At 42.9% G+C, this 60,948-nt stretch overlaps 1 protein-coding gene, 1 long non-coding RNA gene and 1 pseudogene across 7 annotated transcripts; 2 read left to right on the forward strand and 1 right to left on the reverse strand.

Moving 5' to 3' along the window:
- Window positions 1–6,314: 6,314 nt before the first annotated feature.
- On the forward strand, window positions 6,315–50,506 carry AMER3 (APC membrane recruitment protein 3). 6 transcript variants are annotated; one of them, XR_008451265.1, is made up of 4 exons: window positions 6,387–6,443; window positions 13,394–16,510; window positions 41,651–41,834; window positions 46,329–50,506. XR_008451265.1 is itself a non-coding variant. In XM_054074562.1 (3 exons), exon 2 carries the CDS (start codon window positions 13,484–13,486, stop codon window positions 16,490–16,492), a length of 3,009 nt encoding a protein of 1,002 aa, XP_053930537.1. In that variant the 5' UTR covers window positions 6,315–6,443; window positions 13,463–13,483; the 3' UTR covers window positions 16,493–16,510; window positions 46,329–50,506. The 6 variants fall into 6 exon arrangements, 5 of the variants coding, with proteins under 5 accessions (XP_053930537.1, XP_053930541.1, XP_053930539.1 ...); XM_054074562.1 differs by lacking the exon at window positions 41,651–41,834 and having other exon boundaries at window positions 6,315–6,443; window positions 13,463–16,510; XM_054074566.1 differs by lacking the exons at window positions 41,651–41,834; window positions 46,329–50,506 and adding an exon at window positions 30,697–35,749.
- Window positions 11,709–51,579, reverse strand: LOC128853045 (uncharacterized). Its single transcript, XR_008451266.1, has 4 exons — window positions 51,438–51,579; window positions 50,946–51,041; window positions 13,428–13,559; window positions 11,709–12,320 (listed from the first exon to the last, which is right to left on the reverse strand). It is a non-coding gene; the product is annotated as an uncharacterized LOC128853045 (long non-coding RNA).
- Window positions 51,580–57,795: 6,216 nt separating this feature from the next.
- On the forward strand, window positions 57,796–58,374 carry LOC128853029 (sugar phosphate exchanger 3-like; annotated as a pseudogene).
- Window positions 58,375–60,948: the final 2,574 nt, after the last annotated feature.

A 60,948-nucleotide genomic window follows, 5' to 3' on the forward strand; every position in this document is an offset into this window, starting at 1 on the left:
ACTCAGCCAAGACGTTTCTTCCCTCAGAACAGGATTTGTGATTCAGTTTATGGACCCATGAGGACTAGATGATCTTTAAGGTCCCTTCCAACCCTAACTATTCTATGATTCTATGATCACTCCAGTGACCAAACTGGAGTGTCTGTGCAACACACCATTTATTTTTTTCACAGATACACAAAATAGAAGCACAGAAACAGTGAAAGGCAGAATTTGGAGCAGCAGTCTGTCCTGCCCACAGCGCAGTATCCCCCTCTCTATGCACGTAGAGCTGAGCCTGCTATGCTAGTGTGCTCACCTTGACTAACTTTATATAATTACTCACTTCTTTCTTAATCTGGGTCTTTTTAATTTTAGCCCTCCTTTGATCCCAGCTTTAGCATTTGAAAGACTATCCCACTAGAGCTACTGAAATAGTTTCTCCCTCACTGATGGTCTGTTTCTTATTTGCAGATACATATCTATGGCTACTTACACCTATATCTCTTTTTTGGTTTCCTGACTGAGCCTTTAACAAAGCCTTTAAAGCACTTAATTGCATACATTCAGTTAGAGAGCAACATAAAATTAAGCAGGGGAACGAACTTATACAAAACAGTAATAAAAAATTTCCTAGAATCTTCCCTCAAGTCGTCACAATAGTATCTTCCCCAGCAGAAGCTGAGAAAACTTTACTTACCAGTTACACTGGGATGTCTGTGGAACAGTGCATTTTGCCAACTCCCATGTTTTATGCTGAATGATTATTTTGCATTTAAGACACGGAGCATCTGTTAATGATGGTAGCAGTTCAATAAGCTGGAGATATTCTTGCCCCATCTGGATAGTTGTCTGCGACACACAGGCCTATCCAGAATGGAAAAACTACTGAAAATGTGCATTTAAACATTTCTGTAGACAGGTCCCTGGGGTGTTATGTCCCCTCCCCTATGTGTAGTCTCTGGTCTCTAGAGACTTGGAGTTCTTCATGATTTGGTGAAGCAGTTCTTCTGGAGTAGTTCTTCATCAGATTTAATGCAACTCATTTTTCCCTTGTTGATTTTATAGGAAAGCATTTATTACCCGACAGCTTTTTGTTTAAAGCAGAAAATTTAAAGGCTGCCACTATTCTAACCTGAGCAGCTGTGGAAATCATAGAATAATAGAATAGTTTGGGTTGGAAAGGACTTTAAAGGTCATCATGGGAAGCAGTTGGATAAGTAGCAAAGATTGTTCCCTTCAACCTAGGGCAGTCTTCTGGTAGCAATCTGGAAGGAAAAAAGCTCCATATCCCATTACCAATTCTCTACGACACACAAAACCAAGAAATACTGATAAGGAGCCATGAATAATTAAGTTGAAGCTGATGTTAGCAGAAAGCTCAACTGGATTGGGGATGTTAGGCTCTTCATTAGTTCACTGGCAGGAAATAGCCTGGATCAAATTAATTCTCTAAGTAATTCCTCGGAAACAAATAGAGTGATCTCAGCAAATGGTTTTGTTCTGAGTGTTGGGGTTAAAGAATTTGCTACATTATTCCATGACAGAAAATTATAAAATACTATAATTTGCTTTTTGTGAGTTGCTCCTGCTAACAGTGGTCTTCAATCACTTGATGTAAACATTTGCTACTCACTGTGGGGAGACACAGGCTTCTAAGTTCTGACAGGCTGGGGCTGCTTAATCAAAAAACTCCCTCTCTGTGCTTCTGTATTGCCCCTTATGTGGGTTTTCCTCCTCCTTTCCCCAATCCTCTTCATTGGATATCAAGGCTCCCTGCTGCCCTATGCTTGCCACACCAAGGACTGTATCTTCCTTAGTCCCTCTTCTCATAGAATCATTATCGTAGAATCATTAGGTTGGAAAAAACCTTAGAGGTCATCAACTCCAACCGTATCTGTCTGCTACTAAGTCATGTCCCCAAGCACCTCATCTACTCATCTTTTAAACACCTCCAGGGATGGGGAATCCACCACCATCCTGGGCAGCCTGGTCCAGTGCTTGATAACCCTTTCTGGGAAGAAATTTTTCCTGATGTCCAATCTAAACTTCCCCTGATGCAGCTTGAGGCCATTCCCTCTTGTCCTGTCCTCAGTCACTTGGGAGAAGTGACTCCTTTCAGGTAGTTGTAGAGAGCAATAAGGTCTCCCCTCAGCCTCCTCTTCTCAAGACTAAACAACCCCAGGTCCCTCAGCCGCTCCTCGTAAGACTTGTTCTTCAGACCCTTCACCAGTTTTGTTGCTCTTCTCTGGACACAGTCCAGAGCCTCAATGTCTTTCTTACAGCGAGAGATCCAGAACTGAACCAATATTCAAGATGCAGCCTCGCCAGTGCAGAGTACAGGGGAAGAATCACTTTCCTTGTCCTGCTGGCCACACCATTTTTGATAAAAGCCAAGATGTTGTTGGCCTTCTTGGCCACCTGAGCACACTGTTGACTCATGTTCAGTAAGCTGTCAACTAACACCCCCAGATTTTTCGCTGCCAGGCAGCTTTCAAGCCACTCTTCCCCAAGCCTATAGCTCCACGGGGTTTTTGTGTCCCAGGTTCTGGTCTCTGCACTTGGCCTTGTTAAACCTCATCACATTGTCCTCACGGGTTCTCTTCTTATTCCTCATGCCTAGGACCGTGTGTTCCTAAACAGATGGCAGCTGTGCCATTTGCCCCTCGTTTAGAGCTTCCTGATTTCGCTTCACTTTTATGCCCACTGATGCCCAAACTAATTCTGGACAACTGAATTAATCAGAATTAACCCGAGAGGATGACTAGATTCTCCAGGAACCAGCGTTTTGAACCAAGCCAGTCAGCAGCAACAGTGAAATAGTCTGAAATGAAGTGACAGCAGAAAATGATAGAATCATAGAATCACTAGGTTGGAAAAGACCTTTGAGATCATCAAGTACAACTGTACCTGTACACTACTAAATCATATTCCTAAGCTCTTCATCCACCTGCCTTTTAAACGCCTCCAGGGATGGTGACTCCACCACCTCCCCAGGCAGCCTCTGCTGGTGCCCGAGAACCTTTTCTGTGAAGAAATTTTTCCTAATGTCCAATCTGAACCTCCCCTGGTGCAACTTGAGGCCATTCCCTCTTGTCCTATCACCTATCACTTGGGAAAAGAACTGATAGTGCAGTGAACTACAGGCTGAGAACTATTTAGGAAGAAAAACCCCTCTTATTGCAATGCATAAAGGCTATTGTGGTTTAGCTGCTATTGAACATACTGTGCATTTTCCAGTGTATGATGAGATTGTGATTTAGGCCAATGTAGGCTATGGCTTTGAATGGCTATGGCCACGAGAGTTACGAGAGCCACATATGGCTTTGAGTAGCCAATGGATTTAGACCCTTGATGAAGGGAAGTCCTAAAGAGGGAAGGGTTTTTTACTCCATCTGGTCATCCCGAAGTAAACATCCTAAAACCTGGAGTTTCATCACGGGTGCTGCTTCATCTGAGTCATCCAGGTCTAGAGTGATCTCCTCCAGCAAAGGGACAACACGTGTCATTCAACAATATCAAAAGAGGCATGACCAGCAGGTGGAGGAAGGGGATTCTCTGCCTCTGCTCTCATGAGACTCCACCTGGAGTAGCGTGTCCAGTTCTGGAATCCTCAACATAAGAAGGAGATGGAGCTGTTGGAACGGGTCCATGAAGATGATCAGAGGGACAGAGCCCCTCTGCTATGAAGACAGGCTGAGAGAGATGGAGTTGTTCAGCTTGGAGAAGAGGAGACTCCGGGGAGACCTTCCGGTACAGAAAGGGGCTCCAGGAAAGTTCTGGAGGACTCTTTACAAGGGCATGGAGTGATAGGATGAGGGGGAATGGCTTTAAATTTGAGGGGCGAAGATTTAGATTGGACATTCGGAAGAAATTCTTCACAATGAGGGTGGTGAGGCCCTGGCCCAGGTTGCCCAGGGAAGCTGTGGCTGCCCCATCCCTGGAGGTGTTCAAGGCCAGGTTGGATGGGCCTTGGGCAGCCTGATCCAGTGGGAGGTGTCCCTGCCCATGGGAGGGGTTGGAACTGGATGAGCTTCAAGACTCCTTCTAGCACAAACGATACTATGATTCTATGATTCTATGGTTTGTTAGAAACAGGGACATCTACACGAGAGCTTTCACAGTTCCTGAGGAGCAGCAACAGACTCCTGGAAACAGCAGTTGTGCGCACTACTTGAAACACTACTGGAGCTACGAGTTCCTCCCTGGCCAGATTGCCTTCTCTAAATATTTGAGAATAGCTTGTCTCATTGAGCTTAAGTTGAATAGGAAGAAAGCTTCAAATTCAGTTTTAAGGGCTCTCTGTTGTCTTTTCCTTCTCCACAGGGCATACCTGGGAACATCTTTTCTGTATCACCTTTACCTTTAATGCCAACACTTCAGAGTTCAGATACTCAGCTCAGAAATTTTGTGCATGAATACTTTTCAAATAAAAAATCCAAACCCTAGTTTTGCTCGATTTGCTTAGGTGGTACGAACGCCAGCCATCAGCCTTGAATCAGAGCCAGAAGTAACCTCTGACTGACTCTCAAATCTATCAGAATTTCTATCAGGCCTTGGTGTTACTTTGAGTGAAAAAAGACTTCAAAGTTTCAAAGATTCCCGCTTTCCAAAACAGAGTGCACAAAGCAGAGTCTCTCAAAGGCAACATTACTGCAGAGCAAGGATGAACTACCGGAACACCTGCTAGCTCCATATACCCATAATGAAGAAAGACTTCCTCCAATATTAAAACAAATGTGTCATGCAGAATTAAAAACATCAAATCTCTTCCTAATTAAAGCATTTTTTGTCATGATAGGTTTTAATCTGCTTGCCAGAGCTACTAGGATTCACCCACAGCTTGTTCTTTCCTCCCACCAGTCTTCTGGTGAAGTCACACACAGGCTTTCTACTTGTTGCAGGTTGGACAGAAACCATGGAGTTTTCCAAGATATAACTTTCCCATCTCTACCAGCGGGGACATCTGAGTGACTCATTGGCTGGCACTGCGAGCAGGAGTGCTCTGTTCTGCCTCATTTAAGGTTAACTGGCTGGTTTTTTAGCTTTAGCGGCTTAGAACAAAAGTTTAAGCTCCTTCCCTCTGCTGTCTCCAACTTTCATCTTAAAGCACTCTGTGAAAAGGAAGATGAGAGAGGCAGCAGGTTAAGGCTTTTGTTCCCTTTCTGCTGTCATGTGGGGACAGAATAGATCAACTCTCTGACTGATGCTCCAGCTGTGAGGGAACCCTCCTCTTCAGTTCATACAGAGCTGGAGTATTTTCTAAACACCTGCCCAGACTGGACCTCTCCGGACTTGCTGTCTCACCCAATCGTCTGAGATGTTCCTGTTCGCTACCTTAGATGGGATGTCTGCCTCTCGGTCAGGAGGCTGAGCTGGTCTCTACACAAACCTCTGCGGTATCCCAGAGCACAGCTGGAAACTGCAGCTCACAGGAGAGCTACTGAAGTGGGTTAAGCCTCTGCTTCATGGCATACACTTCTGCTTCGAAGAGGCTCTTATCAAGTCCCCAACAGAGCTGTTTCAGCAAGCAGGGAGGAGAGGCAGCGGGGTTTGAGACACTGATGTAAAGGGCTTGGAGGAGTGTTAATAGAGAGGAATGATCAAGAGAGATCAGATCGGAAGGCTTCGTGGGGAGGGGGCTGGGGCAAGGATACCAGATTTATGCTTTTGTGAAATTAAAGCTCTGGTCTTTGTAACAAACTCATATCTATGTAACAAAGAATGATGTAACATCAGATGTTGACTTCACTGCATGTTGAAGCAGAAGTTAGGCTGACTGTAAGGAGGATTCGATAAATTGTGTTTCCCAAAGGCGATATGAGGCTAACAGCAGGCACTTTAGCTTTAGGCATCAAAAATATTCACTCTCCCCCCTTATGCCACTTTGCTCCCACGTGAAATCCCTCCCCTCTAACCTCTGCATTAACAAAAGCCCTACAATGGGTGGCACAGTCCAATAATCTGCATACATTGCACAGTGAAGCATCTCACTAACCTAAGAACGTGTTAAAGCTGCTTTTCCTAGTCAGAAATGAAAAACATGTGAGAAATGGTATTAATTTGGATATGTTCCTCCCTATTTAATAAGCAGTCATGTAGAGAGGAACCAAAATGCTGGCTCAGGACTCCTGAGCTTACCTTCTGGACTTTTATTCCTTAGCAATGGAGGCATTTCTATGGCATCAAGCAGATGGCCCAAAATAAGCGTCTTTCCTAAATCAAGCTACATGTGGAAGCTTAGAATCTCTGTAAGGTACGAAAGAGCTACAAGCAGAAGGAATGAGGGGGTGGGGATGAAGGAAGAAGGAGGAGGAAAAGACAGGGGGTGGAGAGTAACACTGGAGAGCAGCAGTGGTCCAGCCCCTCAGAATCTGAAAAGCATCACAGGAGCCTGGGGATAAAGACCAGCCTCAGTAGCAAGGCTTAGGAGACAGAGGATTTCTGCTCAGTGATAAAACATGGTGAGTAGGATTTTTGTGATCTGCCTTATTGTTTGCTCTGCTGCCACAGCATTTCCTTTGCTCTGATGTTCGCTGCAACTCCAAGAGACTATTATTTTGGGATGCCTGCCTGTCTTTTAAGCATCATTTTTTACTTATTTTTCCACGCATCTTAGAAACGTGTGCTTGTATTTATATAAATGCACATCCTATCTCCTTTTAATTAGTGAAAACGGCCAAAGCTTACAGCATTAACACTTTGCTGTAACAGGCTGCTGGTCAGTGCAAGGAAAAAACCACCCTGTTTCCTTCTCAGGTAACAGTGGAAATTTCTTCTCAGCTGCGTTCTCCTAGCAATAGAGCGATGATTCAATAGCTCCCTGTGCAGGAGTTTATGTCTGCCCTTCTACCCGAAATGGAACATTTCAAGCAGTTACACATCTTTCAGTCTCAGGTATAGAAGAAAACTGAGTGAGGTTTTGTCAGCGCTGGAGCCTCCCTTTGTCATGGTCTCAGCCTTCTGCCGGGCAGGGCTGGGGGAAGCAGTGGGTGCTGCTGTTCCCCCTGGATCCCTCCTGGCAGCACACAGCAGGACAGGATGCTGGGAGTAGAAACGTGGCTAATTTTACTATGAAAAATCCTAAGCTCCACGGAACAGTTGTCACGGCTCGCAGGAAGGTTCAGGCTTCCCTATAGCATGTTGCTAATAAGATTAAGCATTTAACTACACATCCTTCTAGTATTCTGCTGGGGACTATAAGATTTTACTTTGTGTGCTCAGTGGAATTAAGGTGGAAGAAAAACACACCTATGTGCTTTTTGCTGCTTCTTCATGAGGAAGCCTTTGCCTGACCTAAAAATTTATCCAAATAATTAGGTATCCTGGATTACCCCAGAGAGACAAATGATTAAGGGGAATGATAAGATACAGCCAGTAATGATGATGAGAGGAGTACTCTAAACAAGAGGCGTGATCTCAATGCAGGTTTGTGTGTCACACAGGCATCTTTAAAAATAAACACTCTTCTGTTGCCTGAATCATGACTGTCCCCGATTACATCCTCCACCCTTCCCATCCTTTTTGTCTCTGTTTGCTAAAGGAGATGAAATACCAGCAGGGTAATCAGTTTAAGTAAGAAGATGAGCCCTGCTTTAAAAACCTCTTTGATTTTCACCGTAATAACTGCTATATTTATTTGCTTAACTAGAAACAGCGTTAGAACTGCAGACAGGATATCACTACCCTCTGGCAAAGAAGCATTTTATTCCTTCGTAATTAACAATCAAATTAACAGAATGGAATATGTGCTCATGAGTATTAGTAAGTTTTCCTATTATTAACTTTTATCTTCTGAGATAGAGAGGGAAGGTTTTTGACTGTAAATAAACAGTCTTATTCCAAAAATAACCTCTTCTACTTTACTGGGAGCATCAGCTGTTCTTTATTCATTGCCAATTGATTATGTCCAAAGCATTAAAAATTAGTATTGTTCACTGTCTTTAAAAGTATCCGTGGCTCTCACCACCCTGTGCTTGCTTGTTTTTTGCATTTTAGGACTTCTGACTGGTGCCCAGCAAAAATCCTCCCGAGGCTACGTAGGCATAGGAAGAGAGAGCTCCCTTCTTTTTCCCTCTCCCATGATACCAATTGTCAAGAAATATTTTAAAAAACATTTCATCTTAAAGTGCATCCATTTTAAGCACAATGCATCTCCAAATCAAATAAAAGTTTTCAGGAAATTTAATTATGCTACCATTTTTCTTTGGGAAGTGGGAGTAACATTTCAAAGGTAACTCTGATACGCAGGATCTTCAGTCTGATTGATACGAAGCCACTTGTGGATAAGGGATTTTGGACTCACTCCAAACTTATACCTTAAAATAGAAAAGCAGTCCGAATAAGTGTTTTTTTCCTTCTTTGTAAATTAAAAACCTAAAAGAGCATGCGATGTTTGTTGGCTCTTTCACTTAATAAAAAGAAAATGCTTGGCGGGAGGTGAAATTGAGACTCCAAGTGGCATGGCATGCAGAATTCTGCTTAGCAAGGGACAGCACGGTACCATCTCCAAAACCTGCCAGTTTTAAGAATGATCCAAATGTAAAGAAGGAGAAAGGGCACAACTATCTCCCATGAAAAACAAGGACTGTATTCTGAATTTTGCTTATTTCTATTTCCAAGTGAGACAACTGTATATTGTAATCATCAAATTACAGATGAAACAAGAAAGTAAGAGTGTCCAAGCCAGACAACTGATAAGATTTTGGAATAAATGTACCTTAATTATATTTTTCCTACTTTTGCAAAAGTAATTTTGAGCCACACTTGCCATAGTCAGAGAGTTCATCTAAATTTCATCTAAATTTTTGCTTTGCAATGCTATTATTTCTACCCATGAAACTTCACTGAAGCAAATTCTTCTACTTTCCTGGTAGGATTATCTGCCTAGAGTTAAATCCAAGAGGATTGCTATTTCAGCTAGTAGCACATTAAAGCACAGTCGATGTTACCTGTTCATAGTATCATAGGATAGTTAGGGTTGGAAGGGACCTTAAAGATCATCTTAAAGATCATTTTAAAGTTCATCAAAGTTCTTTCAAGATAACCTAAACAAACCTTTCCATTGTGAGATAAGCAAGTAAAATGTAAGATAACAACTTTGACACCAGCCCAAACCCCGAAGCAAGTGTTCTGCCATGCCTCCAGAGAGGAAAATCATTGACAGATGGCAGAAAGCTCTGGGGACCGCAGGCAGAGGCAAGTATGTCCCCTCTCTTCACTGACCCACATGACAGAGGCAATATTTGGACACTTTGAATCCTGCCTCCACCCATCTTCCTCCTGTTTCCTAATGAATAACCAGTCCAGGTCCACTGCCTTGGACTTTGGTGGAATTTAGGCCATTGGAATGTGGCTGTTATTAAGCAGAACAGTTACCTAAGTCAGTCTTTTTCAGGTCCTCATAACCCAGAACTATAAGCAGTGTGCTAAAGCCAAGCTTCCTCAACCCACAGGAATGTGTTCACTTTCCCATTCTAAAACTTTAATTTACTTTTAGATGAGTCACAGACATGGTAAAACCTTCTGTTTTTATGAAAAGTCTGTCAGACGCCCTGTACAGGAGGTATGTGTTTAAGCATGAAGTACCTGCATTTTATGAGGAGTATTACCCAAATTTGAACCAAACCTTTAATTCCAGTACAGTATAAGCCCCAAATCCAGATCTAATTGCCTGCTTAGACCCTTAGGAAATCTTAAAAGTGAGCAGCTGGTATGATCAAGACAGATAAAAGCACTGTTGACTGTAGATGGGAAGTCTCAATGCTGCTGGATCTAAGATTATTGTAATTGGCAACTAAAGATTCAGTAATGTCCTCTATTTTAAAAGTGTTCCATAAGTAATTTCACAGATATTAAAAAAAGAGGTCAAGTTCGATTAACGAAGAAAACACCAGAGCCTGCTGAAAACAAAGCGACTTAGCCTTAGTAGACAGACTGCTTGTTTCCACAGGTTTCTGTACTTTATTGTCATTTTTTAAATGCAAATTTCCTTTGCAACAGTAGAAATCAGTCCATCAGCTCTTTATCCCCATGGAAGAAGATATATACTGCAAGTTAAGTCGAAGAGGCTAATAGGAAAGGAGCAGAGACAGGCAGTATTTGTAGCTGAGTCAAGAAATCCCACAGAAGTTAAACCATTTTTAAAATGCCTGGAGTAAGTTTTCATAGAAATGCATTAGCTTTACATACCCACTGGAGGATAACTTGCCCTTACAGCACTTTCATCTGTTCCTAACTTCACTGGTACAGCTTTTGGGGTTAAAGATGTAACTTGTGTCCCTACAGAGAGAAAAATGATATCATGAAATAGTCCATTACAACCAAAATTATTAGTAGTATTTTATGGTTTAGTGGCAGATAGGAATGGTTGGACTCGAAGACCTAAGAGGTCTTTTGCAACCTAGCGATTATATGATTTTATGATTCTATGATTCTATTTATAGATAAAGAAAGTAAGTGGCATGGCTAAATATTTCCATTCTATATTTGGAAAGAAACTCATTAATAATTTATATGATACAAAGATGAAGAGGAACTCATAGCGTGGGAAGCTACAAAACAGCATCTGAGACAAGTACTTAAAAATATCCACAGACTTTGGTAGCCTGCCCTCAGGAGCCCTCAAATTGTTGACTGAGTAGATCTTCCCCTTCTTGGTGTTCATTTTTAATAACATTTTTAATGGGGAAGATTTCTGAAGCTGTGCCAGTGTTAAAACAGGATAAGCAGGATGATACAATGAACTAGATACTAATGAGCCTGGCACGAATCCTGGGGGAAAATGAGAAAAAGTATGTATGAGATTAGAGACGTGACACAGTTAGAGTACAAAGTTGGTGATTATATGTAATGCAGATCTTTTTTTTTAAAAAAAAACCCACAAACCAACACCCCAAGTATTTTTTTCCTCATCAAAGGAAACTGAAAAGGTAGCCATCGGTGTATCTTAAGTTATTATAGCGCGTATGTTCTCAGTACAGATGTTGTTCAGGGCATTTGGGCTTTCATGTTAAAATTGTTCATCTAATCTATAAACAGAAGCAGCCTTAAGGTTTCTAGACCCAGTTATCAAACTGGCAGTCCATTGTGTTTCTTATCAAGGAGATACAATTCCAATCAAAGATGTATTTATTCAAAGGATTATCTAATGCTTTCCTGAATTATTAGCTTTCATAACTTTCATACTTGACGATGAAACAAATCCACCTCTATAAGCCTTTTAAATGCATCTACAGAAAAACTTCCAAATATGCGATTTCCTACAGAAATGACCCTTGCTTAACACTCAGAACGCACAGAAACAGCTGTAAGACTTCAGAGGCCTACAGAACGCTTTTATAGCACTAGCTATAAAAATTATTTGTCTTGTTCTAGGCCTCTAAGGAGCTTCTCAGCAGCAGGAATTCCCACAGGGGCACAGGACCTACTTCTACAATTGCAAAGGTCCGAGATGTCAGATTCTTTGCTTTTGGCATATTAGCTATTGGTCTTGCATCAGCTGCTTCTGATCATTTTCACAACTCTGCTGGAGTTCTGCGCATTGAATTTATTCTCAATCACACCTTTCTTTTCAGAATAGGAGTGTAATCATGTCCCAGTGACCTATTTCTAACTATGCAAAGTGAGTTTCCTACGGCATCAGTGAACTCCAGGTACATAACAGCATAGTAAAATGTTTACTGGTGTTCATTAAGAATGCTCTGCAACACTCAACACGCAACCCCAAATGCAAACAAATGTGCCAACATCTCAAGCACCCTGACAGACATCCATCTACCACCACCCACCACGTTTTCCATAGCATCCATACTCTTGAAGTCAAATACTCGCACTATATTTGATTTACATGTTCTACCGTTTGTTGCTGACCTACATTTAGTTGTAAATATTGCTGATGACCTGCCAGTGTGTAGACTCTGTGAGGAACAGGCTGGCATTGATCTGCCTGCAGGAGAAGCGCCGCGGGTGACAACTCCCAGGTACACAGACACATATCTTGTGAGGTGTGGGTCAGAGCATTGCTGTTGGCAGCAAACCCTGGCAGCTGGAAAGGTTCTGAAGGCTACACAAGACCATTACAATTCATGCTAGACTAAAGACTGCTTTAAATTGCATTTCAAGACCGTTCAAAGTCCAGGCTTGGTGCTCAGTTTGCAATCTCTATGTCTGTATTTGGAGCAGGTGCAGGTCTGGATCCAAGGATCTGATCGGTGATTGTTCTCCAGGCAGGATTGGTAATTCCTCCTCTCATCAGAGCTGTTGTCAAGGGGTGCTGCGGGTTGCCCGGTGTTGGTTGTGTGTACTCAGAGCGCGATGGCTCCAAGTGGTTTTCATTAAGTCTAAACAATTCAAAATGAGATAAATCACTAACTGAGGTTTCATTAAGGAAAGATTCAAGCACGTTCATTCAAGAACAACACTTGGAGGTTTTGTCTTGCTCACCATCCAGTAAAGGCTGGGTTTCTCTGACAGCATTTAGGAAGCGCTTGCTTCTTCCCTGATCTACCTTTGTTTAACTCCATAGGCTTAAGATTAAAGTTGATACAAGGCAGGAAAAGATGTATCTATGAAGCAACTGCTGGAAAACTTAGAGTGTGGTCACTAAAATAATTAATTACTAATTAGATTTATGGAAACATAAACCAGATTCAATACTAAACCATACAGGCAGAGACCAAAATTGGCATTGATACAGATAACAGAGTATTTTTAGAAACAAGTAATCAATGCATAATCAGATCTGATGTGGCAATTCCTCGGTGTACTGCACTGGTCTGTGTAAATCAGAAATGACCTTTCTGTCATAATTCATAGTGATTCTCAATATGGCATTTTTGACTTTTTACAGTAAAAGTAGCACTGTAGAAAATGGTACATTTTGCTCAGGGGGGAATAAAAAGAGTAATTTGCTTTCAGTATGGTTCCCAGGGTAGTACCAAGGTTTATGGATTTTCTATTCACAGGTAAAGATTATTTTAATATCAAGTGAGCATCATGCGTCAAATGTTTCATCCATTTTTCTCAGGAGATTTCCCACATTAAGCTTTTTGTCCTCCTCAAAGGTACAGATCTTTGAACTGCTACTTTTCTGACACACACACTTGCATGTTGAGGTTCCTCAAGCACCGCTTTTCACTGATGCCTCTTCTGCTTTCAGAACAGGACCTGTATCTTGTAAAAGTCATAATCCTTAATCCAAACCCCTCATTTGTAATAGACAAAATGTTCCCTGTGCCTCAGCTACCAACCCATAATGTGTGCTGTCTTCTACTTGCTGAGTTTTCCAGCCATTGCCAACACACCTTCAGCTTCACTTGATCTGTTTCTCATGCAACACCACGACTCAGTGATGGAAATTTCTGGTGATAAAACCAATTCTATAATGCACAATATCCATCATTTTGTTTTCCAGTTGCTTTCCAAGTTTACAAGCGCTAGCTACCAACCTCACAGTATTTGCGTTCTGCTGTTTTCTTCTCAGAAACAGATGTGAGGAAGCAGCATGGAGCTCAGGAGAGGAAAGACCTTCATAAAATCCAGTGCGCAACATGAGAAAGTGCCACCAGTGCACGCAGCTCCTACAAACAAAGACCATACAGGGAAAGTCAAAAAGGCATCTGTGGAAGGCAACCAAAGTGTAGCTGAAGTCCAGCTGGCATGTTTGGCCACGCACAAGAACTACAGGTTTTCTACCAGAGCAGCAAAGAATGGGGCTGGTGACAACAGCCTGGAAAAATCATCTGGGTCCTCCTACAAACTTGTAAGGAAGAGTAAAACCCACGAGTGTGTTACTGAGGCAGACAAAACAGAGCAGTGCAGCCCCAGCAGCAGGGCTTGGGAAGAGGGCTTTCCCGGAAAGGGTAAGGGGCGACTCGTCAACAGCGTCAGCTTTTCGGGGATGTCCAGCTCCAGCAGTAAGAAAGAGTGTGTGGTCAGCCCCAGCCAGTCTGCGTGCAGCAGCCAGATGATCGACTACAGGAACTTCGTACCACAGATGCCTTTTGTACCAGCTGTCGCAAAAACCATTCCCAGGAAGAGGATTTCTCTCAAGAGATCAAAGAAAGGGCTCAGAGATATATTTCATATAAAAAAAAATAAACCAGAGAGCCTCACGTTCCTGGTTGAGAAGGACAAGAATCTGTCCTCTCCAGGCTGCAAGAGCGAGTTGTCTGGGCATCTTGCAAAGTATCTTTTCAAAACTGGAGAAACGTTTGCTACTGATTGCTTGTCACAAGATTGTTCAGACACTGAACTGCAGTCCGACTCTTCCTATGACTGCTGCAACACCCTGTGTGAAGATGTGGCCTCGCTGAAGAGCTTTGACTCCCTCACTGGCTGTGGGGAAATCTTTGCAGATGAGAGCTCTGCTCACGTGGAGCTGGAGAACAGCAAAGAAATTCTGCTGAGACGAAGCAAGCACAAAGACAACCCCGTCATGGGCTCCTTCCAAGGGGGTGTGGAGCAGCTGGCTTCTCCTGGCCAGAACGAGACTGTTGAATTTGCAAAGTTTTGGGACAACATCAACAAATCGGTGAGGCTACATCAGAGTGCTCTGTTTGATAAGAATTTACTGAAGATGCCTGGTGCTGGCGTGGAAGAGGCTAGAAGCCAGGCTGCTGCATCTGTAACAGACCAACAAGTGTCATCTGAAAAAGATGGTGATGATTCTAAAGAGAGCTCCACAGAAACAGGAACGCCGAAAAGTGACAACCAGGAATCCACATCCACAAGTGATGAAGGCTACTATGATTCATTCTCTCCTGGACAAGATGATGAAACGAAGCAAGCTCAGACCCCTGAGGTCCCAGGTAAATTTCCAAGAGATAGCTACAGTGGAGATGCCCTTTATGAGCTCTTTTATGACCCAAATGAAGTAAAAATAAACCCAGTCCTAGATGATGACTTGTGCACATCTGAAAGCATTTCAGAACAAGCCATTGAAATTCCATTGTCCATTTACAGCTTTCACGTTGGAGCTGAGGAGAACATGGCTTCCCAACCAGCTCTAGACATTATCAGCCAGGGCTTTTTCCACAGCACATGGAAAGGCAAAGAATGTTTGCTAAAGCTCTGCGATACTGAGCTTTCACTGACTATGGGGATAATAAACTGGCTGAGAAAACACTCGGGTCTCGTTTCCTCTCCCGATTCCCTTCAGAATCCTCAGCCACAGCCAGAAAAGTCTAGTGATTCATTGATTCCACCCAGCCCCAGTCCAGAGCAGAAAGCAAGCACAGAAGCTCGGCAGGAGAAACAAAGTAAGGAAGAATTTAATACATTGAACCAACGTATATTATTGGATGAAAGCAAACATGCAACCCAGATCTCTTCAGCAAACATTGCTGAAAGAGAACACAGCCTGGATGCTTCCTCTAACACATCGAATTTGGATGTCCAAGGAAGGGAAGGGAGTCCCCACAAAGATTCATCTACAGTGCCTGGGACTGTAGAAACCACCAGAACATCAAGTTATGCACCACAACCACACGCTAATGGAGTCAAACTGCAGGTACCTTCAACCGAGAATGAGAGGGAAACAATTTCAGAAGGATGTGACACATGTGGAGATAAAAAAACACTGCCAGAAAAGCTGAACAGAGAGAGTGCCTCCCAGAGCTCTGAAAACCCTTCATTAGATGATAATCACGAAGTAGAATCATGTTACTCCTTCAAGACTGCTGCGACCTCACTCCTGGATCCCCTTGAGAGGGAGGACAGAAATAAACCAACGTATCACTCTCTCTCTGTTTCCTGTGACAAACCACTGCAGCCTTTTGCTCTCACACACTTCCAGAGCTACATCAGCCCCACACCACCGGAAAGCAGCACTGACATCGTGCAGCTCTTGGAACGCTGCGTAACACAAGTGGCATCATTAAAAATCAGCTATGAAAACAGGTACCTGGAAGACAAATGCATTGGGAATGAAATGAACAATATAATTCATAAGATGTCTCAGTACAAAACCAAATTATTGTTGCAAAATGAATGCAACTGTGGTGCCCCAAATCTGGAATACTCCAGCATTCCCAGCACAAACCAATACAACTATGAAACAAGTTTCCGGTCCAGCTGTCTGTATCATTTGAAGCAAAATGGGGAGCAAATTGGCTCTGAAAATCAGAAAAGCAGAGCAAAAATCCTAGATGAGGTCACTAGAAGCAAGATAAATTTTGAATACGCCCAGCTAAATAATCAAGCGCTCTCCTATTTAAAAGACTTTACATTTGATCTCAGTCCAAGCAACACTGTCCCTGCTCTTAGCAGACCAACATTTTTACCTCTCTTTAACTCTGCCTGCTCAGACATACCTGCTGCTTTTCTCCAGGCATCACATAGCCCCGCTGCCTCTCTAGGTGAGGAACTGCAGCTGGAGGAGGACGAGGACGGCTCGGGGCGGTGGAGGTCTGCAGAGAGCCCCTGTGGGGGCATGGCTGCGGTGAGCGCTCTGTCCCCTCACCCAGAGGCAGTGACCCCGGACACAGCGGTGACAGGGACAAACCACCAGTAACAGACACATGCAGAGAAGGTGAGTGCATATGGGGAGCCTGAAATTAAATGTGAAACGAGTGATATCTGTTCCCTTTTGCCAGGGACACATATGGCAGCACAGCCTGGTATACACTCAGGGTTCTTTGTTCCTTATTCCACTTTCCTTGTTCACTTTAGGGTCGTAGGTAAGGGTAATCAGAATTTAAATGACACGATTCATGGAAAAATTTTTCATGGAAAGGGTCATTGGGCACTGGAATAGGCTGCCCACGGAGGTGGTTGAGTCACCTTCCCTGGAGGTGTTTAAGGGATGGATGGACGAGGTGCTGAGGGACATGGTTTAGGGAGTGTTAGGAATGGTTGGACTCGATGACCCACTGGGTCCCTTCCAACCTGGTGATTCTATGATTCTATGATTCCCCAAACCAGGGGCGACGCATGGCAGGTATCGCATTCAATGAGTCTTGTAAGTGCCAAGCAAAGGTTGAAGGTTGTACCTTCCACCCAGGCACAGCAGTTTTCATACCAGTTGAAGCAGGGAAATTTTTTCCTTCTCCCACTCTAGGACCTGCGGTGTTTAGAACAACACTGCAGATACGGCCACATGGCCACAGACTGCAGGCAGCATTCAGGTCCGATTCCTGCCACCGGCTTATCTTGCTACACAATGACAGCATGAATAGTAACGCCTTGCTTCCCCTCCGTAGTGTTAACTGGATATCAGACAGAGCTCTCTGCTGGCAACCTGGTGTGTGAGCTGCTTCACAGGGGTCACACAAAAGAAAGCCAGAGATCTGCAAGGTTAAGTCACGGGGCAGACAGACATACCCTGTGCTGCGGTTGCAGACATGCAGTGTGCCCTCAAGCACGAGGGAAAGCTCACAAAGCTGTGCTGCTGCTGCTAAGTCTACCAGGAGGATGTTCTTTCTTGCAAGCCTGAAGTCTCTCTCCAGCAGGTGCCTTGGTCTCTGGCCAAAGCGCACTGTGGCAGAGCAGGAGCTGAAGCCAAGGCATGCTCCATGCTCAAGGATTGAGAGGCAAGAGAGGGATAATAGGGTCTGTGCTGCACCTCAAGCTTCTGAAAGTCCTTGAGCACCACTTACATGGTATAGGGAGGTGCAGAATTTGGTGTCTGACATAGGGCAAGAACCACCTCTGCTGTAAGACAGAAAGAACTGATCAATTCCACAGTTGTTTTGCTGGTTAAGATATGCCTGCCGCACAAATCTTGAGGCCAGAGCAAATGCTCTCTGTGCAGACCGCTCTGACCCTACGCCAGCCGAGAAATCCTCTGTCCTCCAGTCGCTGAGAGGAATCTGTTGAGGAGTTCAAAACTTGTGTAAATTCTCTATCTGACAGATGGGCTGGACTCTGCCAAGCCCTGGCACTCTGAGAAGGAGCCTTTGGAGTTGTGGAAAATGGAGAGGAGACTGCAGTAAGGGCCAGGATGGAAAATTAAGAAAGAGCTCATTTTGAATAGGGAACACAACATTTCTCCAACTCTTGTTTTTTACAGCAGTGTGACTGTTTTTTTTGGCGTTTCTAAAGGCTTACCAAACAGCACAAACTAAACATCTTCTCTCTGCAAGAGGCAAACTCATCCTTACATTTTCAGGTCCCAGGAGAGTCAGGTACCTGTGCAAGTGCGTTTCCCCACTGACAAGTTTCTCAGCACAGGGAAGGATAGATTTCAGGGGGTTGTCTGAAGTTAACTGCCAGAGACTGTCAGTCTTAAATACCCTTTACTAACACATCCCCTAGTTATAACCTGTTCAACAGGGAACTATGTGCTCCTCTAGTGAAAGAAGCAATTCTGGATTTTCTTCACTTTCCTTGCAAACAATGCTGACTGGCAAGCCACATTCTCACATCATAAGATTTTTGGCTGAACTTGCCATTCAAGCACACACCATAGCCCTTAGAACTGCTCGCCTGTGATTATTTATAGCTTATTTCTGGAATTAAAAATGCAGTACAAGCAAGGGAAGGTTTGTGATCACAGGCAGTATATGCAAGAAGACAGTGCTAGGCACAGCTTTTTGTGGTTAGAACAACAGATCGATATCTGCGTTGGCCTGATATTTTTAGTTTGTTGTGACTATTGATCCACAGGGTACTGCTAAGAATACTGCTGCCCTTACAGGCTAGGGGTGCACAAAGAGATTCTGATTTTGAGGAGTCACTTGACTCCGTAGAGACGGAGAAGGGAGTCAGAGCTGCTGTGGCTGTCACAAGTTGTAAGGGACTGTATCTTTACCCTGTTCAAGACATACTGCATGTAGACATTCCTGAGCTTGGGGCACTTTATACTGCATTGTATCAAATAGCAGCTACTATATCCCACCATGCGTCAGCACCGATACCTGCAGCGTCAGGAATGTGACACATTCACACGCTACCACCCGAGTTCCAGGGAGAAAAGAATAATGCCATTTTCTCTAAAGGTAAAATGAATGGCATTTTAGAATATAGAAGGGATTTCCATATTCATAAAGTGCTGTTTGTTACAAATTTCTTACAAAAAACCAATTTAGGCAACAATTAAAATGGCATTTAACGTGTTTAAGAGATATAAACACTGCCATGTGACTGACTTTTCCTACCCAGTATCTTTTTGCCTGCCCACATTACCAGATGGCCTACAGATTTGCCGGAAATTTTAAATCCTTTTGGAAGGTGACTCAGGATCTTTGCCTTAATCACGGGGGTGGTAGTGTGAGAGAGGCAGCATACAAACATGGTGTCACCTCTGAATCCACAGAGACAGACATCGTCGAGAAACACTCCTACGCTGAACATGACAGTGCAAATCCCAAGAGCTCATACATGAAGAATGTTCCAAGGTTCACTGTTTTAAAGCACACAAGAGCTGTGAGAGAAGTGACAGAGACAGAGGTGGCGCTTCCTTTGTCCCTCAGAACAAATGCTGTGTAAGCAGCTCCAGCGCAGCCCGTCCTCCGTCCTCCCAGGGCTGGCCTGGAGGAGAAGGGGAAGAGAAGGTCAGCTTTCTTGCCATTTATCGTGGGACAAAGGAAAACTTGTATCAACAGCCATTAAAATCTCCAGCTTTTGTCACCCCATCTCCAGTACCCACAGTAACAAATGAGCTGATCCTCTCTGCTCCAACTGGTCTGCAGGGTTCCCCTGAACCATGCCTGGTGTCCAGGGCTTCTCGCTGCTGAACAGACACACAACTGTGATGAAGAATGGTACAGAAATGCCATTCTCAGCTCTTCTTCCATTCTCCCTTCCCTGGCATTTCAGAGAGAACTTTGCAAATGCCGCATATCCGAGCTCACCAGGGGTTTGATCCTCGATGGTGAAGCAATCCCAGTGGCAAATGGTATCCTTACATGGGGATGTAGAAGGTGGAAATTACCAGTAGGAAGTGCAATGAAAGGAATGATTTTCGTTGTTCAGTACCAAAAAGCTAGAACTTAGGAAGTTACTGCAGCCCATCCTGTGAATATGAGGAGGATTCCCAGATTTGTATATTCGTGAACTATGGAAACCAAGCTGAAGAAGTCTGTGCTTTTTGACCAGATGTTTTCCAGCAGGAAACTCTTTGTCCTCAACAAGGGAGCACTGTCCTAGAGTGGAGCATTGGGAAGTCTTTTCCGGACTGTAGAAATCTCTGAGCTGATCGAATAGGCAGACAACACTGCAGGTCACAGCAACTGGACACAGGAAGAACAAAGCGCTCTCTTCAAACAACTGCATTTCAGGCCCCTGAGATACATTTCTACCACTTAATGTGGCTTAAACTGCATCTTCCGTTAGCTGGTAGATGTGGCAGAGCAACAAATCCCACGTGTGCTCCCAACAATATATGCTCACTTCATTCAAATGCTGAAAGGCCACGTTATGCACCAGTTGAAGCTTTTGGATGTGTTTCAGTGACAGCACTGAAAGGAACGCATTGCAATAAGCTTGCCCTCAGGTCAGAAAAAAGTAGATAACTGTCAGTCAAAGAGGGATTGCCATAATAGCAGATAAAATAAGACAGTATGGCAAACGTGATTGTTGTTATCAAGGAGCTGGGATGCAGAAGCTGATAAAACACAGCCTGGACTCTGCAAAGTGACAGAGGAACGTATATCTGATCCTCACCAACAGAAGGGCTACTTACAGTCTAGGCAATTTCTGTAATGCTTTTTATTCCCTCCTGGTTCAACTCTTTTCCTTCTGTCTTAAATAAGGTCACATTTCTCCCAGGCAGATATTTCTCTATCTGCCAGGCAGAGGGAAGGCAGACCGCAGTATTTTGGAGTCAACAAAAAAGGAAAGCAGAATGGAGCATCATCTGCTTATAGGCAATTATTTGATAAACTATGGTATTTCTCAAAGTGGCCAGAGAGAGATGCCTTAATAGGTGGAAAAATAAAGGTAGAATCCCTGTGACCAGAGCAGGGGAAGAGTGTGGTACTGCATTCAAAGCCTGGGGTAAGGAGTCCATATATTTCCATGCTCCCTCCATGGTGCAGGAAAGAAGTCCTCTCTCAAATCTCACATGATAATATGTAAGAATAATAAAATGTAGAGACAGCCAGCACATTTTCTGCATTGGAAATGCCTCTGGCTCTGAAATGTACACCTTTATAATGTGAATTGCCCAGATCATCTTGCACTGAGCCACATACTGAAATCTCATCTGACAGTCCTCCAGCCACACATGGAAACGCGGGCACACACACACACACACACTTCTGTTCAGACAAATGCATCACAAAGTACCAGTGTACTCTTTGTCACATATGGTACCACAGAAGCAAAGAGCAGGGAGACAGAGGTGACAGGCCACTGCCCCTGCTAATATGTTTGCGTGTTAGTCACCATGTGCCCAGATACTTGGGCTAAATGCTAAATTAAACAATTTTCTCCTTCATTAAACACTGTTGCTTCCGGACTTGGCTCTGTCTCACTATACTGTCTTCACGGAACTTTGTCATCAGTGCTTACTCCACCCCAAATCAGAATTCTGTCAGGAGCAAGGAATGTTCTTGCCAGCTTATTTCCTAGAAAAGGATTTTTCAATACAGCTATCAGCACAGATGATATCGGAGATGGCACATGCACTATAATGTTGTTAAATGTGTTTCATTTTAAAACTGAAGAAACTGATTTGCTGCATTACCGGCTGTTGCAGTAGGACGGTTTCCATGGATACAGTCTTATAGGAACTCTATTTTTCCCCTGTTGACAACAGTACAGAGAGCTAAATTCTCATCTTCATTGCACCAGCAATGAAACTATAAGCAATGTTTTGGCTATAGAAGTTTGGCTATAGAAGACCTTATAATTATGTGCATGGGACTGGGCCAAATATCACCCATTTGTTTAAATGAAGGAGTGAACCACTTGTTAAGATTCTGAAGAACACCTGCTTCACTTCTCTTTTGTAGTGATGTCCAGGAAAGTGTAAGAGTCATAGAATCATAGAATCACCAGGTTGGAAAAGACCTCTTGGATCATTAAGTCCAACCACTCCTATCTGCCACTAAACCATGTCCCTGAGCACCTCATCCTACCCATCTTTTAACACCCCTCAGGGATGGGGACTCCACCCCACCCCCCCGGGCAGCCTCTGCCAGGGCTCCACGACCCTTTCTGTGAAAAATTTCTTTCTGATGTCCAGTCTGACCCTCCCCTGGCGGAGCTTCAGGCCATTCCCCCTTGTCCTGTCCTCTGTCACTTGGGAGAAGAGCCCAGCTCCCTCCTCTCCACAACCTCCTTTTAGGCAGTTGTAGAGAGCAATAAGGTCTCCCCTCAGCCTTCTCTTCTCCAGGCTAAACAACCCCTGGTCCCTCAGCTGCTCCTCGTAAGATCTGTTCTCCAGCCCCCTCACCAGCTTCGTTGCTCTTCTTTGGACACGCTTCAGAGCCTCAACATCCTTCTTGTGGGAAGGGGCCCAGAACTGAGCACAGTACTCAAGGTATGGTCTCACCAGTTCCGAGTACAGAGGGAGAATAACCTCCCTGGACCTGCTGGTGACCCCATTTCTGATACAAGCCAAGATGCCGTTGGCCTTCTTGGCCACCTGGGCACACTGCTGGCTCATGTTCAGCTGCTGTCAACCAGCACCCCCAGATCCTTCTCTTCCGTGCAGCTCTCCAGCCACTCTTCCCCCAGTCTGTAGCGCTGCATAGGGTTGTTGTGCCCCAAGTGCAGGACTTGGCATTTGGCCTTGTTGAACCTCATCCCATTGGTCTCAGCCCAGCAGTCCAGCCTGTTCAGATCCCTTTGGAGCCTTCCACCCTCCAGCAGATCGACATGTCCTCCCAGCTCAGTGCCCTCTGCAAACTTGCTGAGGGTGCACTCAATGCACTCAGTGTAAGGGTGGGAAGAAAGGGGAAGCAAGACGCTTGTATCCAGTTACAGAACAGGCTTCTTCAGTCAAACACGAGAGAATCTTTCCCGATGGAGTACAAGTCAGGAGACACGGAATGCAAAGCAGATCCCTAGCTCCAGCATGCTCTGTACCAATCGGATGACATTTATACTCACCATCCAGCAAGTGAAAAAAGAGTAGGAGGAAGAGCCTGGTAACCTCAGCTTTTTGGACCTCAAATGTAGAATCTCCAGTTCTGTTCCCCCCATCAGAACATGCAGAGAGGGCAAAGCCAGAATCCTTCAAACACCACCTTTGCTGGTGGGCTGCAGTAGGTGCTTGGGAAAGGAGTGTAAGAAACAGGGCAAATGGAGAATTTTGAAACCTGGAAAAACCAACCTCCCATCTTCTGGAAACCAGTCAGACAGTGTCTCCTCCTTGATGTCTGGGTTTAGTGCTTTTTCCACTCAAGCATATGAGCTTCAAAGCCTTCTGATTTGTGTTAGGAACCTTTAGTCTCTTTACTCTGTGTTTTTCAAGCACCTCTTAAAATCTGATGTCTATTGTGCTATATGTATCAATTTTGCTTTGTAAAACTTCCAAAGTATTCCTTTTGAATTTCCTTATTTTCTGATATCTATTTACCCCCAAACCAGGCACTGTCCCTTGTGTGCCTTTGTCTCTCTTGGGAGGCTACAAATACTCTTGTGATTGTTCGGGGCAGAGGCCGTGATTCCGTATGTGGGTCTGGGGTTTCTGTGTAAAGAAAGACTGATAGTCCATAGAGACAGTAAGCACAGAAATCCTCAGTGCCGGTGGATTTTCTGTATTTTTCTCAAAAATAAACTAAACCAAACCCAAACCAAAACAATTTAAATCCGACTAAAGTAAGAACAAAAAATTTGACCATTACAGTGAAAGGCATAAAGCCTTGGCATGAGCCTATGCTCATGAATGGTATCACAGGGAGCCTAAGGAAATGTCCAAAATGAACATAGTTCTCCATGGGGTCTTGTAGAAGGTTGTTCTGTTTTGAGCGAACTTTTCCTGCCAGTTCTTCAGGTGAGGCTAGACTGTAAACATCTGGTGTGGCAAGTTTTTTATGCCATTCAAATCATGGGCACATTTGCAACATTTGAAAGTGAGAAGAGAATGACGTTTACAGTTCTTGGACAGCAATGCAAGTCAGGATAGAGAGAAGCAAAAAAAGATATTTCTTATGGATTAAGGCATTGAATCTAAGTGTCTCGCTACATGCACTTTGGGCAGGCCTGTTCTGGTAAAGCTTAAAAGATCTTGTGACACTTCATAACAGTGTCAGCCAGTGATGACAACTACACAAATGATACCACGATATTGCAGCCATCAAGCTTCTCTCTTCCCACCATCAGCTGTTCTCTCCTTTGAGATGACTATATCATCCAAGGGGAAGCTCTCAGTCTGCAGGTCAAGATACAGAGAAGAGTCATCGGGCACTGGAACAGGCTGCCCAGAGAGGTGGTCGAGTCGCCTTCCCTGGAGGTGTTTAATGAATGGGTTGATGAAGTAGTTAGGGACAAGGTTTAAGGGAGTGTTAGGAATAGTTGGACTCGATGATCCAGTGGGTCCTTTCCAACCTGGTGATTCTATGATTCTATGATTCTAAGATTACTGGAGATACTAGAGAAAGGAAAGTCCTCTTTGTTCTTATTTCTGAGTGAATAGTTGTCCTTGCACAAGAGGGCAAGGTAGGAAGATGCAGATTGTATTGCCTCATCACCTCTTTACTAGTCTTCTCCAACTATTTTTCCAAATCTACCTCTTTCCCCTTCATGACGACTTTCCCTCTAACTTGCCCCAAACAAGGTCCACTCTTTCCTCTCACATGCTGTACATTCCTTCTGCTCTTGGCAATCTAACCTACTCCAAAAGCCCTCGCCCTTTTCCGCATGCCTGCCAAGCTGACACCTCTCGCAGCTCAGTACCTCTTGCAGGCTGTTCTCCCCACCTTCTAGAGCCTGGAAATCCCTCTGCAGGCAGGCAGCCTCCTCCCCAGACTCATAAGATTCCTGCATCCCCACCTCGCTGAGCCTGGAGCTCTGGGGAACAGCTGGGAAAGGAATTTTGCACAAAGGAAGCAAAGCCATAATTTAGAACGGGCTCTGCTCTCATGGGCTCCTCTCCCCGTTTCATTGAGCAAAGGAAATGTGCTGACTCTACAGAATCCCAGCCTGCAGCGTGTTGGAAATGATTATGCACAAAATGAAAACGGAGTGCTCAGCACACCCTGGGAAGAGGCAGACTCGCACAGCACCCACAGAGCCGTGTCGCAAAAGCCAGTCAAGCTCTGTTTAACTCCAACAGCAGCCACGGAACTGAGCCTTGTGTTCTGTGCTTTGGTCACACGAATAGACATACCAACAGCGACTGAAGGATACAGAGAGAGGAGAATCGCAACTTAAGATTAAGCAGGATTGAAGATTTTTGTGTGTCCCCCATGCTCCCCAACCTGTTTTTACGTTTTTCCATCTCGCAGTCAACAGAGGGGGGAAAAAGTCAAGCCAAGGTGGCTTCTGGGCTGTGATACCCAATCAGGGAGGTGTTTGCAGAGCAATCATAGGCAAAGCAAATCCTGTCTGACTTCAGTAAGGGTGGAGAATGAGCCTTACTTACAGCAGGAGACGCCAAACAAAACACTGCATCACAAATTTTCACAGCTCCACCTTTTCAAGAGAGATTGTGCCTTCTGTTTTCAGCTGCGCTTTAAGGAAATATTTGATTGGGTGTTAGCCTTGATTAACCCTGGTGCAGTTGCATTTCTGAAACAACGGAGGGTTGTATTTTGCACAAACATCAAATGGAATTTGTCAGCGGCAGGAAAATCATTGAGGAAAAGAAGCAGCTCTTCCATCTGCATACTTTAAATAGAGGATGCTGCAATTTGTGGCTCTCGGAGAAATACAAGCTTTATCTCCCTTCTATATCCATTCTGTCTTCCCTCGAACATACAGACAAGTTGGGTTTTGCTCTGAAAAAAAGCACTATGTAGACTGTTGCTATAGCGACCAACTCCCTGCAAACCCGTTTATAATTAAATACAAAATGCATCTTGCAAAATGCCCAAGTTTACACCTTCGTAAGTAACATCTGAATGTCTTTATAGTGAGCCTGTCTGATCAGGGCAATGTTGGTTAGGTTTGTTTGCAAGAATGATTACATATTTGGAATTAGTTTGCTACTGAGATAGTGAAAAATGCCAGCAGGTTTTCAATTTTCGGCTTTTATTTTTCTAGATTTCTTAAAGCTTTAATCATTAACAAGACAATGCTTGAATGCTTTGAGAGCAGCCCTGCGGAGAAGGACTTGGGGGTGCTCGCTGATGAGAAGATCAATATGAGCCAGCAATGTGAGCTCGCAGCCCAAAAGGCCAACTGTGTCCTGGGCTGCATCCAAAGCAGCGTGGCCAGCAGGGCGAGGGAGGGGATTCTGTCCCTCTGTTCCTCTCTTGGGAGACCTCATCTGGAGCATTGCATCCAGTTCTGGAATCCTCAATACAAGAAGGAGATGGAGCTGTTGGAAGGGGTCCAGAGGAGGCTACAAAGATGATCCAAGGGCTGAAGCACCTCCCATACGAGGCTGAGAGTTGGGGTTGTTCAGCCTGGAGAAGAGAAGGCTCAGAGGAGACCTTAGAGTGACCTTCCAGTACCTGAAGGGGCTACAAGAAAGCTGGAGAGGGGCTTTTTACAAAGGCTTTTGGGGATAGGATGAGGGGGAATGGGTACAAATTGGAGAGAGGCAGATTTAGACTAGACGTAAGGAGGAAATTCTTCACAATGAGAGTGGTGAGGCCCTGGCCCAGGTTGCCCAGGGAAGCTGTGGCTGCCCCATCCCTGGAGGTGTTCCAGGCCAGGTTGGATGGGCCTTGGGCAGCCTGATCCAGTGGGAGGTGTCCCTGACCGTGGCAGGGGGTGGAACCTGGATGATCTTTAAGGTCCCTTCCAACCCAAACTATTCTCTGATTCTATGATTCTCTGAATCATCTCAGCTCCCCAAAGTATTCTCCAACTATAATCTGTAACATTTCAGAACACCTAATGAGTCGTACTTACAAATTTAAAAATTCCCCTTAGCTTTTTTTCACAATTCAAAAGCGGTTTTTCTTATAAATCATGTAATAAATCTAATAAATATTTTTTCTCTTAGAGAAAGATATGTTAGTTCTCCCTTCAATGTTTATTAAAGGAGATGACAGCTAGACCATATGACTGAGTGTGGTCCTTGAAACACAAATTCAGAATGGATGAGGTTCATTTAAAAATTACATTTATTGCCAATAGAGGGTTGTATGATGTGAATGATAGAAATATGAAGGCTTAATGTTATGAGATTTTATAGAGATAAACATATGTACAGACAGTTAGAAGGAAGGATTCTCTCTGTTGCTCACTTGACTTCTGAACCTTACACATTTTATATTATTAAAGAACCTGTATCCACCAGTGTAGATAGCAATTGCAATGCCCTTGGCCCACAGTGCCTCAATCAAATAGCCATAAAACTACACAAACATAAAATGCTGGGACAGCTTCTTTTGCCCAAGTAACACTGGTCTCTATTGCATCTTATTTCAAATATTCTTAATTAAAGAGTCATTTAGTCTTTGAAATAAAAAACAATCCAAAGATGCAGCAAGCTCTTAAAAGAAGTCCAGAGAACAGACAACTTTCTGTTAACTGAAGAAAATTTAGTCTAAATGATGATTGTTCATACTTCACTTCTGTTTTCCCACTTTCTGTTTGTTTTCTTGGAAAATTGTATATTTTTCTCTTTATTTTCTCTACTATTTTACTAGCCAACTTCTAACATTTTATAAACTCGCAGTAGATGCAAACTGCAAAAGCTGCTCTGTAGCATACATCTGAGTCCTCCAAAAATTGTAGATGCCACTGTCAGAAAAGGAAAGCTCCACTTTTCTAGTCACCTTCCAATAAAAGCTTATTTCTAGTTTCGTTCTACGTCATTCTACCTTCGTCACCATTGTCTACTGTAAGATCCTTCCCATTCTGCTTTTCCTCTCTATGCCTTGATGAGGTTTTAAGGAAGCTGTATTTTCGCAAGGCCAAATCCTGTATTTAATTTTTAGCTTAATAACCAGTAAACACCATTAGGAGTTTTGATTGATTTAAATGGATAGGACACTGCGCTTAATTCCTGTGGGATTTGCTCAGAAATCAGTTTCACTAATCCCCTTCATTTGTAGGCTCATGTGAACCACTCTGCACTGAGCTGTGCTTGGTCTTCCCAGATCAGCAGGGTAGGATTCTGCCCTGGGCTGAAGTGTGACCTATGTCAGGAGGTATGGGATCTTTCGTTATTTGCTAAAGAAGAAATGAAATTAGCTGTAGTTGCAGTAACTATTATTGGCCTAATGCTGAGTAGCAGAGTGACCTCTTTTGGCTTCTCTATGGATAAATGATTGAACTTTCAAGTTGCCAACACAGTTGCCAAAAACCAACCCAGCCCTTCCCCCCAGTCCATCCCGTCTCCGCATTTCTTTACCTAATATTATATCTTAGAGTCTACCAAAAGGAATGGAGGATGAGGCAGTTCAAATGAATGTATGTAAATCACCAGACTGGATATAAAGAGTAATTATGATTTTTGACCTAGCCAACACAAAAATCTTTATGCTGAAAGTCAACAGTGAATAATAAAGAATTATATTTACCCTGCTTCTATATTTAGAATCATAGAACAGTTTGAGTTGGAAGGGATCTTAAAGATCATCCAATTGCACCCCTCCCTACCGTGGGCAGGGACACCTCCCACTGGATCCATCCTGGCCTTGAACACCTCCAGGGATGGGGCAGCCACCACTTCTCTGGGGAATCCGTTCCAGTGTCTCACCACCCTCATTGTGAAAAAATTCCTCCTTATGTCTAGTCTAAATCTTCCCCTCTCCAGTTAATACCCATTCCCCCTAGCTTTAAAAATCTTTAATTAGAGATCAATTCTTGCAAGGCATCACCATGAATGCAGTGTAAAACCACTTCCTTTATAGCTGCCATCCCCAAAAGACCTGAGGGATAAGGGCAGGCAAGAATTATAATGGAACAACTGGGTTACTCTTCACCTGTACTGAGAACCAAGCAAGCCAGCGATGAGCAGTCAGCAGAGAAAGGAACAGAATGCCCTGCAAGCCAGCACCACTGGGTTTGGGCAGGATAAATGTTGTGGCCCTCTTGGTACTCAGGAAGCCACTAATATGATTCCAAGAGGGATGTGGTGGCTAGAGCTCCTGCACTGAGCAACAGGTGCTGTAGGTGAGCAGACTCTGAGGAAGGAAGTTAAAGGAATGTGGCAACCTGTATAGTCTTAAAAAAGGCAATGAAATAAAAAAACAATGAAAATTTTTATAAAGTATTGTTATCTGGGAAACCTACAGCTGAAAGATTGGCAATGACCTAAGCAGCACAATTTCACACTTCTCAGGATCACACGCCTCTTTCCTGTGTGTGCCCAGGATACCGAGGCAGTGTGCAAATTGATCCTCCTCAGTCACCCCAACATCTATTTCTGTGTTCCTATGAGACACAGGTTTCTTCAAGTGCTGACAGCTCTCCATTATTTGGACTTTTCAGTGGCCTGGGAGCACTTAGAGGGTGGGAAAGCCAAGATAATATGGGTTCTCAAGAGGGTGATGCAGTAAGACCAAAAGCTTTTTGAGTGGAACAACTTCCATCTGGCCTGGTCTGCTATAGCAGCTAAGGAACCCAGACAAACCTGCGTTCTGGGAGAGCACTGCATCGGACACAGGATGTTCCCACGCATTTATATTGTGAGGCACCTTAGCCAGCCCCACGTGCACAGTCTGCTTCATCCTCAAACTAAGTAAGTGCGCATGGATCATGGAGCATTAACTGCGATTGCAAATCCATTGGTCACCTCTGACCTCATGGGAGTGATTTGCTGAAAAGCCCTGTTCCCTATAGCGCACAGGCCACACACTGTCCCTTCACATCCCCTTTTACAGGCTGCTTCTCTGCCCAGCCATCCCATAATTTCTCCATGCTAGTTTGTCTGTGGAATAGAGTGGGCACTCACTGGCTCAAGAATCGCTTTGCTCAACCTGGCTGAACCGTTTAGTCTTTGGGGCCAGTTCTATTAATAAACACACTGTTAGCCACTGTGATTTCTGATGGGATGCTACATTTGTTAAAAGAATTAATGCTTCGTGTAGCTTCCAATTAGCTTGGAAATGTTCTCTGGTTCTTTGCCTAAAAGGACTTAGACAACGGTAGCATTGTTAGCAATGAACTGCCACCTCCTAATGTTGAGTTACACAGATTACTGGGTTAGTAAACTACAACTGACCTTCTTCTATTATTTTTTTCATGAAGCTTTTGAAAAATCCTATAAAAGACTATTTTTAATTAACAGAAATTGGGACAGTATGTATTTAGAATAGATGAGTTTATTTGCAACTCTATGGCACTAAAATATTGTTCAGAAAAAAAAAGAAAGGAGTCCTGAATCTCTTTTAGACCAGCTTCCCCACTGGTCTGTAACAAATGAGGTCAGCAAAACCGGTCGTTTTTTAAAAACCCACCTTTTGGCTGTTGCAGACCCTGAGCACTCTCCATTAGGACATGGTGCCAAATTTTCTTACTTCTAATCATCAGACTCAACCTCTTTGCAATTGAGCGCTACTGCCCTGCTTCTGCTGCCTTTTTCACCTCTCTTAGTGCTGATTCCTTTCTGCAGAAGGGGAAGAGATGCAGGTCTGAAGATAACATTGCTAGAAGCAGCACAAACTTTGTGCGCTGCCTCCAGGAAAGAGGATGCAGAGAGAACAGTTTCTTATCCACCTCCCTCTGTCTTTTCTTGTATGGTTTTTTTGGAATCAAAACCACAAGACTTTCCAGGACTGTCTTCCAGGAAGGACCTTCAAGACCCTCTTCTGCTGCTACCAGTGCCACTGCACTCCTCTTAACTATAGGTCTTTCTGCTTCAAAGCAGAGAGAGCATCTCACCGTTAACCTGACCTACAGACATTCAATCAGACCTAATTTTATTTAATCAGATCAGGAAATCTATAGAAAGTATTCTGTCATCTAACAAGAACGTCATATGGCACTCACCCACAGAATATAAATCAATGAACTTCCCCGACGGCAATTTATCACTCATCATGTAACACAGCAATCTACTTAGTGTTTTAATTAAAGGCACAAAAACATAAAGTGAGCAGAACACAAGGATGAATACAAACCATTTCATAGTGGAAAAAATCCTGCCATAAAGAGATCTTTCTCTGACACCCAGGAAAAAAATCCTTAAGTTGATTAAGGGTCTAACTATTTTCATGCTGAGCGATGTGAACTTTTGAAACCTTGCTTTACTCTGTTTTCAGAGGGGGCACTCCTGACGTTTTACAGGAACTAGTTACTTAGTTCCTTAGATATAAATCTACAGTAACATAAATACCTGAAACAGCATAACCAATTGAAAAAGTTTCTACTTGGTTATTAATTGACACACTGTACATTTCTTCATGGTTTTGGGGAATACCTGAGAAGTCCCTTTCAGTGAGTTTCCCCAACTTTAACGAAAAATTAGAGATTTCTCAAGTAGGATATTTAATGGGCAGCGATGTTACAGCTACTTCTTCAGGAAAACTCGGTTCCATTTTCCTGTGACTACTATTGATCTCTCTTAGAATCACAGGACCATAGAACAGTTTGTGTTGGAAGGGACCATGAAAGTCATCCAGTTCAACCCCCTGCAGTGAGCGGGGCCATCTTCAACTGGACCATGTTTATCAGAGCTACATCTAACTTGACCTTGAATGTTTCCAAGGATGGGGCATCCACCACCAATCTGGGCAATGTGTTCAACCTCTTCATGCAGTTTTTCACATTTAAGATGTTACCGGTAATCGGCTGAACTCCCTTCTACTGAACAAGGTGACAGATCAATCCAGCATTGGGGCAAAGCATAAACCAACCAATGCTGGCTAACAGCAGATCTGATTTTACTCAAAGGGCTCAGACCTGTCTACAAACACAGTCTCTTAAGATAGGAAGTGTCCAATGGTGGGACTGATATCCTTCTGATTTGTATACCACTGTCAAATACCTTGCAAAGTGGCAACTCTGAATTAATTTATAACTTGATATTATTTCTTAACCATATTTCCATGAACATAAGTACCTAAGAGTATAAAGCACACTGAATGATGTCCTTCACTGAAGGGAAGTACTGTGTGTTTTATGTGAACAGGACCTGACTGAAAACATTCACAAAATCCTTATGCTTTTATCAAAATTCCAAATTTGGAAAACCTCTGCTCATCTCACCCACGACGTTCAATGAGGTTCACTTCAAAGGGTTTTACAGAACAGCAAGGCATGAAGGCTTAGACACAATTTGCAACAAAAATATGTAACAGAAATGACAAGATTCTGGAAGAGAGGAGGAGAGACAGTTATGACACACAGACAGTAATGACAGACAGAAAGAGACAGATTTTTAGGATGGATGCTTTTATTAATGGATTTGTCACTAAACAGCTGCATTTATATGAGTATCCAAAACATTCATATTGGAGGAGATGAAAGCCCCATTTATCTTCTCCCCAGCAGTGACCAGGAATGAATACTTAGGGAAGAGAATAAAACCAAGGCAATCAATCATATTAAGCTACTTAAGCTAAGGACAAACTATTCATGCCACTGCATTCAATAAACAGACCTATCTTCTATTAGTTACTTAATCTCATTTTGAACCAACATGTACTTTTGGCCTTTATGATAATTTGTGCTAATGAATTCTACAGTAAATTTTGCCTTGCATGGTATAAAAAATGATGTACTTTACATCTACTGCATTATCAATATTCAGTAGCCTTTTACTCCTTTTATTCTGTGAAATAAGGAATCATCGCCTTTTCACCAAATGCGTACCATTCACAGATCATGTTCACATTCGTTAACAGTCACTTTTCCCAAGTAATACACAAATATGCATACAACAGGAATATTAAGCATTCTCCTTGCAGCTTACAGAATTTACACAGCTAACTTACACAAGCATCAGGTCGTGAAAGCACAGCAGTTTGCTATGTGCTAGTGGAGCTGAGTTGTCATATGATACCACTCTCTCTTCTTTCTTCCCCAAATATTAATTAATTAGAAATTTTAGCCATAAGATATAGAAAACTTAATTCTTCTCAGTGTCCTCCTGATCTTCTAAGGGACTTTTTGATGGGGTTGCAAATGGTAACTTGAAAACATGATGAATTATACAGTTATGATGTCTGAGTAATCATTTCTCATCTTTTAAGTAAAACCGGATGTCCACGCACCGTGTAGACCTCCTGTTGCAATGTAGTGGCCTTTTAATTTATTCATCTGCAAGAATACAAACGCTTGCTAAATATAAATTATAACTGTGTTAGTGTTCTGCCTTTATCAAGTGTAGTTTCCCTTCCCCACAAGGTAAAGAGGAAGAAGAAAGCCATGTTCAGCTGATTGTGTTGCAGCTGGGCACCCTTGGCCTTAATTTCCCAGATATTCCAACTCATTCTACATTCACATCATTTAGCGAACATGCAAGTTTACAATAGACTATGTCTTAATTTTTGGATGGAGGGAAGGGAAACAAAACACTCTGTGAGGTGGTTGAGAGAAAAAATGTTCAACAGTATTATTAAAACTCAGCAGTGTTCCTGGGTCACATATTCATACTGCCCAATTTCCAGTTGGCAGAGCAACTCTATAGGACCTGAAACAGGAGAGTATTAGACCAGTCTATGCCAATGACTGAAACAGGGGAATGGAAAGAAATACTGTCTTTTCCACTCAAAAACATCTGCCGAATATCTAACTTAACATGAGGTTTTCACCTAGCAGAAAAGCCCCAAATGGCTAAACTTCTTCAGCACGCCACAGGATTCTTTAGGAGATGCTCATTTCTCTTCAACAGGAAGGAAAATGAGCTCATCCCTCAACATAAAATCTTCTCCACAGTTCATAATCCTTGTGATCTCCTGTACCCCATCACCAGCAAGGCAAGCTATACAATCTGGCAGGAACTGAGAAGTTACAGAGCCCAGAGGAAGTAATTTGGGTATTTGCCCTTCGCCTATCCTGAGGTGCTCACCAAGGCATGTCCTAGACTGACTCACTGTTTTTCCTTCCTGTTTTGCTAAGACGCTGCTATGAAGTTAAACCCATAGAGCCATACAGTCAGTTCTAAATAACAGGGTTGTAGAACTTAAAGAACTTACTGCAGTCCGGACCAGCTGCTGTTTTTACATATGAGTGCTGCTAATCATAGCACAGGAAGAGCTCCTTCTCCCCTCCTCCTTGCCCCACGCATGGCTGACAGCTACATTTATCAGATTCCCAGCACTGACAATTAAATAAAGAAGTTAGTTTCAAAAAGCAAAATGAGCTCCTTCAGCAATGTGAACAGTCACTTATAGTATTTAAGATGTACTTCTATATTCCTGTCTCTAGTTACCTGCTTGACACGGACTGAACCTAAAAGGAAATTTTGAAGGTAGTTCTTTTAAAAATACACTAAAAAAGGATAAATTCTTAGAATCAAGATGTGGGATCACCATTGGCTTTTTTAGGTTGCCAGAGGCATTGAGTTTCTTTAACAAAGAAAAGCATGATCTATTGATGGAGTTTGACTACCAATAGAAAAAAAACCCAAAAATACAATGCTAATACTTCACAATCCTACAGACACTGTCTTTTAAAAAACACCCTATCAAAATGGATCAGTTCTAAACTGGAAGCTCAAAGCACATTTTAGCACCATCAGTGCTATTTTTACAGTTCTGATCAGACCATGCAGAATAAAATTTAAATTTTGTGTGCCTAAATTTAGATTTTTAAAAGCATATCCAAAATTCTGACTCAGCCTATATATTCCATCTGTACATATTTCAGTGGGTCAGAATATCAGGGTATAAAACAGAGAAATTTGAATTACATTGGTCCAGGAATGAAGGAATAGTTGAAATCATCCTGCCATTGAGCTAACTACAGGCAACAAGGAGGGCGTTAAGTAGATCAGCTCATCTATAATGGAACACGGAGACTTTCAACACTAAGTAGGTCAGTGGTACATATTCCCGTTTCACCCTTACACAGTCACTCAGCAGTCTACTCGCAGTGAACTCCGACTAGCTTCTTTTCCTTCTTACCAGACAGCCTTCAGCATCACAAAATTTACCAAATCTTCCCGTCTCTATCTACAATTCGTGATCTGAAAATGCACAGGGATTGAAACCGGATCGCTGAAGGCTGTCATCCAGGAAGGTTGTGTTGACAAGGGCATTGGTATTGCTTATTCTGTATCAGCGCGGGGGTGTGGGGAAACAAGCCTGTGTGGTTGCTAAAAGGGACAATCCTGCATACACCTAATCCCAATTTGCTGTATTAAATGGCATCAACAGACATTGCAGAGACTGTTGCAAATCCAGGGAGTTTTCTCCAGAGATTTGAGTGGGCTCTAAATCAATTTATACTGGACATTAGGAAGACTTTCTTCACCACAAGAGTGGTGAGGCCCTGGCCCAGGTTGCCCAGGGAAGCTGTGGCTGGCCCATCCCTGGAGGTGTTCCAGGCCAGGTTGGATGGGCCTTGGGCAGCCTGATCCAGTGGGAGGTGTCCCTGCCCATGGCAGGGGGTGGAACTGGATGAACTTTAAGGTCCCTTCCAACCCAAACTATGATTCTATGAGCTAACATGACTGAAACACAACATTTTGAGATACTCACATGAAGTACTTCTATCTGTGGTACTTCTGATTCTTTGACTAAGAAAATACCAGCTGAAGAACGGAAATGCACTATTTTGGATTTCCCACTTTTTCTGTACAGCTTGTAACAAATGAATTTGAATAATTTCATTTAAAGCAAGCTTGGTTTTTCTTCCTCTTTTCCAACTTGTTGCCAAAGGGATATAAGTCGAAAGCTGCCTGGTCAGCCTACCAGACACTTGCTGACTCTGTGCTGAAAGATCTCAAAGCTGATAGAAAAGGGACTGTCCTGTTCAAAGCCAACATCATCCATCCCTGTAGGAGAGCAGCACAAGTGGAAATTCAGGAGCAACTGTCTGTTCAAAATTCAGGCAATCATGCCATGTAATACCTGCAGTAAGAATGCTATCAGTTGATTAACAGAAATCTGCAATGGGATTCTTGCTGGGTACGTCAATAACCAGCCAGGAGATCTGACAGCTAAAGGCAGTGTAGAAAGCCAAACAAATTGTTAATCACCGAAAAGATTTAATAGTTATTATTTTTACTGCAACTAAACTAAATAGGAAAAGCAAAATCAGACATATTTACTGTTTCTCTAGGGCCGCACAGATGGTGACATCTCAGTGTGGTGTACCACACACAGGAATACTGAGAGATTCAATAATGTAATAATTCTAAAGACCAGATATTAGTCAGTCTGGTAATTTCAGCTGTTAAATAACATTTTTATTTGGATTAGCATGGGCAGCAGCTAATACAGAACACATCAGTTGTTCTCGATTGATCACTTTCACTGATAGTATCACAGTTACATTATGAGGAAACAAAGTCTGTCCCTATCTCCTAAATTACATGAAACAGTCCCATAACTTCTGTTAAATCAAAACATTTATTGAAAAATATGTCCAAAATGAATAAACAGAATATAAAAATTTTAAGCCTAATATATTTGCCACCCCAGAACATTTTTCATTTGTTCTCCTCTCTGTTTTAACTGAACATGTCATTTATGTGGGTGATGAAAATAATCTTACTGTGCAGATTTTAATCTATTATTCAATAACTATAAGGAAAGTAAAAATCACCCTTTCTATCAATAATTTAACTTCAGTGCTAATGCAGCCATTCGGCTGGCCACTCTCACCAGGTTCTCATACATTTTTAATTCTTGCACTCTTTGTTAGGAGGTCAAATGTGTGAATCGTGGTTAGAAACATAGTTAGCAAGTGTGAGAAGGTCAGCAAAAGGAAATATTCCTTTTGCAACAAAACAAATTGGACTGGCAGGACTGTAAAGGAAAGCTACATGGTAAGGCACTCACTCCATGCATGATTTTAGTGAAGACTGGGAAGATAACTCCAATGACCAATGCTGCCCTGACAGCCCTGGCTGGTAAAGAACCTGGAGCTCTTGCAGTGGAAGTGCCATGTACGCTTCAGCCAGCTTTGTTTGATGGTGACACGGTATATGTTCTAGTTCAGCTTCTCCTGCTGTTACTGTTTGTTAGTCTATCTGGATCCAAATCCAGATGCTTGGACAGGCGCTCTCTCCAGAACACTGCAGACAAAAGTCAAGGATCTGCTGACAGAATCAGAGTGGTCAGAGTGAGGTAGTGCCCTCTGGAGCTCATCCAGTCCAATCCCCATGCTAAAGCAGGTTCCCCTCCAGCAGGTTGCACAGGAGGGTGTCCAGGCCTTTGAATCTCTCCAGAGAAGGAAACTCCACACCTTCCTTGGGCAGCCTGTTCCAATGTTCCATCACCCTCATAGGAAAGAAGCTTTCCCTCATACTCAGGTGGAACTTCCTGTGCTCCAGTTTGTGCCTGTTGACCCTTGTCCTGATGCTGGGCACCACTAAAAAGAGTCTGTCCCCGTCCTCCTGACCACCGCCTCTTACATATTGATAAGCATTGCTAAGGTGTCCCTCTCAGTCTTCTCTTTTCCAGGCTAAACAGACTGAGCTCACTCAGCCTCTCCTCATAAAATGCTCCAGTCCCCTGATCATCTCCATGGCCTCCTCTGGACTCTCTCCAGTAGCTCCTTCTCTTTCCTGAACTGGGAAGCCCAGAACTGGACACAGGACTCCAGACAGGGCCTGGCTAGGGCAGAGCAGAGATGGGGAGAACCTTCCTCACTCTGCTGGCCACACTATTCTTAATGCACCCCAGGATGCCATTGGCCTTCTTGGCCACACGGCCACATTGCTGGCTCGTGGTTAACTTGTTTTCCACCAAGACTCCCAGGTTCTTCTCTGCAGAGCTGCTTTCCAGCAGGTCAGCCCCCAAGCTGTACTGGTGCAGGGGGTTGTTCCTCCCAAGATGCAGGACTCTGCACTTGCCTTTATTGAACTTGACACCCATGTTTCCCTCATAGCCAAATTTTGTACTGGTTTGGATGGTACTGTAATTTGGTCACCTGCCACTAAAACTTGAACTTAGACTGCTTGAACCAGATCTCAGCATCTGTCAACTCTACCTGGTCTCTTTAATTTCAGTGTGTAATTTTCTGTAATAGTACAGTTATCTTCTTCGGAAAAGATTAGCACGTCAAAAAGTCTCATCAGGAGGAGTCCACAATCCCTGAGATCTGATCTTCTCTCAATGATGGCACAGAAAACACTTCTGAGTTGACACTAGAGAGACCTATGAACTTGTTGGCCTCTACCATGAAGCAGAGCGTGTGAGCCTGGCATCAGGGAGTTGCTATCATAGAATCATAGAATCACCAGGCTGGAAAAGACCCCTTAGATCATCGAGTCCAACCTTTCCTATCTGCCACTAAACCATGTCCCTGAGCACCTCATCTACCCGTCTTTTAAACACCTCCAGGGAAGGTGACTCCACCCCCTCCCTGGGCAGCCTCTGCCAGTGCTCCATGACCCTTTCTGTGAAATTTTTTTCCTGATATCCAGTCTGAACCTTCCTTGGGGCAGGCTGAGGCCATTCCCCCTTGTCCTGTCCTCTGTCACTTTGGAGAAGAGCCCAGCACTCACCTCTCTACAACCTCCTTTTAGGTAGTTGTAGAGAGCAATAATGTCTCCTCTCAGAATCCTCCAGGCTAAACAACCCCAGGTCCCTCAGCTGCTCCTCATAAGACTTGTCCTCCAGCTCCTTCACCAGCTTTGTTCTCTGGACACTCTCCAGAGCCTTAAGATCTTTGCATGCCTTCCCACTGAGTTGTACAGAGTGGTTCTAGTACAGAGATGGGACCCTTCCCATGTGTTCCTGGAATAAAACCTTCCTCCCCCTGTAGGAGATGCTGCCCCAATCAGTCTCATACCTGTGCTGAAGGGTTGACAAGTTACCTGAACTTCTGAACTGGGAATGGTTTCAGTTTATTTTCACCTCTTTGAAAACTTTACATGACTCCACACTTCTTATGACAGAAAAAGTGATTGATCTGCCTTATTTCATCATGGCTCAAAATGAAGCCAACAAAATTGTATGTGACGCTTGTCAATGTCTCCCTAGCCCTGTTTCTTGCTGTCTGGCCTTCTTCAATAAGAGGAAGTGAAATCCATTTACTCCTGACAACGTCTGCATTAATTTTAAATCTGGAATTGTTCCAGCTGGAAAGTTAGGCTGTTCCTCTGTGTGTCACATCACTGCTTCATGTAGTTTTCCTTTCCAGTGAAACTTGGCAAAAACTCGCAACTTTTAAAATGATTGCGTACTACCAGAACAGTATCATAACAACTGGCCTTAAAAATACACCAAAGAGGTAAAAATACTCTAAAGTATTTACTCTAAAGTGGTAAAATTGAGCAGGACTTTGTAAGCTATAGCATCAGGGTTAGTTGACCGTAGAGAATATTCACACAAGAGTAAATTTCCATTTCATTTTTGCAAAATCAAAGAATAAAGATCAAGTAATGATTTGTCATGCCCACATATTCCAGACCCAGATGTCTGGATTCCTTCCCTTTCCCCGTCCCTCTTCCCTGTGTAAACAAACATCAGGTTTTGGGTCTGTGCTACAAAGGGCTGGAAATGATGTCTAGAAACGACAATGCAGAGCAAACACCCACAGATGGATACAGACAGGTGGTAGAATACATGGAAACAATGAGAGAGTACCAGCTGGCGGTCAGAAAGTGTCATCTAGTGTTATCATACCTTTACGGATTGACTTCCAAATACAAGAAGCCCCATAGGACAAAGCATTCCATTTCTCCTTTGCACACGTAACAAGGAGACAATGCAGACTGGTATTGCTGTCATAAACAAGAATCGATATTTGGATGGTCTAGGGTACAGCTAGCGGATAGACATTGGTCTTTAAAAGCCTTGGAAGGAAGGTCAGCCACCGGGTTTTAGAGAGTAATAGAAATGAGGGAAAATACTCAAAACAGCAGGTATTTGGGTAGTATAACCAGACAGAAAAATAACATCTTTGTGTCAACATTCCGAGTAGATATGAACAGGTAAGACTGTGTTTAACAAGGCCAGAAGAAAGGGAAATTTTGATATCTCAGAAGCAAAATCAACAGAATATGAATTAGAGCCTTAGTCATATGAATAAAAGGATTTCATGCACATGCTGGACCAGAAGCAGGCACAGTCTGAATGTGAGAACAGAGGAAACTTGGAGTCAGAGCACTGCAGTGACTTGAAGGATAGTGGGCTGTACCCAGCAAAAGAAAACAAGCTGTCTCAGGAAAATTAATTGCAAACATACTTAGACCGGTTTGGTACTTACTAATGATTGCTAGGGTCTTGTTTGCTGACCCTAACTTTAGCAAGTCAGCAAATACACCAAAGACGTGCGACACAAAGATGACACAGGATCCACAGCAATCCAGACTGACTGCCCTGCAGACACAGCAGCGTGTACTCAGCAATCAATGAGCCAGCTGCAGTTCTAGCGCTGCTAACTGCCTCTGAATGATATCTTCTATTAGAACTGGAGAATTTGAGAGAATGTATTGCATTCATTACCATTTCAATCAACATCAGCACAATGCAGCACTGACAAGATTCAAATTACTACCCAGTATAAATAATCTCAAAGGCCTATGATAGCTGGGGGAAGACATTATTTATAGATTATTATATTATAGGCTTCCTATTTTGCGAACATTTTGCAACTGAACTTGTCCCATGCATCAGACATAGGTCTGTGCACGTAGTTCTTTCATAAAGAGAGATAAGAAAAGAAATAAGGTTGAGGAAGGCATAATGGAAGCATAGAAAATTGATTTTCAGACTGTCTGTGACCTTGACTTGGATGTTGAATGTGAGCTGTGAAGCAGACAATGAGGATGGGAACAAGCTGCAGACAGCAGAACTGTAAACTTTATTGGGAATCAGAGATTACAGACAAATTCTGACAGCCTGACCCTGTCCACGTAAGCAAGCACACTAAGTGTGTGATGATATTTTTACTCACAGGGACAGTTGGGTACTTAAAACAGCACAACGGAGCCCAGACACTATTTCTCTCTGAGATAACATTTTAGAAGGATATTATTCAAGTCACTTGTATGTAAAGAGATAAAAAAAAAGGAAGAGAGATTTTCTATACAATATATCAGCTATTTGTCACATTGTGATAATCCCATTTGTTCACATGCTAACGAAATACTTCCATTAATGGCATGAAAATATTCAAAGAATGTAGTCACGAAGGTAGAGAAAAACACTGGTCTACCGGTCTCTGGTAAACTACATGTGATGCAGTTCAGGAAGGCAGGGAAGTGGCTGCCTAACATCTGTGGTGTGTCACTGAATTCTGGGGACACATGCAAACTGCTTTGAACAGCTTGTTCAGAATCGCATAACAACCAGGGGCCGCATTACTACTGTATGACTATGTTTCTCTGGCAAGGAATTGTTAAAGAGGCTCTGTCTTTTTTCTTTCTTTCTTTTTTTTTTTTCTGTGCCTTTTCTGCTATACAGTGTCAAGAAAGGAGGGGCTGGCAGGTCAGGCTAGGTGTACACTCAGAGTGCTTTGTATCAAGCATTACAATATTATGCAGTATATTCTGCTGGCACAGCATTCTATGGCAGATGCAGCTTAAAACAGCAAAAAAAGTTTTTACAGCATAATTTCTTGATTCCCCAGGAGTGACAAGTCTGTTTTTTTTACACAGGTAGCTTCTGGCAACACTACTGTTTATCAGCTCCCACCCGAGGTCGCTGATCTGTGCACTACTTTCCATGGAAAGGGCATTTCTGAATATATCCATGGCAGACAACTGGGATAAATTATCTGTCTGTTTTGTGCCTGCTGCTTATGACCGGTTCTGTTCTACCAACTGGCAAATCTTCTATGCAGTGAGGCATTTTTCCTGTTTTCCTGCAGGGATATATTGGTTTTTTTTGTTCCAGTGAACCTGAATTTCTACAAAGAATATTTAAACTGTTGAAACCTAGCATATTTCCCATCTGAAAATCATTTCTGTCAGAAAATTCCCAGCTAACTTGTAATCTACACAACCAGTGGCAGCAATTAACTCTGCATGATAATGCTAAAGGGGAGCTATTAAATAACTTTGGCATGAAGGTTACAGCAATTCAATGGCCAGGCTAGACAAAGAATGCTTCAAGGCATTCCCTCGTGGTAAAAACTGCTCCTGCAAAGATCCTGCCTCAGTTTTGCTTTCCCGGTGCCTACCTAAATTAAGTTCACCAGTTTGGTTTCTTTTGAGGGGAAACACGCACCCCCCCCCAACTGGGATTTCTATCTCCTAGTTGGTGCTGCTACTAGAATTCCAGCGCAGATTTCCATGATTTAGAATTTCTCCCTCCTGTTCCCCTTCAACTGCAATTGGCAGGCTTTTCTTCTAGCTTGGTGAGTCCATATTAGCCCAATCTTCCTTCAGACGTGTGCTTATCATCACTTTAATCACTGTCAGTTCTGAGGCTAATAATGTCTTTTCTCCAGATGAGAGAAGGAGAAACTTTATAATGCCCTACTACAAGATCCCAGGCCCTTAAGGCACCAGTGGCCCTACATTCTAACTTGCCCCTGACGTTAATAGCTCCCAAGATGCTCTTCTATCTAGCAACAGCTACATCAAATATTTTTAAACAGATTTCCTTAGGCACAGAGATCCCTTCTGGCCTTAAAGGGCCAGTGTTCTGCTGCAGTGAACAAAAGATGAGAATATGTTCCTTAGGTAAACTTTAGAAAACTGTATGATGCAAAAAGAAAAATAACCCAAGTATTCAAGGCACGTACAATGAGGCTTAGAAATTCAACTGATAAAAGAAAAAGTCACACCCGAAACAAGAAAAATCTTCAAATGTGCTTGTAGGAGGAAGGAACTGAGAGTCAGGGCATCACTGAGACTATCCTACAGTTTTAATTTGCAGGTACAGCTGAGATGTCATAAAAACTACATCATAAAAGGAAAGCTGCTAGAAGGAACTGATTCATTAAATAATGCAGTAAAGGCTGAGCTGAAATTCTAGGGAATCTGCAGATGAAATGACTGAGACACCTAGGAGATATTAAAAACTCTGACATTCTATCAGAGAATGGACTCAGCAGTACAGGTGGTGACCCTGCGAATTACAGGCTGTAGAACCCCCGACGCTGCCAGGCACAGTGTGAGGACACAAAGCTCCAGCTACAGCCCCATCACCCTGCTGCAGCCGTTTCTGTTCAACCCACCAGTGTTCCGGCTCTGCTGTGCCACCTTGTGCTCGCCAGCGGACAATTGAAATCATGAAATAACTGCTCAAGCCATAGCATCATTAAAGTCCTTCTGGGTTAAACTTCCTGACACCATAACAATGCGCACGGCAGTCTATGCCAAGTGACACAGCTGTAGAGAGGACACATGAAAACTGTACTATCAAAATCCTTTCTTCTGTGAGCCAAAGTGCTTACAGATGTTTTGAGACTTTTCAGGGCTGAGAGAGTTGGGCTTGTTCATCCTGGAGAAGAGAAGGCTCCGAGGAGACCTTAGAGTGACCTTCCAGTACCTGAAAGGGCTACAAGAGAGCTGGAGAGGGGCTGTTCATAAAGGCTTGTGGTGATAGGACAAGGGGCAATGGGTATAAACTTGAAAGGGGCAGATTTAGACTGGACATGAGGAGGAAATTCTTCCCCGTGAGAGTGATGAGGCCCTGGCCCAGGTTTCCCAGGGAAGCTGTGGCTGCCCCATCCCTGGAGGTGTTCAAGGCCAGGTTGCATGGGCCTTGGGCAGCCTGATCCAGTGGGAGCTGTTTCTGCCCATGGCAGGGGGATTGGAACTGGATGATCTTTAAGGTCCCTTCCAACCCAAACTAACATGATTCTGTGATTCTATGATTATAGGCAGAGTTATGAGTTCACAGCAATTCGGATGGTCAGGTAAGATCTGCATGGTGGACATTTCTCAGGGTTGATACCAAAGCCATTGCATTGCCTCCTGTCCTTGTCCTCTGGGCTGTCAAGAAGCTTGTCCCAGGGCCCACAGCAGGGGACGCACATTAAGGACTTCCCACCCTGTTACCAACTTTGATGCTAGCATGTAGTATTTTCAGTAAGCAAATCATCACCCTGAGTCTGTTACTTACCTTACTGCAAAATAATAATATTTATTTCATTAGACAGACAGGGCTTTGGTGTGATTTTTCACAGCAGGTGAGGCTTTAGAAGTCCACAAAGTACATTAAAAGCCGACAGAAACAACTCTCTGAAGACAGGGCACACACTGGGAGCTTAGGAGAGTACATTCAACAGAAAGAAGTTGCAGCAATCCAAACACCTGAACAAGACCCTTGCGCTCAGCACCTTTTTCCAGGCATATGCGTTTCCAGGCACCTCTGTATTTTTCAAGGGCTGCCAGCAATCAGGTTACATGGGGATTTTCAGGAGCCAAAACTCTCTCATCTTTTTTGAGAGCATCCTGGATGACTTGGGGCATGGCAAAGAAACTGTGTTTGTTAAGAAAAAAATCTCAAGAACAACACAACTTTTGTGTCTACTTGATAAAATCCTCACTGCAGTTGACCTGGCCTCATCTATCCTGGTGTATAAAGCCCGACCACAGAAATACATCTTTTATGTAAAAATATTTCAGCCAGAACACCCCTGCCCGAGACTGCTGTGGCAGAGACATGGAGAGGTAACACAGCCAGGTCTGGAAGGCAAAGATCAGCCACGAGATGTCAGAGCTCCACCATCAGTCCTGCCACTTTGCATCCCGTGGGGAATTCTGCATTGCTGTACTGGGAACAAGATGTGCTCCGGCATCTTTCAGGCTGTGAAAGTGCACAGTGCTGGAGGGGGTGAACTGGTTCATCAGTCACTTTTAATCCACAGGAGAACAGCCTCCAGATCAAGGAAAATAAACTGTAGTAAGCCTACAAATATCACAAATTCCTGTGCTGGCCTGTCAAATACCGCTGCAGTACATGTGCTTGGGACTCACAGAACAGAATCATAGAATAGTTTGGGTTGGAAGGGACCTTAAAGATCACCCTGTTCCAAGCCCCTGCCATGGGCAGGGACACCTCCCACTGTATCAGGCTGCCCAAGGCCCATCCAACCTGGCCTGGAACACCTCGCAGGACAGGGCATCCACAACTTCCCTGGAATCTGTTCCAGTGCCTCACCACCCTCATCGTGAAGAAATTCCTCTTTATGTCTAGTCTAAATCTGCCCCTCTCCAGTTTATACCCATTCCCCCTCGTCCTATCACTCCATACCATTATAAACAGCCCCTCCCCAGCTTTCTTGTAGCTCCTTCAGGTACTGGAAGGTCGCTCTAAGGTCTCCTTGGAGCCTTCTCTTCTCCAGGCTGAACAACCCCAACTCTCTCTGCCTGTCCTCACATGGGAGGTGCTACAGCCCTCAGATCATCTTTGTAGCCTGGACCCATTCCAACACTAGCTCCATGTCCTTCTTATGTTGAGGATTCCAGAACTGGACACAGAACTCCAGATGAGGTCTCACAAGAGAGGAATTGAGGGGCTGAGAGATCTGGGCTGGGTAGAGGGGGTGATGGGAAAGCTGCAGCTGTTGGGAGCCAAACACAACTCATCACAGATCTCCAACCTCAGTTCCACAAGGTGAGGTTCCTCTGCAAAAAGGCTGGGAAACTGAGCTGCATCAGTGGTAAGAATAATGAAAAATATAACCACTCATAATTATGAGTGGTGAGGGTTATGGCAGGTGAGGCTCTTGGGAAAATTCAGAAGCTTAATGACAAATCTCCTACTAAAAAGACACCTGCAGGTAGATGCAGATGGCATACGGTATAAAGCTGACAAGTGACTCTAAGACTTGTCCATCCTCATCAGTGTGGAAGGTACATTTCCCACTCCACAAAGAGCCAGTGTGTGTAGCTTTGAAACACACAGTGCAACTACTTCGGGGCTTGTGACTTAAACTTGAAAAGAGAAAAAAACAAGACTGAAAGCTGGCAGCGGTACAAGAGCCGGGGGACTCCTTTAATTTCTTGTGCCACAACTCAAGGCAATGACGCTGTTCACATCATTCACACCCTCTGCTCTGTAGGAGTATTCTCAATGTATGCTATGGCAGTAGATACCTTGATGCTCATTGAGTAACAGATTTACTGGAATTCGAGGAAGAGATGGATTTTGATGCTGACCACTGCAGTATTCTGTGAGTGAAACACTATTTACTTTGAATCAACAAACCAGGAAATTCTTATGTCATTACTAATCTGGCCCTGACTGCACTCTGGTGGTAGCCAGTTTCTATTTCTGGTTTTAGTTATTTTCCTTTGTTCATTCTTCCAACAATATATTGTTAAATCAAAAACTGAGATAAATTTATGAACACTGAAGATGTTTTTGTTTGTATTGCAGGTGCAACACTGACGAATCTACTTGTCGATACGGATGCTGCCTTCCCCCACACTGCCTCTCCCCACGTAATATAGCATGACATAGTTCCATGACGTTCTATCAATATCAGAATCAATGAGGATTTCTCTCTAGAGATCCTACCAAACGTGTTGCAGCAGAAAATCTTGCTGGTCTGTCTAATTGACTGATATAGTTAGGAGTTCCTGACAACCACACACTCTGAAGCCATGTCTGCAGAAGAGTGGTAATTGCTTCTTTTTTTTTTTAAAAAAAACCCTTCAGTTGGATTTTTAAAAAGTCATGCGGTGACAAGGAAATTTAAGAAAAAAAGATAGCATATTTCTGTCACATTTTGCCACACAACAACTGAAAATATTTCTATATTTTTAAACACAGGTATATGCAGAATGAGCATTCACTTGGGCAGCTGTTATGCAGAAGTCAAATTGTTTTCCATTGTACCGATTTTTCTTGAATTTTACAGAAGTGCTTTATATATTTTATGGAAATTGTTTAACGATCTTAAAGCAACAAGGTTCTAAACTGCAGATTGCATTAGTACGGCAAGATTTACTGCCTGGGGAAAGGTATTTTGTAAACATACAAATAAAAATATCCAGAAGCATAACATAGTCCATCCTATGTCGTCCAAAGACGTGTATTTATCATGTAGCAGAACTGGCAACTAGGATAAAGAGATTTACTTAAAACTGCCATTAAAAAGGATAATTTCTTAGATTCTGTTTTAAAGGGGAGAAAATATGCTGTTTATATCCATGATAATGGCTCTTACACAATGTCTTCTTTTTCCAATTTAAAAAACAGTCTCAAAATACTAGGTAGGACACATTGTAATACAATCTTCATTTTTTTGTGGCATACTTGGAGTCAATTTAAGAAAACAGTCATTATTTTCATACCCCAGTTCAAATCTGGTCTTTGCTGTCCTATACACTGAGAATAAATTGAACAAAATAGCTGTGCACTGCAGATGGAACCAGATGATCAAATGGTCCCGTCTGGCCATGGCATGTTTGAAGAGATCTTAACAACCTCCTCATCTAGTACCCTGCCTCCGAAAGTACTTAGAGACAGTATCTTTGCCCTAAGATTTGCTGTCGCAGGGAAAAGTGAAAGAAGAATCTATGAGGCTGAGGACTGAAGCAAGGGAAAAATAATCCCTTCCTGACTCAACAGTGGGCTCACATCTTGGTACAGAAGAAGGTAACTCTGTTCCTAAAATTCACTGAAGTGGGGAGGATTTAATCTCATTTGTTCCATAGTTTTTCTGTTGTAAACAGAAGAAGATAGAGTTTGATGAAAGACTCTGGAAAGGTTCCATTCTCTCTAGTGACAATATAAGACTCCTAGACAGATTAGATGTCTGTATTTTGATGTCTAAAATTAAGATGATTCCTACCTTAAATGATTTAAACTGGCAAGTATATCTAACAACAGTATTTAAGTGATGTCTCCATTTTGCAGAATCTGAATTTTAAAAGAGCATAATACATCAAGACTATGATGCTATAATAGTGCTATAATGCACTTTCTCAGTATGACTTTAAGATTACAAAGAAGAGAGAGGTTCTCTCTCCAGCACCCCAAGACTGCCAGTACAGCTCAACTTCCAAACTGAAGTCAGTTCATCACGTTTCTCCTTAAACTGTAGATTATAGGTGCCCAAGACCCTCTCCCACGGTACAAAACTACGTCCTGAAGACTGCTAAGAATTTGCCATTTAACTTATAAAAGCCTAAAATGCTGAGCAGTTCATCATACAGGCATTCTTCCCTGAAATACTAAATGATGCATTATATTTGGGCTAATTAATAATAATCAAAACCAACATAGGGTTTCCACCACCAGAGTCTGTAAAAAAACTTACTTGTTCCTGACACAAGTGATCCCGTTCCTTTTGTAATTATTACATTATCTGCTTTGACCACCTTCACTCACTGACGCTGTCTTGTAACAGAGCCTCTGGGGAGCAGAGGTGCAGTTTCTCTCCCTTATAGCACTCTGCACATCTATCTCTTCCTTCAGCTTCAGTTTGAGTAATCAGCGTGATGGAGGAGAAGGCAGGCAGCAGAAGTCACTTTGCTGCCACACAGCAAAGGAGACAGCATTTCAAAGGAGACCATTATATCTCCTGCCTTACAGGCACAGAGCAAGAAATGATTTGTCTAACATTATTTATCTCCCTAATTGGTGTCTTCTTTCTCCTGCTGCTGCTCTTCTGCTTCCCAAGTTCTACTCATCTGTCAGAGCCACGGAGTCCCTGCTGCTGCTCACATAGTCCCTAGATCTCCTCTCTTACGGTCTCTGCCCTTCCCGCAGAGAGAAGCAAACGCCTTCCCTCTCTAGGACTTCTGCTCTCCTCACTGATTTTAAAGCCGGTCTCTGTAGCACCGTCAGTGCCTGATAGTGGTTCCCTCACGATACAAACCACGGGGAACAAGTGTGGACAGGGAAGATGGGTTTTTCCTCCTCTTATGCAGGCCCAGCAGTGACACGAACAACCACAGGCATGCAGCGGGGTGGCACATAGATTTACAAGCCACCTCTGGCCATCGAGCTTATGGACATACCTCGTTCTGGCAGTAAGTGTATCACACTCTGAGTTTCAAAGATCCTGGGTTCAATCCATACTGCTAAAAGAACAGCTATGGATCTGCATTACACACCGCGGAAAAAGTGCCTGTGAGTAGTTTACTCCAGTTTTCCCCACGGGGTTACATGACTGCTGGTACGATGTTGGGAGAATCTCAACAGTCTTCCGGACTTAATGATTCTCCATCTAAAGGACTAACACAAAATCTGTTTTCTCGAGATCGTATTGAATAAGGTGTTTGCGGAAGTTGTCTGTTAGTTAGTTTGGAGAAAAATCTTTAGATTAAACTTGTTCTATTACATGAGCAATGTGTCCTTAGGAAATGAAGACATGCTGGTGAAATAAATGAATAAACACGAATGTTCAATTTCTCATGTAGTCTGTAGCTGTGAGAACAAATTCCTTCTGCCTGCTTTCAGCCTAACATACTGTCATTCCTCTCTGGTGTTATATGGCTTTTTAGTTTTTAAATGGATAATACAGAAAACTAAAATAAATTGTGAAAAACTTTCCACAGACCTTTATGTCTATAAAATTCCTATGAAGCTGCTCACATATTCCCTGTCCTGTTTCCGCAAGAATGGAAGAAGTGACTAGTTGTGCCTACACCTAAGTCCAGAATAATAATTAAAAGAAGAACAATACCTTTGTGCTAAATACTGCCTTCAAAGAGGAAAAAAGTTTTTTCCCCCTCTTATGGATCACTAAAATGTAGAAAAAATATTCTGGAAAAATCGTTTTAAAACCCTATGTTCTGCTAAAGACATCAGTCCTTGTCAGTCCTTCTTTTGATACAACTTCTCTAGAGTTTCAGAAGTGTTTTGGGGACTCCCAGCACATAAACTACGTACCTGAGTACCCTTAATAAAACCTGTCTTACTTCTTTCAATGGCAAGAACACTCATCACTTTACAGAACTGAAACAAATAATCTCATTCTAGTAAAGTGTCTGGAAAGAATGTAGGAAGAAATATCAGACCTATATGAACTGTCTCTAAAAGTAAAGTATTAAAATGGTGTTCCGGTATTTCAGTTAAATGTAAATGATGTGAACTTAGCAACGACTCCTAGAGTAATATGTTTCTTCACTTACTTACAGCATTTCACTGTTCTAAGTAAGTTGATGTGTTTGTTGGCAAGATATTGTAAATGCTAACACCTTCTAGCAAATGCATGGAATGCACAATAAAGTTGCAGGTGAACTGAGGGGTATTTCAGTGAACCATGTTATGTATTCTGGCTTCTACTTAATGAAACTATAAATACCAGTCATACTCTTGGATGGACAATGTACATGCATGGTACATGCATACGCACCTAAAAAGAGGATTTGTGTGAGCTTGTTAAGTTCAAGAATAGGGAAAAAATCCAAAGCAGGTATCGTTTAAAAATCCAAGTAGCAGATTAATAAAATTTTCAGTACATACATGATTTATTATGTAACTAAGATACATGCATTTATATGCTGTTTAACATATTTTGTTAAATATTTTTCATATGCCATATGTGATGTACATATGCTTTATGTATTATATTTTAGTTACCATATTCTACATTACATATTAAAGTCACATGGATTGTATGTTATGTTTGGTTTCTTATCAACAACACTTTACTGCTTTATAGTACGTTGGTGAATCACTATTTTCTAGCAAACTCGTTATTCATACTGTGTATGAAGATTTTTTTTTCAAATCCCCAGCCTGTATCTGAGGCTTAGAGAAGTAAAATTCACTAATTCTTCTTCTCTGTGGTAGGAGAATCTGGCTTATCAGTCAATCGGCCCTGAGAGAATTGGAATAGTGAGATCAAAATACTACCTACTGTAATCTTATCCCGAGGAAGTCAGTAGATTATCGAGTGTATGTCATTTGGAAAGTAGATTAGTTTTTAAACATAGGAACTTACTGCTTTGAGAAGTGTCATGTTTAAGAAGAAAGGAAGTTCTGGTCTCTCTGAGGAATTAGTCCTGATCTAAGTATTTATCAAAAGCTCTTCCTTACCTTTTCCAACATGCTTTATAAATTAGCTGGTCAATTCCTTAAAGAAAGTACTAATTTCCTTGCAATCTTAAAGTGTCCCATCTTCATAAGTCTTAGCTGTTTGAAGAAATAAAGAAAATAAATGAAGAGTTAAGTCTGACATAATAGAGCACAGATGAGTTTATACGCACATTATATTTGCCTTGTAGCTCTAACTGTGGGAAGCCATTTAAATAAAAGGTTGTTTACAAAAACATCAAAACTTCAGTAAGATAAAGATGCATCATTTTTTAGGTTGAAAAAACCCCACTTCTCAATTTTCCGTAGTCATGTTTTAAATATATATATATATATATAATTTTCATAGTTTTAGAAATACTTTAATGCATTGCAATAAAAGCTAGCAGAAAAGCTCCTGCAAATGTTACCACAAAGAGACTATTTAAAAGAAAATTTTTACACTACTATAAAACTATTGTTAATCCATATTATACTCGTTTCAGATTCATTTACCTTGAGACGTACAGTGCCAGGGCCACCTGAACTCCTATAGCATTACAGTATATTTTCTATCCTGGGAACTCCAAACTGACTATGTGGTGATGATTCCCACAGTATTTCCACTTGAAAGTCAATGACTACTCAGGAAGCTAAGCAGGTCCCTGAATAGAAACTTTGGCCTTATATTGAGTATTTAAATGGATTCAGTCATAAGCACCTGTCACTCAATTACAAGGGCTTTCTAAAGCAATGATTTGCTTAATGTTAATATAATTGTACCCAGGCATTAATGCACTTAAGAGGAAAATGGCAGAAAGAGAAGGAAGAACGCCAGTCTTTCCATGATGCAGCACCAATACGCTGAAAGTGAATACAACCTGAAATGCAATAATAATCAGCCAAACGCAGGAAAGTACTAAACTACACATTCCTATCAGTGGGCCTTTAGCAGGAGCTGAGAACCCTCATCAGCCTGGAAAACGAGGAAGGTAATGGCAGGAGCGACAACACGAGTGAGATGGGCACAACTGAATTGATGATATGTGAAGAAGTATCATCACCTTTCTTATTACCACAGGGAATAAAGAAAGGCATATCGCAGTAATTACAGAAATAAGAAAGCACCAGGAAATGTGCAGTTTCCTGCATAGGAAAATGTGCGCATGTTTCCTGCACAGGCTGTGTCTTGTGACAGGCTGAGAGAGTTGGGGTTGTTCAACCTGGAGAAGAGAAGGCTCCGAGGAGGCCTTATAGTGTGACCTTCCAGTACCTAAAGGGGCTACAGGAAAGCTGGAGACGGGCTATTCACAAAGGCTTGTGGGGATACGACGAGGGGGAACGGGGATAAACTGCAGAGGGGCAGATTTTGACTGGAGATTAGGAAGAATTTCTTCACCATGAGAGTGGTGAGACACTGGCACAGGTTGCCCAAGGAAGTTATGACTGCCCCATCCCTGGAGATGTTCAAGGCTAGGTTGGATGGGCCTTGGGCAGCCTGATCCAGTGGGAGGTGTCTCTGCCCATGGCAGGGGGGTTGGAACTGGACGATCTTTAAGGTCCGTAACTATTCTATGACTCTATGATTCTACGTGGTGATACACCAGGGATGTGCCAGATAAACACCCATGATGCTCTTAGGTCCTTTCTGACTGACAATGGGCAGGATGATGAGGATGGGCAGGGCAGGCTGATGGGCTGAGTGGCAGTGGAGCACTGACGTGCTCATCAGACAGCTGCAGCACCTGCTCTGCTCCACCACCTGAGGTGCAGGTTGCTCATGTGAGTTCAGCCCATGGAGATCAGCCCATGGGCTGCTCACTCACAAACAGCCCCTGTGTCACACAGACAGCTTCAGTCCCTGATACACACTGTTGGAAACAGCCTCGATTACTTCTAGATGAGCAGGTTGTTATGCATCAGATTTCAGCTTTTATCACTGCGATATAAGCTGGAGTGAGAGCAGCGTGGCTCAAAGCTCCTGCCCACTGCAGGGCTGCTTGGAGAAGAGAGCTGACGAACTCCACCATGGCCTGGTGCCCCAGGTTAAACATGGACTGTGTCCTCTTGGCTGGTGGGGTATATGGCCAAGATTTCTCTAAAACAGAGAACAAAACATGTATTTGCTGCCATTCCTCCTCACCAAATCCCAGGGCATGTCTAATAAACTGGAAGCAGGTATGAATGGCCATAAACTCGAGAGGGGCAGTTTTAGACTGGATATCAGGAGGAATTTCTTCACCATGAGCATGGTGAGGCCCCAGCCCAGGTTGCCCAGGGAAGCTGTGGCTGCCCCATCCCTGGAGGTGTTCCAGACCAGGTTGGATGGGCCTTGGGCAGCCTGATCCAGTGGGAGGTGTCCCTGACCATGGCAGGGGGGTTGGAAAGGGATGATCTTTAAAGTCCTTTCCAACTCAAACTACTCTATGATTCTATGAATGCTTGAGCAGGTGGCCAGTGCTGTTCCCAAGAGGAGGAATACTCACGCAGGGTGTTTACATCCTGCTGTGAACTAAGAGCAGCCTCTTTCACGCCAAACCACAACCTGCTGTTGAAACCTGAGCTGAACTTCCTTGATGACCATGAGGAGCCTGGTTAACTTTCAGCACAGACAGTTTTCATTTTCACACTTCCCCAAACTTGCTGGAACAAGAACCAGATGTACAGGAATACAGTGAGCTCCTATTCTTGGGACGCTGCTGACCCAATCCCAAGCAGCAAGTATCAGAGAGTAGTCTAAAAAAAAGGCTGCTTTCTCTTAAAGGATTTCCTGCTGTGGGTTTTTTTTGAGGCTAGCGTGGTCTCTGCAGTTCAGAAAAATGCTACATTTCTGACTATCTGTTTAGCTAATCCAAGTTCCGAATCTTTTCACGTACGGGCTTGCATGTGAGAAAGCCTTCTATTTTTCATGTGGTCTCATTTTTTCTCTTAATATGAGGCAAAACACTGCTTCAAGATGCACAAAGGTTGCATGTTCCCCAGAATGAAGTGCACAGAGATCTGCACATCCTGGCTTTTCTCTTACTGTTATTGGTGATGTATCTGCTTGCACACTGGCTACCAGATTAATTTTAAAGCTCTTCAGTGTTTTTCATATAGCCTAAGCTAAAGTCCATAGCGTTACTGCTGTTGGCACATGAGCTTGTTTACTAGCAGTAGCTTGGGTGCCTTTATGCATGCTGTACTCACACCTTCGGTTCCAGTACAGACATCTGTTTGCTGTTTACATCTCAATGGAGGTTTCAATGGATGTCCATCCAGCAGTGACTAACTCATGCAGGAAATGGCTCTAAATACTTTAGTGCATTTGCGAATAAGTAGACAAGTGTGGCAAAGCTCAGAGCAGTATGCTGGGAAATAGTCCAGCCAGATGGAAACAGTCCATTAAACATCACAAGAAATCCAGTTGCTTGATTGCTGTGCAGTTTAGGAAGGCTTTTCTGTCTTGCTAGATGCTGAATAAATCTCTAAGCACTAATGCGGGACTGCCAGGAGGTTCAACACAATCAGGAGTATCATGCCTCCTGGTCTGTTCTGGCGGATTGCTCAGACAGTTGAAGAATTCTGCTCAGGGCTATGTAGCTCCTTTTAGGACTTCTGGTAGGCAAGATGCTATTTGTAGGTCTCAAATCACCAGAGGTTTAAGTAAGACAAAAGCAACAAAGCAAAACTGTGATCTCTTAGCAAAAGACAATGGGAAGAGAAGACAGCAGCTTTCAAGTAGGTTAACTCCATCCTGTTTCTTTAAGGCATGTTAAATTTCCTTAATGAAAAGGGAAAGGGGACTAGGGCAAGACTGGAGGATGGCAGGTCCTGGAATCTCAAACGAGTCATGAAATAGTTCTCCCTGGCTGCAGAAATACTGGAATGAGCGTGGAGGATGAGTGCTCTTCACTCATGACAAAACACTCCTCTTCCAACAACCTCATCTCTCTTAGTGCCTTTCTATCCATAGGCAGTGGGAGGGGAAACATCACTCTACCAATTCTCAAGCTGACTTGTGGTTAGGGCTGATCATCGGCTGTGGAGGTTGGTAAAGAAGTGAAGTGTCCATCAGGAACAGATAGGTTCACGCTCTGTTTCAGGTCCTGAGCTGTCTCGTCCTGTAAGGATTTATTCCAGTCTTTCCCCTGCACCTATACAATGCCAATGAAAGTAAAAGGTTCTTCCAGTCAAAAAAAAAAAAGAAAATTTTAAAAAATCCAATAAGAAAAATCCTCATTGTGCTATTGAGAGTGAGAGTTGGCATGATTTAAAGACTTATTTTTTGCAAACATTCTAGGTACCATTAATTAGTTCCATCTTAAAAGTGTCTGATTGCTACTATTGTTGCTAGAGAGAAGCCTGATAAAAGAGTGATCAGTCGTGATAGGACTGAAATGGGCTGTACTCAAATTGAAGATTTTACATATAGAGATTCTAAGCAGTTTATAGGAGTTTAAAATGCTCTTTATTACCATTTCAGAGGGAGTTTTGACTGCGTATTAGTAGAGCCTGTGACCATCGATTACTTATCTCAAGCCTGCCTGTATCATCTACAATATTACATATGGTAAGTAGTGTAAAGATATATAGAGAATATACATATAAACTCAAATCGTGCTCTATATGCAACTAGATATTTACTATAAACCATTCTTGACTGGAGATTTAATATGATACACAACCACAAGATAACTGTCAAAATTATCTGGGCCCTCTGGGGGAACATCAAAGTTGAGAACTCTTCCGGGTAAAGTCAAGGATAACTGCATTTCCAGGGCTCTAAAATGTAATTAAGTAAAATTGCCGGAGACTTTGAAGGTGGGAAGTGCAGTGTTGAAGCTCAGTGTTCTCTTCCCCACTGCATAAAGTTATTGTTGTAGGATTTGGCAAGTAAAGTGTAAGATTTAAACAACTAAATTCACTCATTGTGTGACATTGGTTTATCACATCACCTAACTTAAGTCATGCCAGTACTGTTACAAAATTTGTCCTTCATAACCGGAAGAACTTCTCAACCAAATTTCATCATTTCAACATGATGACAGACATTGTGTCTGCAAATTCTGTTTGTTACCTCGCATTTCATATAATCATAGAATAGTTTGGGTTGGAAGGAACCTTAAAAATCATCCAGTTCCAACCCCCTGCCATGGGCAGGGAGATCTCCCACTGGATCAGGCTGCCCAAGGCCACATCCAACCTGGCCTTGAACACCTCCTGAATTTCAATTCAGAAGCTCTTGACAGCTTCCCTTAAGACAATCCCATTCCCCTGAAATTTCTTGGCTTCCTCTGTGCAGCCTCTAGCTTCTTTTTTGATATGGATTTGTGATTTTGTGACAATTTTGACGTCAAACGTGTTTGATCTCTTAAATACCTCAGACTGTAGATAACAAATACTACAGCAATACTGAACGCACTGATAGGTCAGCGGTAGATTGCCCAAGCATGGCAGCAAAGACACTGGGTGGAAGATACTAGATTAGTTTCTGACACCAGTTTGCAGAAAAGCCTTCTTACAATACGCTTAGAAACACAGGGAAAAATGAAGAGAAATAAAAACTGTAGAGTTGTTTGAGAGGCGGTGTTGTTTTTAGGGAAGAAGAGTTGGCTGTTTGTGAATCTTGGTACGGGGAAGCACAGTCTTATCTAGAGCACCTGTAAGTAGCCATTCTTCAAGCTGGGCAAAATGGAGTAGGAGACTTGGTATGACCTGCCAGGAGCTTACACCCACTCCTCTGGAGCATAACATTATATTTCCACTAGGAGTAATTTTTAATTTAAAATCACAAAACAAGAAACGTGGACACACTCCTCTACAGTGCACTTTATGCTGAAGAACCTGGAGTGGTTGCACGGTAACCATATCTGGCAAGAAAAGCTGTCTCCAATAGGAATCAATAGTCCAACACAAACCAAAAATACAACTTATGACTACAGGCTATGGAAGGAAAATTGCCTATCACAGCTGAGCACTGAAATGAATTCCTCATAATAGCGCTGACTTCTCACCAAGTTCTGACACAAAGTTACTAGAAACATAGAATAGTTTGGGTTGGAAGGGACCTTAAAGCTCATCCAGTTCCAACCCCCTGCCATGGTCTGGGATGTATCCCACTGGACCAGGCTGCCCAAGGCCCATCCAACCTGGCCTTGAACACCTCCAGGGATGGGGCAGCCACAGCTTCCCTGGGCAACCTGGGCCAGGGCCTCACCACCCTCATGGTGAAGAAATTCCTTCTTATGTCCAGTCTAAATCTGCCCCTCTCCAGTTTATAGCCATTCCCCCTCGTCCTATCACCACAAGCCTTTGTGAACAGCCCCTCCCCAGCTTTCCAGTAGCCCTTTCAGGTACTGGAAGGTCACTATAGGGTCTCCTTGGAGCCTTCTCTTCTCCAGGCTGAACAACCCCAACTCCCTCAGCCTGTCCTTGTATGGGAGGTGCTCCAGCCCTCCGATCATCTTTGTAGCCCTCCTCTGGACCCGCACCAACAGCTCCATCTCCTTACGTTGAGGATTCCAGAACCGGACACAGTATTCCAGATGAGGTCTCACAAGAGAGGAACAGAGAGGCAGAAGAGAAGGAAGCACACGCGCCCCGGGGGAGTGCAGCCTTTCCGCCTCGGCTCCTCCCGGTTCTCCTCGGCTCCTCCCGGTTCTCCTCGGCCCCTCCCGGTTCTTCTCGGCTCGGCTCGGCTCCTCTCGGGAAAAGAGAAACGACCTAAGTAAGCATCATGCAGGCTTTGTGGCCAAGGGCAGAGAAAGGGAAGGGCTGCTGGGAGGATGGCTTTGCCTGGAAGCTCACGGAGGCAGCCTGCAAGCAGAGGCTTTGTGTCCCATTGCACTCACCATCTTATTGTAGTGTTCTGACTACTGAATAACTGAATAACCTACTGACCTTCTTCAGTTATTCCCTGCTCCATGCTTCCAGAAAAGCATTCAGTAATGTCAAAGTCAGCTTTTCCAGCCAATGGACTCCCTCCTGCAACATCACGGCCCCTGAGCTCTGTATAAGCTCTGGAACAGCAGCCATTTATTCCCAAATGCAGAAGAAGCAACTGTCTTCTGTCTTCTTGGGGACGTTGGATGCTATCTTTTTGTTTTCCTGTGCTGTGGGTCTGTTTGTCAGTGGTGTAGTTGGAGATCGCCTGAATTTACGCTGGGTTTTGCCTTTTGGCATGTGTTCCTCTGCTGTGGTGGTATTGTTCGCTGTCACACTCGCAGAATGGTTGTGTTTCTACAACAAGTGATTCTCCTGCTGTCTCTGGGCTGTGAATGCAGCCCACTGGCTGGCCCTGTGTGGTTGCTGTCATCGGCAATTGGTTTGGAAAAGCTGGAAGATAGTTTTGTGTTTGGACTCTGTGCATCTGTGGGACATATTCCTGGCTTCCTGTGTTCTCCGATATGGCTATGAGTATGCTTTCTTGGTGACTGCCTCAGTACTATTTGGGAAATTTGTTTTATCTTAAGACCTCAAAGCCATTTCAGATACGGGACTTTATGAAGATAAACAAAAATCTGGGCACTGCATGCAGACAACATTTTAATTCACCTTCTACAAGTCATTCTGATTTTGCTTCATGTTGGAAGTTCCTGAAAAGGTGTTGCAGGTAAAAGAGCTGGCCTGCTTAGGGATAGAAAACAGGACTAGAGGAGTGATATTATCACTGTTTGGGGCAACAGGAAATTGTTATGAGGACTAAAGGGCTTTTATACTTTTAAAAGGCATGAAGATTTGGAAAGAATTCAGGATTTACAACTAGAGACTTAAGGTAGTTTTCAATTCACAGTGTGCATATTCAAGAGAACTCTAGGGGTCTAAGGTTGCTTTTCAAATTCCAAAATAGGCAGTCCTACAACTTAGTCATAAAAGCTCTCTCCATGGAAAAGTTAGAGAGGACATCTAATCAGATATGAGAGGACACAGAAACACACCTTCACCTGTGGAAAGATTTCAAAGCTGAAAATGTAGTGTGTACAGTTTGATAGTGCAGGGCTAGATTCTTTTGGTGTATATCCCAAGACATCTACTTTGCACTTATCTGGATGAGCTGAAAATGACCATATTAACTCCTGCAAAGGGTTAGAACTCCAGATCAAGGAGCTTTAAGGCTTGGTCCAAGACTATATGGCTTATTTTCCTAAAACTGCTGAGACCTGCTGTTGTGTCTTCTGCTGATGGTAGAAATGCTGAGAATGTTGGCCGTCTGAAGGGTGTGAGTGGATCTTATTTTAACTACTATTTCATTTGCACTTACCAGGGCCAAAAAAATAGCTTAGGCAGACTTCTCTTTGTTGATTTGTATGTCTTTATTCATATCATAAATGGAAGAGATTAGAGAAGAATTATCACGCTTAAAAATATCTTACAAAGAAACTGCTTTGTGGTCCGAGTCAAAGAATCAGGAGGCAACAGAAAGATGAAAATAATGTGACTTTGCCAGTAGGTTACAATGTCTTGTCCTGGGAACAGACTAAGAGAAAGTACCTTAGTAATGTATGCAGTTTTCATCTGCACTCTTGTAATTTTAAGCTTAGCTGACTGTCCTACAAGTTTATAAGCTAGCTCAATTATTTGCTTCTTGAAATGTATATGGTTTGACTTCTCCTTCCCTGTAATTTTCTAGGAGAAGTGTTCTTTAATTGTGTTTAAAATTGGTAGCAATGGTGAAACAGGCTTTTGTCATGGCCACAAGTGCTTTCAAACAAAGTTAGTAGGTTACCTCTAGGGACAAGAGACGAGGCAAGAGCTGAGAAACTTCTTCACATGTGAACTACTTTGTGTTCATGCTCAGGAGCGAGGAGTGATGGCTGGCCCCTGTGCAGAGGAAACTACCACACAGAGGCTGTGGTAGCTGTGTGCTGACATCTGAAGCTCCATATGTCGTATCCTAATCAGCTGTGTGTGGGAAAAGGTAGGGATTGCTGCTGAGGATTACTCAAAAGTTGTGTTATATTAGAAGTAAGCATCATGTGGGAATTGCAGGCACACATTGTTGGCAGCAGAGGGATATGACTAGGAGGAGTGAACGCTGGGATGTTATCCAGCTCCTTTGCAATTGCTAGAGCCAGCTTTCCTTCAACATCTGTACTCAGGATTGCCTGAAGGAATAGAAATTACGTTCCATGTTATTACAGCAAGCTATCACAAGAAGGTTTGGGTCTGTAATTCATTGCGTCTTCTCTTTCTCAAATTTGTGTGAACTTCAAAAGAGAGGGAAATAGAGGCAACTGTACCCATCAGAGGAACCAGGTGAGCCAGACACCTTGCAAAATATTTCAGACAAAAGAAGTGTGTCAAGTTTTCTGTATTTTATTTGCTGTTTCTTATGGACAAACTGTTTAGCCACTTTGCTTTTATCTTTTATATTCTGAAACACCCATTTTAGCAATAACTCATGGGTAGTCATATGAAAATAGTTGAGATCAGGTCAAAGTGGTATTTAATATGATTAAAGAGCATAAAATCAGATTTTAAGCATTTAATGAATAACAGCTGTGTCTGGTGCTTAAGAGTGGTTTAAGGTGATGGAATCTTCGGGTATGAGATCCTTCGTATGTTAAAAAGGGCAATGTTTCACGATATCAGTGCTCTTGATTAGTTTTTCAGTAAACAACAGTGATCTCTCCATTTACTTGAATGTCTCCTGCAGGAGGGAGGGAGAATAGATTGAAGAAAGAATATCTTTATACATGAAGTTATCAGTAGAGTTAATCCTATCGATTAATTGTTGATGTTGTTGAATTCTCATAGATGATATAATTAAAGCTAAGCCTTTAAGTCATTCCTGTCACTAAGAGTAGGCTAGAGGTCTTTAAAATTGTTCTTAACGTATAAATTTGAGCTGTCACGAGACATAGATGAATTGCTTAATGTTTAGCTAAAAATTATTTATGCATATTTTCTTCATGCTTTGGCCTATGGTAAGGCTATTTGTTATTTCGAAATGTCTTGGCTCTAGTCCATCTGCAAGACCTCATTTATTCTTTTGATATTTGTAGCCTTCACGAGCTTGGTATCTGCAGTATCACAGACAATGAAC

This window comes from Cuculus canorus, chromosome 9 (genome assembly GCF_017976375.1).
Source record: "Cuculus canorus isolate bCucCan1 chromosome 9, bCucCan1.pri, whole genome shotgun sequence".
NCBI lineage: Eukaryota > Metazoa > Chordata > Aves > Cuculiformes > Cuculidae > Cuculus > Cuculus canorus.

Coding starts and splice junctions, on each gene's coding strand:
- AMER3 (XM_054074562.1), top strand. CDS start 13,484: ATGGAGCTCAGGAGAGGAAAGACCTTCATAAAATCCAGTGCGCAACAT.